At 36.2% G+C, this 72089-nt stretch overlaps 1 long non-coding RNA gene across 4 annotated transcripts; it reads right to left on the reverse strand.

The window, feature by feature from the left end:
• Positions 1-16903: 16903 nt before the first annotated feature.
• On the reverse strand, positions 16904-38050 carry LOC109026711 (uncharacterized). 4 transcript variants are annotated; one of them, XR_008679919.2, is made up of 4 exons: positions 37929-38035; positions 37385-37568; positions 36758-37055; positions 16904-18352 (listed from the first exon to the last, which is right to left on the reverse strand). It is a non-coding gene; the product is annotated as an uncharacterized lncRNA (long non-coding RNA). The 4 variants fall into 4 exon arrangements; XR_008679921.2 differs by lacking the exon at positions 16904-18352 and adding an exon at positions 25496-26061 and having other exon boundaries at positions 37385-37536; positions 37929-38050; XR_008679918.2 differs by lacking the exon at positions 16904-18352 and adding an exon at positions 25496-26061.
• Between the last annotated feature and the right edge of the window lie 34039 nt (positions 38051-72089).

Consider the following 72089-nt stretch of genomic DNA (forward strand, 5'->3'; position numbering starts at 1 on the left):
CTTAAAGTACATATTTGTAGCTTTCATTTGGGATGGGACACTCCCCTGGTAATTCATTTTAAAAAAAGAGCCTGCCTTTTGAGTCCTATCTTTATATTATGTGGCCATATAATATTAATACATTATGGCTAAAAGAATATACTTTATAAGATATCCTTAGGACATAATTTATTTTGCTTAGTTTTCATTGCTTAGCTATGTGAATCGTGAAGACATGATTAACTTTATTTATAAATCGTGATACTGAAAACTATGCATTGCAATACAATTACATTTGTCATTTTGTTACTGGTTTTCCTTTCCATATTGAAGGAAGTATGTAGAATGTACACAGCCATATTTATTTGCCAATATCAGGAATTCAGAGATAAAAGATATAGTAAGGGAAATCAAGGTTATAACCTTTGAATTTAAAAATACTTCTCACTCACTTTGGGAGGCCGAGGCAGGCGGATCACAAAGTCAGGCGGATCACGAGGTCAGGAGATCGAGACCATCCTGGCTAATGCGGTGAAATCCCGTCTTTACTAAAAATACAAAAAATTAGGCGGGCGTGGTGGTGGGCGCCTGTAATCCCAGCTACTCAGGAGGCTGAGGCAGGAGAATGGCGTGAACCCATTGGCGGAGCTTGCCGTGAGCTGAGACCGCGCCACTGCCCTCCAGCCTGGGCAACAGAGCCAGACTCTGTCTCAGAAAAAGAAAAAAAAAATACTTCTCACTGTATGAATTACCATCCTCACTAATTTGGCCTATAAATATTCTGCTATTCCATATATTACATATATGTGTATATTATATATTGTCTATATTTTATATACATGGAATCAAAATATTTATATTCCAAAGAGATGATTGAGCATCTCCTTCTGCATTCATCGCAGTGAAAATCTCTTATCAAAAGTACACTTTTGAAAATTCGCATGTCTATTTATTTCTTTTGAACAACTTGATGATAGATTTAAAGCTTTAAAAAATGAACAAAATAATTCTGTCTCAAAACAGGAATATTTTTGGCAGGTATCAGGACAATACAAACTTAAATTTTTCACCTAATAGTCTTTTCACAATTCAACTTGACCTTGAATGTGATTGCTTTTCCAGCAGCAAGTGCTGTTCTTAAATATATGATGCCTACCGTGTTGTCAGGTGGGTGGCAGATCTGAAATGTGCAAAATGAGAAACAGACATACAGCTAGGTGCATAGTGTTTGTGAAGGCCAGATCCAGTCCTGTTGCGATAAAGTGTTAACTTGAAAGGATTGTTAACCATGAAAAACTCCCCCACCTTTTACTCAGCTATACCTAAATTCAACTGGCTAATGTGGGTGCTACTGCTTTGCTTCAGGTGAAATTCATATGAACTATAAATGCTTGATCAGGAAAATTTCCCTGGCTTTGCCTAGCAAGAGAGACCCAGCGAGAGAAAAACTCTAGGCTAGAAGCATCCTGCCGACCAATTGTTCTAGTCTTTGGCTCAGAAATGAGGAAAGAAATGGAGCACCATTAGGCTGCATGGAGAGTTTAGGCTTCTTGACATTTGTTTCCCTTTTAAGGCCTCTTAATAGTGTTGATTTATTGTCCATTTATTTCCTACCAAAGGAAACGAAGATCTTCCAACCTGAAGATAGCAATCTCCTTTCTCTGTTTTCCTTTTAGAAAGCCTTGATATTAAGTCCCAGGCAATGTTGAAATTGGTCTGATTATTTGCAGTGCCAGGATGAGAGGCATCAGCAGGTTCTTATAAGTAAGGTTGCAACTTGGGTTAGAATGAGAAATACAGGAGGATAATTCAGAATAGACTTAGGTGAGAGCTAGAGACCTGGATCCAGATAAGTGGGACCAGGAGAGCACTATGTGATTTCTGAGTCACAGAACAAGCCAGTGAAACTGAACATGGCATCTTGGAAAGATTTTAAAATTAGAGAGATGAAGAATTTTCTTCAAGAACACATACCGAGATATCACTAAATACAGAGGCCGATCCTCATTTATGCCTTTCTTGGCAAAACAGGAGTAAGGCTCAAAGGAAGCCAGGTCAAGCAAAATAGTGAATCAGATGAATGCAAATAAGGTGACAGTGGCACATGAGAATGGGTGGCTTCAAATGTATTTGTTCCTTTAACAAATATTTACTGAGCCACTATTTTTTGGTTCCAGCCACTAAGCACAGAGCTAGAGAGACTATAGTGTATAAAACCAGACAAACCCTGGAATCTCCATTCTAGTAAAAAAAGAAAAGAATTATGCACATAAATATCAAATTAGAGCTGTACTATTGCTAGAAAGGAGAGTGAGGTGATAAGAAACCACACTTAACTACGTACAGAGAATGATTCCTTGAGAGAGAGAGTTTTGAATTGACATGGAAAGAAACAGTAGGAGTTTGTTAAATGAAGGAGGGAGGGAGAGAAGAGAGATCTAGGCAGAGAAAACTGTCTGCCAAAGACCCTGTGACTGGAGGGAATATATCAGTTATAAAGCATTAAAAATACCCAGAGTAGCTGAAGATAAAGAATAAAAATAAGTATAAAAAGAGGCGAGGATCCAGAGTCTGATTATTCAGCGTTTTGTAAGTCACATAACAAAACTTTATCTGTATTTTAAGAGAACCAGCAGCTAAACTTCAAAGAAGGGACTGAATATCACTAAGAACAGATGTAGGCCTCCTGGTTAGGTGGCACTTTTTAGGAGTAAAGAGAAGCAATGATGACAGGTTGATCCAGGGTGCAACTGGAAGAGAATGAAAGGATGTGAAAATACCAGAATGGGGAAAATACATTTGGGGGAAAAATTTTGTATGCAAATAGAAGCAATTACAACCAGGTAACACCCCTCCCCCTACACTGCCACCGTAAAACAACATTTGTCAGAGGTTGTTCCCAGTGCTAAGCCCAGTATATCTTGAAAATAAATGTATAATGTCACTCTCTGGTTCAGCTTCAGAATTTTTAAATGGTTCTTATTGTGATAAGAATAAATCAGAATGGAAACTGCAGGTGCAAGGAAGTCATTGAAAGTACCTGGGAAAGAGAAGTGTGTGGGGCAAAGAGGAAGCAAAAACTTTGCCAGGAAATTAAGTTATTTCTTTCCTCAATGTTTCTTTTCCTGGAGTGCATGTAAAGTAATATATCCTGCTCCAGCTTGTGTGATTATGTGAATGGAGACGGAGAACAAAGAGGGGTAAAGAATGGTGGTAAAGATAATAGAAAACTGAAACATACTAGAATTCTGCCACTCAACTTTTGTTTGACCTCATTAGGAGGCTTATTCGAAATGCAGAATCTCAGGCCAAAATTCAATCCTACCAGATCAGAATCTGTATGTTAATAGAGCTCCAGGTGATTTGGATGCACTCTCAGGTTTAGAAATTACTGTTTAAATAACGTCAGTTTGCATCTCTGAGATAGGGTGTGGGGTTCTATATTCCTACACATCATTTGGCAAATTGGGGTTCTTTGCTGCTCAACCTTCTCCAACATACAGATTTACAAAACGGACCTAAAGCTTATTTTTAAGTGTGTGTATGCTTGAGCACTTCATTGGTCTTAAGTCTGTTTAATGCGATTAAAAATTGCAATAAAAGAGCAAACCAATGACAATGAATGAATGTGAAATGTAAAAATGACTGCATGAAAGGAAAATTGATAATAATGACAAATGAAGAGGGAAAACATAACTCAGAGCTCACATGCAACAGAAAGAAAATCCCACGTGAAAGGCTGAGAAAAAGAATATCCTGCTAACCATAGGCTTAAGTCAGAAGCTCAGAGCCTTTCTTTCAAGTTGTCTGTCTATGGATGTTCTTACAACTTTCCCCTTTTTCCTTCAAAAACAAATTTACTATATTCCAGTTACCTGCTACTACATAACAAAACACACTAAAATTTCGCAGCTTAAAATAACAACTTATTATCTCTCATGGTTCTGTAAATTGGGTGAGATCATTTGGGTGGTTCTAGCTTGGGTTTTGTTTTTTCAGTCAAATGGAGTTTGGGTTGAGTATATTTCACTGGTCCCTATGTCTTAGGTAGTTCATCGGGTGACTGGCAGTTGGTGCTGGTTGTCTTTTGTGTGTGTGTGTGAGATGGAGTCTCACTCTGTCACCCAGGCTGAAGTGCAGTGGCATGATCTCTGCTCACTGCAACCCCTGCCTCCCAGGTTCAAGCGATTCTCCTGCCTCAGCCTCCCGAGTAGCTGGGAATACCGGCATTTACCACCATGCCCAGCTATTTTTTTTGTATTTTTAGTAGACACAGAGTTTCGCCATGTTGGCCAGGCTGGTCTCGAACTCCTGACCTCAGGTGATCCTCCTGCCTCAGCCTCCCAAAGTGCTGGGATTACAGGCATGAGCCACCCCACGCCTGGCCTGGTGCTGGTTGTCTTCTGGTTGTGTGTTGATTGGAATGACTACAGATGTTTTCTCCATGTCCTTAGCTTCTCATTGCAGAGAAGGAGGAAGAAGGAGAGAAAAGGGAAGGGAAGAGACAGCTGGGGAGGGGTCAGGGGGAAGGAGAATGAATTGGAGGGAGAGAGCAGAGAGAGGACAGAGGAAGAGAGAAAGAGATACTTATAAAGAACACTAGAGAAACTTGAGCAGAATTTCCACAGGTAGAACAGAATATATAATCACTACAAATTAGATGCTGTTTTTCACCCCTCCCTAAATATAGATTTCATTTGCATCATCATCTCGTCTGCTAAATGTCATTTTTTAAATGTGAATTTTTAAATGTCAGCTAACAAGGAAGTTTGATACTCAGTCGCTCCTGTTATTCGAACTCCACCAGTCTATTATTAAGGACTTTTTAGCAGCTGATTGCTGATATTTCCAATTAAGACTTGGTTTGTGTAAGTCAATTTAATGTGACATATTTTTTTTTTAAATGTGGTTTACAATTTGCGGGATAGTTTGGTTGTAGTATATCGCTTTCTTGGCCAAAATGCATTAAGCAGATTTGCACAAAGAAATATAATTGCAGTATAATTGCTGAAACTTCCACTGAGAAACAAATTATATGCTCTTAAAGATGACTGCTCAGGGGTTTTATAGAAAAAATTCTGCTTTGAATGGAAAGAGATACGAAAAACCTAAACAAACTAGAAAACTTCTAAAGTCTCCGTAACTCAGTGATCTTATCATTCTAGTGTCCATTTGACATCTAACTTGAGTAAGTCATAGAGCTTCTCAACTCAAGCCCCTTAGGTGCTTTCTAAAAGATGCTCAGCTAATTGCTGTTTCCATTGTCACTATCAAATTATCTATTCTGTGAACAATCTGATTCTCTAATTAATGTTGTAGCACATGTGCATTAATCTGTCTGGTCCTCCAGTTCTCTAATGAGACACAAACTCACTACAAGATCTTCCTTAAGAAATAACAAACTGACTGACTCAGCATGACACCCTCACTAATTAATAAAACGGTGACAATTTTAAAATCCCTGTGCTGTGATTTTTCCTTAACAAAAACTGTTTTGCAGATGTGCAAAGGGACACAAGAAAGAATGTAAATTTAGCAGTTCATAACCTTTGACTAAACAAACCAGAGATTAGGTGGAATCAATACTGCCAGAAAGAATTTCCCCCAGTCTGGTAAATCTGGAAATGCAAGAAAATAAATCTATCAGAAAAAAAAGGTCTGTTTATAGCGACATCTAGTGGTGTTTGTTTTCCTGCTTGCCCATTCCTAAATGAATTCCCCAGGAAGATAGCAAATACAAAAAACTTACTATTTTATTATTTTTATCAATACAAACACATAACCTATGTAACGTGTTATTGGAGTAACAGGAATAAATATTTCAGAAAACCACATGAATTAGTATGAACTGATGATTTGCAGAAGCTATTTTTGAAAAGCGTTGTGGGTGAATGGATTATGACTCTGATGATGACCACAAGAATAGTAATGCCCGTCCTCATACAGAAATAGGTGTATTTCTTGGTGTTGAAACACATGACCATAGATTTTTTTTTCATTTTTTTTTCAGATGAAGCAGGAGATTCATGGTAGAAATAACTTTGTGAAAAATGAATAATCTCATGGCAGATTTATCTTAAACTAAGATAACTAAAATGACTACATTCTCAAAAGGCTATCTTAAAGAATACTGACAACCTCTGTTATCTGATAGTTTACCCTGGAAGAGTTTGTATCACTATGCTAAAAATGTGTGTGTGTGTGTGTGCATGTGTGTGTGTGTGTGTGTGTGTGTGTGTGCAGGGAAGTGAGGGGTGGGGTGAGCACAACATGATTATAAAATTTGTCCTGACACTTAGAGTAGACTTTTTGATTAAACACATTTTCTAAAATGGTGGTGATTATAAAAGAATACAATTTTGAAATAAAATCAATGACAGGACTTTAAAAAAGCAAGCGACAGTTTTTAAAAGTCATAGGTTTGTTACAATCCAGGGGATTGTAAAACTGTTAGGTAATATTCTCTCTGGCTATTTCAGAAGAGAATAAATTTTGACAAGGAGCACTTTTTTTTTTTTTCCAGAGGGAGGTTTTTGCCTTTCACCTGTTCTGACACTCAAAGTTCTTCTAGGAGAGGCCACAGAGAAATCTATTCTCTGCGTTGCTCTTATATCTTCTGGATCACTTTAGGACAGATCCCATTCATTATGGACAGATGCCTTCACTGAATTTATGCAACTAATATTTATGGCCACTCATGCTCCGATAGCAATGAATGAGTCTGAACCAGTACGAGATATTAATTCTTGCTAACCATATCTTCACTTTTCTACTGAAAAGAAGTCTTACCTTGTATCACTTGATGTCTGTCTCCAGCACAGCCCCTAGGACTGTCTTTCTGCAGGTGACATCAGTATAATAGGACATTAACGTTTCAGAGGGTCCTTGAAGTGTATGTCTGTCCACTTGTACCCCTGCACTTCAAGGCACATAGAAACTGCTTTGACCTTTTAGGCCATCTCTTCTCTTTAGAGAAGATGAGTTCTTTAGAGAAGGATGAGTCCCTTCCAGCCTGACACAGTAAGCATTACTTTAAAAGCTCGTCATTCTACTTTATTCTCCCGAGTGATAACCATTTTGCCTGCAAGTGTCATAGGTGAATATTTTGAAGACCAAATGTGACTATAATACTGCCAAGTTCTACTCTGAGCATTTTGGAAAATACTTTCTCCCTCAAATACATAATAAAGTTAAATAACTTGACTTTTTCAGGCAGTCAAATCTATCATTGAGGCACAAATTAGTTATACAGTGGCATGATTTCAATACCGCTTCTTGCCCACAGAAGGGAATTACAGTAAACAGATTCATAGAATTTCTCACCTAAAAATTTGTCTGGGTGTTCCAGGGCATAGCCACAGGCAGATTTCAGAAGTCTTTTAAATATACGAATTGAAAATGGTTCATATATGTACCTAAGGATAGGAGGAAAAAATTTACTTTTAACATCTATCCGTAGGCTTGAATTTTACTGACTTTCAAAATCTTCCTAAAGGAACAACATTAAAATTCAGTAAAAAATATTCAGTGATACAATATGTCAAACACTTGGTGTGTATCTGCAACCTTAAGACTAAGTGTAGTACCCTTCCATCACCTTTGGTTTTACTGTGTGCTGAAAAATATAGCCCCTGCCTGGCAAAGTGTCATCTTTTCCAGTCTGGAAAAAAAACATATCAGTGAGATTTTGTTAGCTTGACAGTGGTCAGAGTTTCTGCAGCATTTTGCAAAAGGTATGTTGATGTAGCATGCAGTCAATAGTGCTTAGAAGTATGTTCGTGTATGTATTGAAATTTATCAATAGTTTTAAATAAGTAATGAGATATTTATCTTAACTATAATGCCACCTAAAGTATCAAATAATCCTACATTAATGATTATAATAAATATCACAAATGTCTTGTATTTCTTTACTCAAAGAATAATCAGTCACGTGTAAATCTCCTATCTTTCCTCTTCTAGCTGTCTTATCCTGCTTTTGTTTATTTCTCTTTTCTTTTAGCAGGTCTATTTAGTATCCATCTGCTTTTATTTCATTTAGCTGGATGCCTCAAGATGTATAAGTGCAATCTAAATTTCAGTCAGTCTATATTCATCTTTCTAGGGATGACCCAGCTTTCAAGTTCAGAGTGAGTCCTGTCTTCTCCAAGAAGGATTCACTGATTATTCCACTCTGGTAGTTTTCAACTCAGCTTACATATTAGACTCACCAGGGTAGCTTTAAATATGTGTGTGTGTGTTTTATATGTATAACATTTAATTATATATAATTAGCATTTTTAAATATGTATTGAATATTCTATGCATATATGTATACATATATATACACATATATTTGTGTGTGTATATTTATAAAATTAACCCCCCACCCAGATACTCTTATTTAATTGTTCTAGGGTAAAACTTTGATAAACCTATTTTTAGAAGGTCCATGGTAATTCTGATTGTATAGCCATGGTTGAGCTTCCTGCCATCTTGTTTTTGCCATATGAGTAATACTCACTTTTTTTTTTTTTTTTTTGACGCCGGAGAGGGGAATGGGTGATACATGCCATTGATACACAATCTAAAAGATAAAAAATGTATACATAGTCAAAAATAAAACTCCTTCTTTACACGAGCCACTCAGCTACCTTCCCCAGAGGCAAATCCTGCTTGCAGCATTTGGTATCTCCTCTCAGAGACAATGTATTCACAAACAAATATGAATATTTATCAGAAACTCCTCCTCCTGCTTCCCTTCCCCAACCATACGAAAGATAAAATACTCTACAAATTCATATGACTGTTACTTTTTAAAATATTTTATAATATCTTTTTATATTAGAACACAATTTTGTGTCCTTATTTTTAACAGTGACACACTATTCCACTCTAGAACATAATCCATGTTGTTGATTGCTTTTGCAATATTTCAGTGTACACATTTGCCTATTCAACAGTAGCATGTGTGTGATAATATCTGTAGAATAAATTATTGGAGTGAAAGGGCTAGATCCAAAATTTTGTGCATCTCACTTTGCTACTAAACACCAGGTCACCCTCCAGAGAGACTGGATAACTTGACACTCCCACAAGCAATATGCAAGTGCCTTTATTCTCTCTTTTCAACACAGTATATCAGCAACATTTTACTAACTACCAATCTGATAGGTGAAAAAAAAAGTATTTCATTCTGGTGCTAAATGTCCATCTCTTCTCAGCAATGAGATTGAACAGTTTTTTCTCATGCTTTAAACCAATTTGTATTTCATCTTTTACATACTGTTTGTTCATATCCTTTACACATTTTCTTATTAGTTTGTTAAATTTTAACCTCTGAATTTCAAAGTTTATTGAGTCTTATGTGGTGGGTTTTTGCCCTCACATAGAACCTTCTTTATTCTTCTGAGAGTAAATGGTTACATTTGTTTTTAATTGCTTGGATTTCAGACATTGTAGAAAGGATACCTGTACTCTAAAATTATTTAAACATCATAAATGCATCCTATATTTTTATAGTTTCACTTTTACATCTAAGTATTTGACCAATCCAAAATTTACCCTATATTTACAATTTGTGTTTAATAGCATTGCTTTTCTGTTCTTTAATATTTTAATTATTTATATAATACTTCCTCCTGAATTGGATTTTAGTTTACATGTAAAGATTAACATAATAGATGAAATAAGTTTAAAATAAATGAGAACCATGAAAACATAAGGCAGACATAGGTGATTTTAGTATACAAATTACATGTGATAAAGAAAAAGATTCCATCTAAAATTGGACCACAAATTTGGCCATAAACTTGCAGACAGTGTGAGAAGGACATGTAATATAACCAGATATTCAATTCGTAGCACCATCAAAATTAACACCCCAGCACACATGTGCACATACGCACACATACCTCCTACACTTTATCAATGAAAACACAGGTGCGTTTTTGATAAACCGACTAAGATTAAATGGTAATTCTTAGTTATTATGAAACACAATTGACATCAAATTTTATTTGTCATCACCGTCAGATGAGGGAGCTTGTCTTATTCACACCTATATTCCTAGTACATGACTGAAACATTAAGTATGTCTTGGATTTATGAATGAATAAAGGTTTATGTTAGCTTTTGACACTAAATAGCTTAACAGGCTAGGGATACATAATTATACATCTTTTTAAAACACATAACCTATAAAAATTCTAACATGAATAGCCTTAAGATAATGCAGTAGCTGAATAGAGTTTTTCCAGAAAGTGACAGCATACTATTACTATAAGCTAATTGCTAATTGTACGTTATAAAATGTCTTAGTCTCACTGGATCTTTAGTGAACAGAAGCAGAAAATACTTGATTGGGTTAGTATTGTATTGCTATGTAAGGGAAAATATTATTCCATGTAATTTTTCATGTGGTCATGTCCCACTATCTTAGCCTGGTTGAATTCAAAACACCTATTGTATTCTCTGTTATTTAGACCTTAACTGTTTGTAAATGTAATGCCTTTTCTCACAAATTAATTATAACCAGTAAGATTATTCCTCATTTTATATTTCCATTTATTATACTTTTTTTCATTTCTGCTCTATATTAGCTGGATTTATCATCTCTTGATTTAGAAGTTATTAAAAAACTATGCCTGTTCTTGTAGTTTTCCTTTATGCAAATTTCCACATATACTTACCTCTATTGATTTATTAGATGATCAATATCTATAAAGTGTTTTTTCTTTAATACTTAGAAATGTTTCTCACTTTTTTTCATATTAAAATTTTTTATGCCAATCAGGTGGTCTTCTCTTTCTGTACAAGAGTTTTTAGAATTATCTTTTTGTCTTTGGTGTTCTTAAATGTTACAATTACATATTATATATGATCAGCACTTTATCAATGGTTTGTATCTGAGGTCTGTAATTTTTCTGTTATACTAATGTATTAGTCTGCTGAGGCTATAAAAAGAAAATACAACAGACTGGGTGGCTTTCAGAACAAAAATATATTTTCTCACAGTTCTGGAGGCCAGAAGTTCAAGATCAAGGTAGCAATCAACTCACTGTGTGGTAAGGGCTCTCTTCCTGGCTTGTAGACTGCTGCCTTCTGGCTGTGTCTTCCCATGGATTTCCCTGAGTGCATGTGCATGTAGAGAAAGAGAGAACCAGTTTTCTGGCCTCTCTCCTTATAAGGATACCCATCCTATCAGATTTGGGCCATAGCCTTAAGACCTCATTTCACCTTGATTGCTTCCTTAAAGGTTCCATCTCCAAACTCAGCTACACTGGGATTTAGGCCTTCAACACATGAATTCTGGGGAGACAGAAACACTTCGTGCGTAACAAGTAGGAATTTTTTTCAAGCCCTTCTCTCTCTCTCTCAATCTCTTTCCTCCTAGCCCTGCTCCTCCCTGTATTTCTCTGGCTCTTTTGTACTCTGGCTTGCTTTCTTCTTCTTGGGCTTCTACTCAGTGTTCCTATTTCTTTCCTTTTTTTTTTTTTGAGATGGAGTCTTACCCTGTCGCCAGGCTGGAGTGCAGTGGTGTGATCTTGGCTCACTGCAACCTTCTACGCCCTGGTTCAAGTGATTCTCCAGCCTCAGCCTCCCAAGTAGCTGGGATTACAGGCATGCACCACCACACCCAGCTAATTTTTATATTTCTAGCATTGGCGAGGTTTCACCATGTTGACCAGGATGATCTCCATCTCCTGACCTCGTGATCCACCTCCCTCGGCCTCCCAAAGTGCTGGCATTACAGGCATGAGCCACCATGCCTGACCAGCGTTTCTATTTCTAAACTCCATATCCCTTTAACTTGCTTTTAGATCTTTGATCTCTTCGCTATTTCCTGTATTTTTAAAGTTTTATTAACATGATCTTCCAACTATCTAATTTATTCATCAGCTCTATATTTTGGGTGATGGTATCTTATCTATGGGTGTTTTAATTCAACTACTAGATTCTAAAGTTATGATTTGTATTTTAATAAGGTTCTATTTTTCCTCCACATTGGTATTATAATTCCTAATTTATATTATTATTTTCTGCTTATTTTCTAATATTTGTTCCATTCCACTAATTCTGTTTCAGTAGGATTTTATTATTTGGTTTGTCATCTTTTATAGGAAAAATTCTTGCCCTTAACTTCACATTGCAATCACCAGGGGAGCTTTAAACGCTGAAGTCTGGGTACCATTGCTGCGATATTTACAAAATAGGTCTGTAATGCCGCTGCTATTGTCTTAGGATTTTTTGAAGCAGCTCAATTCTGTTGGTCAGCCAATATTGGTCAGCATTGTTTGTAATGATTGTCCTTCTCTTTTAGGTTAGGATTGGGGGAGGATATGTCAACTAGGTACATGGTTAATATGAGGGAAGATTAGAAGACTAGAACATTAGAAGACTAGTTTGGCTGTACTTGCCTATTCATCTTAGGAAGAGGTACAATGATGGAACACAAGGAAAGAGAGACCCCAGGTACCACAGAACCCCTGCTGACCATTCCCTATTGCTACCTTTTTTATCCACCAGCCAATATATCTGGTGAGGAATTCTCCTTTAAATTCTCAGAAATAAGAAGCTTTGGGGGAAGGCCATCTCCTTAGATTGCAGTTTGCCATATCTGAGGAAATAGAGTGAAGCAGGATGAGAAGTGGATGCTCCTAGTCATCCCAATGGGATCCTACACCTTAAATAAGCAGGGCTGTTAACCTGCTTGGGGAAGGTTAACACTTGAAGTAGATACTACTGTAGATCTCTCCAGCAAAGAACAGTTGATGATTTATCCTAGTACTGAAAAGAGAATTTAAGAGCCTTCCTTAAAGCAAGGATTTTTAAACTTGAATGTACATCAGAATCACTGGGAGGGCTTGTCAAACAGGTTGCTGGGCTCCACCCTTAGAGTTTCTGGGTTATAAAATTTGCATTTCTAACACATGCCCCTCTGAAGTTGATACTGCTGGTCTGGAGACCACACTTGAAGAATTATTGACTTAAATCTCTCCTTTAGCTCAAGATCCAATTTTCTATCTAGAGATTTCTTGTATTTGTTTACGTTTGTTTGTTTTTAATATTTTTAATTTTATATTGCTTTAGTTGTTAATTCCTATACTTTTATTCCTATCTTGCTTTCGTAGATTCCTCAAAGTTTACTTTGAAGAGAGAACTAGGAGCTTATCTTATTTTTACTCTTAATAGGAAACAGAAGCCCCTCCACAGTTTCTTATTATAATTTTGAATGTTGTTTATGTTTTTTTAAAAAAGTATATACATTGTAGAAAATATTGTGCAACTCAAAAACTTAAAAAGTAAAATTTACCTATAATTCCTCATAACAAACCTTAACGTTTTTGTTTAAATCTTTCCCATCTCTCTTGTTAAAAATACTGGATTACTTAACATATTGTGGATTATGAGTTAGGAATTTTAACATGAATGTGCATAGGTGATTTTTAAATTTCCTGTATCAAATGCTAAAAAAATTCTGAATGGAAACTCTGAATATGATTTATGTTCTACTCAATAAAAATCCTCTCTTAAAGTCTTTCTTACACGTAGAACTTGGAAAAAAAGACTAATATGGTTATAATTGGGTATGCATTAGCCAAGCAGTCCAGGACATTTAAGTATAGGGTTTAGGAAATTCAGTTAAACTATAAAATCAGAACTGAATTTCAGCAACAAAACAGTTTGATTCATTTTTCAGTTAAATGATATCTTGATACATTTGACTATTGGAAATTTCTACAATGTTCACAATCTTTTACTTAAACTTGTCCTTTCACATTGTATTCACATCTGCATTCCTTAGATGGAAAGAATTATAAGATGTATGCTTGAAGAGTAGTTGGTACTACCATGTTTACTTGTAGTAATAATGCCATACTACTGAAATACCAGAATCTGCTAGGCTTGCGTTGCTAATAAATGATTACTGAAAGCATATGAATAGCATAACTACACGGCTTGACGCAGTAGAAAGACAATGATTTTGTTTGCGTCTCCCATTTGCTGTCTGTCTTCTTTCATGGTATAGCAGTCTTTGAAAAAAAGTACTACATGGAATTTAGCTGGAACCAGATACTAGGCAATAGATTAATGCATGGCTTATGTAAAAAGGCACTAACTGACAATTTACATTGTTCTGGATGCTAAGTAATAATAACAATATCAACTCCTAATATATATCATACACTGCTCTATTAGAAGTGTAGCAGGACAAGCCACAGACAAAACCCCTCAGACACCGAGTTAAAGAAGGAAGGGCTTTATTCAGCTGGGAGCTTCAGCAAGACTCATGTCTCCAACAACGGAGCTCCCTGAGTGAGCAATTCCTGTCCCTTTTAAGGGCTTACAACTTTAAGAGGGTCCGCATGAGAGGGTCGTGATCGATTGAGCAAGCAGTGGGTACGTGACCGGGGGCTGCATGCACCGGTAATCAGGTCGGAATAGAACAGGACAGGGATTTTCACAGTGCTTTTCTATACAATGTCTGTAATCTATAGATAACATAACCGATTAGGTCAGGGGTCGATCTTTATCTACCAGGCCCAGGGTGTGGCGCCGGGCTGTCTGCCTGTGGATTTCATTTCTGCCTTTTAGTTTTTACTTCTTCTTTCTTTGGAGGCAGAAATTGGGCATAAGACAATATAAGGGGTGCTCTCCTCTCTTACAAGCACTATGGTATATGCTTTCTTTACCTTATCTTGTGTAATACTTACATCATAGAGTAGACCTATTACTAAGGTAGAGGTCATATATGTGAGTTAATCCATCATTTAATTATTCAATAATTATGTATTAAGAGCATATAGTTTGTTAGGAAATGTGTGAAGAGCTGAGACCCTGAGCTGGACACCCTTTTCCCTGGAGCTCACATACCGCTAAGTGAAAGAAAACATACGAAAGCAATAAATAAATAAACTGATTAATTGTAGCTTATGAAAAGTGCTTTGAAGGAAATGTTAAAAGAAAATCTTTAGCCAAAGTAAATGTAATAGAATTTAACTGAGCAAAGAAGGATTTGCATTTCAGACAGCCTCCCCAGCCAGAGTTGGTTGACAGAGACTTTGCGCAGCTACAAAGGGCCGGAAAAGGAAAGTGACATACAGAAACTGGAAGTGAGGAACAGAAACAGCCTCACTTCAGCTTAGTGTTTTTGCCTTATTTGAACATGGTTTGAACAGATGGCTCCCTTTGATTGTCCAAAACTTGGTAATTGGCACAAAAGTAGGTTACAGTTTGTTTACACCTCCATTTAGGTTAGAGTTCACTATATAGTTATACAAAGAAAACCTTTAGTTTGAACTTAAAATATGTAAAGAGGCAGCTGTGGGCTAAACTTGGTTTAACAAAGTAATAGAGTAAATGATAGTCAATTTAGGGAGGTACAGTTAAAGAGAACCTCTTCTGGGCCAGGCGTGGTAGCTCATGCCTGTAATCCCAGCACTTTGGGAGGACGAGGCGGGCTGATCACCAGGTCAGGAGATCGAGACCATCCTGGCTAACACGGTGAAACCCCATCTCTACTAAAAATACAAAACAATTAGCTGGGCGTGGTGGTGGGTGCCTGTAGTCCCAGCTACTCGGGAGCCTGAGGCAGGAGAAAGCTGTGAACCCAGGAGGCGGAGCTTGCAGTGAGCCGAGATCGCACCACTGCACTCCAGCCTGGGCAACAGAGCGAGACTCCATCTCAAAAAAAAACCTCAAAAAAAAACAAAAAAACAAAAAAAACAAAAAAAAAACGAGAATCTCTTCTAAAAGGTAGTGTTTAAGCTGAGACTTAAAGGTAAACGAAAAGCCAGCTCCCTGGGTGAACAAATAAGTTTTGAAGCTGTGAAATGAGAATGATCTGGTGATGTCTAATTCTAATGTGGTTAAAGAACATAATACTTTCTTTGATTTCAGTTCTTGTGTTTTCTTTAAATCACAATGAATAGTATTGTCTATTTTTATGAATGTTCTATGTACACTGTAAAGAATGTGTGCTTTGCTGCTGTTGGGTGCTGTATAAGTAACAATTACATACATTTGGCTGATGGTGGTCCTCAATTATTCTGTATCTTTGATGATTTTCCTTTTAGTTTTTTTCTATCAGTTACTATAAAAAGACTATTGAAGTCTCAAGACATAATAACGGATCTTTTCACATCTTTGGTTCTATCAGTTTTTCCTTCATGTATTCTGAAACTCTATTTTCTTGATGAATTGAAGATTTTTATTATTATATAATATCCATCTTATATCACAGGTAATATTTCTTGCTCTGAAGTCTACTTTGTCTGATGTTAACATATAGCTACTACAGTTTTCTTTTGATTAGTTGTTGTATACCATTTTTGCCATCCATTTACTTTTACTCTAATTATATATAAACTAGGGTTGTTGTAGATAGATATGGGTTGTTTTCTTAAAAAATTAAAGATATCTTGACAATCTCTGTATTTCAAGTGATGAGTTTAAAACATTCAAATTTAATAGAATTATCAGCATGTTTAAATTTAGATCTACCATTTTACTACTGGTTTTCTAATTTTTCTTTTTCATTTTTATGTCTCCCCTTTGCTGCCTTCTTTGGGATTAGGTAAATGCTTTTTTTTTTCTTTTTCAGTATTCTATTTTAATTTATCATTGAGTTTTTGAAGATATCACTTTGTATAGTATTTTTGGTCGTTTCCCTATAGGGATTATGACACATATACTTACTTTTTTACATTCTATTTAGAGTCAATATTTTATCACTTTAAAGGGTAAGCAGAAAATCATCAAAATATAGGTACATTTATTCTCCTTTTATGTTGTATATTTTGTTATAATTTATGTTTTTAATCATCGTGCATATTTTAAAGAACTGAAGGAGAGAAGAATAGTCTCTTATATTTTACCAAATCTGTTACTCTTCCTTTATTCCTGATGTTACAGGTTTCTTACTGACAGCAAATGCTCTTAGTTTAGTTTCATCAGGAATATCTTTATTTGATTTTCATTTATCAAGAATATTTTTACTGGATAAAGATTTCTGAATATAGAATCATTTTTTGCATCACTTAAAAAATGTTGTTCCACTTCCCCTTGACTACCATGTTTCCTTATATAAAATATACAGTATTCAAATCAGAATTCTCCATTTGTATTGAGTTTCTGGGTGCATTCAAAAATTTTTTCTTTGTTTTTTAATTTCAGAAGTTTTAGAGTGTAGATTTTTGTAGCTTATTCTCCTTATAGTTTCCTGAGCCTCCTCAGGCATCTTTAAGATTTTATCTTTTGCCAAATTAAGGAAGTTTCTGGTTATTTTTCTTTAGATATTTTTTCTCATACTTTCTTCCTCCTTCTGTGGTTCAGATGACACCAATATTAGGCTTTTTGACATTGTTTCACAGGACTCAGAGGCTCTGTCCATTTTTTTTTAAGTCTCTTTTTACTCTCTTCTTTGAAATAGTTAATTTCTTATGATCTGTATTCAAGTCATCTGCCTCTTTTCCTCTGTTATCTCCATTATCCTATTTAGTCCATCCAGTGAATTTTCTCTTTGGACTGTCACATTGTCCAGTTCTAAAATTTCCATTTTTCATCTTCATATATTCTATCTCTTTGCTGAGACTTTCTATTTTTCTATTCATTATGAGTCTTTTCATTTGCCTGTTAGAGCATGGTTTTAATATCTCTTTAATGTCTTTATCTGATAAATACAACATTCCTGTCATTTTGATTGTGATATTTTTAATTGTCTTTTTCTTTAAGAGTTAAGAGACGATCACACTGGTTTCTCATATGCCAAATAATTTTAAATTATATCCTGGGCATTTTGAGTATATGTTATGAGACTCTGATTATGTCTTAAATCATAAGAAAAAGGTTGATTTTCTTCTTATATTAGGCAATCGACCTATTCAGGCTTATGGAACAAACTCTGATCTGCCTTCTTTGGATTGTGACTCCAATGTCTGCACCATTTCTTTAAGTGTTTTCAATGCTATTTGGATCAGTCTGTGTGTGCATTTCCAAGTAGCAATTTTTGGCCTGGGTGATGGTCTTTATTGTAGCTTAGTTTTCAAAGCCTTATTATACCATCTGTGGTCAGATGTTTACATACTCAGTTCAGGGTATAGTCCAGCAGTACATACGCAACTTCGTGGTATTCATCTCTCTCTCTCTCTTCTCTCATTCACTGTCGTTCTAACTCTTTCTTCAGCTCCCTCATTTTTGCAGTCTCCATAATACTTCTCAATTTCCTGAAGCCTCTTTTCCACATCCTCTGGTGAAAAAGCCCGGGCTTTAGTTTACCTGTTCTTCTATGTACTTCTCATAACTGAGTTTGCATTATGAGCCAAATAGCAGGAGGACAGCAAGAAGTCAAAGCAACAGGGATCTCCCTTCTGTTCTTAGGATCATGTCTCTTCTGTTAAAAAAAAAAAAAAAAAGTTAGACGGGGTGCTGTCAATACTGTCACATTGGGGATTAAGTTTAAACATGAATTTCAAAGGGAACAAACATTCAAACCATGGGATCACTTTATTTGCATTTTTCCTTTAATTCCCTTTTCAATCCTATGAAATGTGGGCATCACTATTTCCAATAATAATCAGAGACATGGCTGGGCATGGTGGCTAACACCTGTAATCCCAGCACTTTTGGAAGTACAGTTGAGAGGATTGCTTGAGCCAAGGAGTTCAAGACCAGCCTGGGCAACGTAGGAAGTCCTGGTCTCTATACAATAAATATAAGAAAATTTAAAAAAAATGAAAAAGAAATGTTCCCTCTCCTACTTTTAGGTGTCTGTTGAACTACCATTATTAATGCTTCAGCTATAGAATTCTCTCAGGGCTAGAGTACAGGAGATAATGGAAAAAAGAAAGAAAAATAGCCACCAAGATTTCTCCCACTCTCTGTTTGAGAAGTCCCCTTTCCTATTTCATGAAGCTCCTGGAGCTCTTTCTGCCTTCATCCAGCCTGCAATTTTATGCTGCCTTTGTTTCTAGGCCAGGAAATACAGGAGAGGGGAAAAATGGCAATTTCACCACCAGTTTAGTGATACCTTGAATTACCATCTTTTTTTCCAATCCACCTCCTACCATTTATTCTTTACAGTCCTCAGATATCTGTATTTAGTCTTGCATTAAGTGAGAGAGACCCCTGCTCAGGAACCTCCATATTTTGGCCTGCTAAAAAAAAACAGAATTTAAAAAGGTGACCAGAGAAGAGTGAGTGATGGAAATTGAAGGAAGGGAGTGCAGTTGGGGATCATAGACAGGAGCAAGATCATAAATAGAGGGTGTTTGGATTTCATTCTAATAACAAGAAATTTCTACAGAATTTAATCAGGACATAGATATAATATGTATATTACAAAAAGATCACTTGTACTGCTGTATGGAGAATGAATCGTAGGAATTTAAGATGTATGTTGGTGGTTTAAACATTGAATACCAGTTGCATAGAGAAAAAGCATTTTCAAGGTGGGGCACAATAATTTGTCAATGGATTACATATGGGGAAAGAGGAAAGCAAAGCGATAAGGATGGTGCTGACATTTTTACCTTCAACAACTGGACAGGCAACAGTGACATTTACTGATATGAAAAAGATGGGGGAAAAGCAAGAATTAGAGCTGAATGTAGAGGGGTTTTTGATCCTTTGGATGTCCTACGTTTGATACACCAATTATGCATCCAGTTGGAGATGTCAACTAGGCAGTTCGAGTCATTCTATTCCATTATCGTGAGTGCTACTGATGGTGAACTATGTTGGATATATTTGGCATAGGTTAAAAAACAAACAAACAAAGAGAACATATAAAAGAGCATGCATAAAACACTCAAATATATTTCTCTATTTCTCACAAATACTCATGATGGGTCAGTAGTGCCATGTTACTATAAGCAGAAATCATCCTATATTTTCCTGGAAGCTTATCAGACTCACATTTGTTGGTGATGGGTTGCTTGGAGGTAATTTCATAAGAAGCCTAAAGTTCTTAAATTTTATTTTGATTTTATTTATTTATTTTTTGAGACAGAGTCTTGCTCAGATGCCCAGGCTGGAGTGCAGTGGCACGATCTCAGCTCACTGCAAGCTCCACCTCCCAGGGTTCACGCCATTCTCCTGCCTCAGGCTCCCGAGTAGCTGGGACTACAGGCACCCGCCACCACGCCTGGCTAATTTTTATTTTTTATTTTTTAGTAGAGATGGGTTTTCACCGTGTTAGCCAGGATGGTCTCGATCTCCTGATCTTGTGATCTGCCCTCCTCGGCCTCCCAAAGTGCTGGGATTACAGACATGAGCCACCGCGCCTGGCCTAAAGTGCTTAAATTTTATTATATTACTTATAGTTGTAAACCAATATTTGTTTTTGGTCTCTTTTATAATCAAAGTACAATATGATGCACTACTTCTCAATGTCTGAGTTATTTGAAACAGAAAAAGATCTTCCAATACTTTTAACAGTTCACATTGTTCTTTCTCAGGCCTTGTCACTTTGATGCCTCTCCGCCTGTGTGTGATTAATAGATGATTCCTTATCCTTCATTTAGTCTTCTGGTCCCTAATGAGTAACTATTATTCAGAACACTGCTTAATGAAACAAGACTTACTGCTTTCTGGATCTTTTTTATTGTCTAAGGTTTAGAACTTGAGGACCACCTGGATTTCTACTTGCTAACAAATCATGACATTCTTTCAACTCCTCATTACGTCTGAATTATTAGCCTAAATCAGGAAATGTGCACACACAAATGCACACACACAAACATATACACTGTACACTTATATGTGCATACACACATATTCCCTGTGGTGAGCAAGATAGGCTAGCCCTATACTTTTGACATTCTATCCCGATCTCTCAGGAGGAGGGATGTAACAGGAGCCACGTTCCTCCAGAAATAAGAGAGTGAAACAGAATGGCATCTAATTAAAATGTTTACAGCATTTCCCATGAGATATAAGCCACTGACATTTTCCAGACTGCAAGCCAAGAAATGCTTAGGATTATACAGATGTACTTTGCAATCTACAATTGCCATGCAATGAAAACATAGCTTAGACACAGTTCAGGAAATATAGATTGGTTAACCTTTCTTTAGAACTCAGAAATTAAAAGTTAGGTCCGATGAGAATTTATGGTAAGTTGAGCAGCTCATCTCTTCTCAAAGTAAATCAAGAATCCATTTTCTCTTTTCCATAAGTCATCTTCCTCTAGAGTAGTTTCTCTCATCTGTATCTGAGGCTGCCAAAACCACAGCTGCTTCATTATACCTCCTCCTCCCAACTGCTGTACTCTTCCTGCTAATTGTCACAGTTTGGCAGTCCTACACTATCATATTTCCAAGAGGTGAGCGATGATGCTGACCTCAGCTCTCTTAACCTCAGCTCTCTGTCCATTCCTCAGTTTCTCATAATATCAGTCATTCATGCCTTTGAATAAATGTTTATCGAGCAACTAACTACCCTGTTCCAGGCACCGTTAGAATGATGAGATGTGTCAGTAATCAAAGTAGACATAACTTCTGTTCTCATGCAGCTTACATTCTGATGGGGAGAAGGAACAAATAATTAACAAGAAATAAGCAAAGAACATTATTTTCTGTGGTGGTGAATACCATGAAGAAAATAAAACAAGCTAGGGGAAAAGATAGTGCTAATGAGAAGAGTAATTTGGTCCTTTACCTTCAATCCTTCAGCATGCAAGTCTTCACTTCCTTCCTTCAAGGATTGGTATTGCCCTAGAATTGATTCTTTGACTCACAGAGGCATTCATGAAGACCCCAAATGCTCAGCTTATTTTTCATAGTTCATTTTTATTAGTCTAAAATAACTGTTTTAGGCTGAAAATGGAGAGCGCACTTTGTCACTCCAAGCTTAATTTCCTATCGGCAATGGATGTAAGTCTTTGCGTTATTATGCAAAGCATCATCAATTCTTGCTTTTTCACTCTCTGAGACCTGAAGATTTTTCGGTACATTTTCTAATAGAGACATCTATCTGTTGCTTCTACTTATATTATTTTTCCAAAAATTCTGCAGAACCTTTGTGAGGAAACTAAGCATTCCTGTACATTGAGCTAGACTTGATTGTTAAGCAAAATTCCTTCCTTTACTAATCACTATAAGTGGAAAGGTGGCAATATACAGTATTCTCCCTTTGTGCAGAGAAGTGGATTGCAGTGGGATGGAAGAGAGGAAATATTTTACTATTTCATTAAAATAAGATAGAATATGCTTTGGAACTAAAGAAAGCATTCCATATGAACATTTCTATTAAACTGAGTTTTAACTAGAAAATCCGCAGACATGTTTAGAAGCTAAGTATGAATTTGGATAAAGCATCAATATAAGAAAGCATTCTTAACTATTAATAAACCTCCAAAGACTATATGCTAAAGATAGCTTTTAAGTGGCTGTTAACTTTAATCAGGAATATTTTCTAAAACTGCTTATATTTATTTACACCTTCTCTCCAAAAGGACTCATAGAAAACATCTTTTGGGTTTTTTTATTTTTTTTAAACTTGTGATAATCACCACTCAGCTAATGTCCAACAGGCATTCTATTGGCCTTTCCATATGTCCAATGCATAGCAATATATATGCCTAAAAGCAGAATATAATTGGGATCACCTTGGCATACACACTTTCGCAATAGACCTAAGCAGAAAGCTATATAAGACATACTGCTTCTCGGCCGGGCGCAGTGGCTCACGCCTGTAATCCCAGCACTTTAGGAGGCCGAGGCGGGTGGATCACGATGTCAGGAGATCGAGACCATCCTGGCTAACATGATGAAACCCCGTCTCTACTAAAAAAAAAAAAAAAAATTAGCCAGATGTGGTGGCAGGCGCCTGTAGTCCCAGCTACAGTCGGTGTGGTGGCAGAGCTACAGCTGGGCATGGTGGCAGGCGCCTCCGTCCAGACTGAGGCAGGAGAATGGCGTGAACCTGGGAGGCGGAGCTTGCAGGGGGCCGAGATCACGCCACTGCACTCCAGCCTGGGTGACAGAGTGAGACTCTGTCTCAAAAAAGAACAAAAAACACAACAAACAGAAAAAACCCACCATACTTCTTCTTAGGTATCAGTAGCAGGGGTTGAGAGGTCATGATAGATGATAGATCTCTATTTTATATTGCAATGGAATATATTAGCCACATGGCTAATGGGGTTACATATGCAGTCTAGATTCGAGAACACCAAACTATATAAGGTTTGAAAACAATTTCAGAGCAATGGAATTCCATTCGTCTAATTTTATTTTTTCTTTTAAATTCAAAACACATTCATTGACATAATGTAGGAATTGTAGATAAGCAATTTAAAAAAGACTTAGCATTGTTAAAACCTTAGGACATTTTTCAAAAGCCTCTTTTTTATAGAAATTGTGATTTTGTATTTTTCTAGTAGTCTGATCTCTTTTCCCTTATACCTGGCACTGTGCAAGATTCAGTGGTGAGCAAAAATGATTTAGTTTCTGCTCTCAGATTCTATAAAATAATGTAAGTATCTTTCCATGTTGATACATGTTCATTATCACATGAATACCTAAGTCTATACTTTATGTATTATTTAACGTTGTCCCATGCAGACATTTCATTTTTCTCTACCTTTTTTCATTATTCACAATAATTCTCCTGTGGAAATCCTGGAAGCAAATGTCTCTTTCCTCCCACCCAGTTCAATTTGACTTCCTACCTTCTCCTCTAATTTAGTGCCAGCTGTTGATCTGATTGTATCATGTGCACTGCTGTAGAAATGTGCACTATTGTAAGAAGTGCTTTGTATGCAAACTAAAAGAATTGTGTAATTCAAAGTCTGTAGTGGTTTTTGATGCCATCATATTCAGCCAGCAATACTTTAAAAGCCAATTCATGTGGCACGCAGTGGCTCACGCCTGTAATCCCATCACTTTGGGAGGCTGAGACAGGCAGATCACTTGAGGCCAGAAGTTCGAGACCAGCTTGGCCAACATGGTGAAACCTCATCTCTGATAAAAATATGAAAATTAGCCATGCCTGGTGGTGCGAGCTTGTAATCCCAGCTACTCAGGACTCTGAGGCATGAGAGTAAGTTGAACCCAGTCGGTGGCGTTCTCAGTGAGCCGAGATCATGCCACTGTACTCCAGGCTGGACAAAAGAACAAGACTCCATCTGAAAATAAATAAATTAATTAAATAAATAAAAGCCAATTCAGGGAAAATCAACTTTCCAGATACTGAATTTATGGAATGACTTAATTTTAAACACCTAGCACTTCCTCATTTCTGGACATTTTATATAAATGAATGAGCTTTCCCTTAAACATAGATTATTTTTCTTTAGCTTGAATACTTACACTTTCTGAGAATTGATCATTTGACAAATTGACTTCAGACATATTGCTTACCCTCCCCCAATGAAACATTGCTGAAAAAATGGCTTGTACTTGGAGGAGTGCAGGTAGTAATACTTACTTATCCAACGTCATACTACCATCCCTTTCTGTAGCCTCACAAGGATTTATATATATGAATCAAAGCAATAAGCTCACAGAGCTCGTCTTCCTTTCTCATGGTATCAAGGTTTACCCTGATAGGTGGAAGAAGGAAGTGATAAATATAACAATATCTAATCTCATGTCCATGAATAAAGAGGGCTTCCTAAGTTTCATTTATAAATGATCATTAGACCTGGCACTTATAGCCTATATGATTTTTCAAAGAGATCAGTTTTACCTGCAAAGCATGAATGCAATAAGCTGAGTCATCATCTCCAGTATTTCACACAATTGCTGAATTCAAGGATAGGTAGTAGAAATGGTCTTCAGAAAGTTTTCTTTCATTCTAAAACACTTAGATCTGCAGTCACAGCTGGATTTCATACGGTTTCAAAGCCACACAGCTGCTTAAGAAACCCCATGACTCTGCCTTGATAAATAGTGGTTCCTTGAAAGTTTGAAAAGCCAGAAATGAAATCCTAATTTCACATAATAGAAATATAAATCAGAATCTCTTCTGTGCTTTGCATTTGCATGGAAGGTGATGGTAAATTTTGTTCTTTTTCTATCCTTTTATCTATTCATTGTTGAGCATATGGAAGCTACAGGCAGCCTATGAGTGCAAATATTTACTAGGCTTGAGAATAAGAGGAACAAACACAATCTAAGGAAATAAATATAGAATTTAAAGTAAACATTATGTAAAGTGGGCATAATTCATCCTTTGTTTTCCTACTAGATAAGAAAAATCATATAGCAAAGCATAATGTAAGATGCGGTAGTTACCATACATTTAGTATAATGGCTTAAACACATTTTCTCTGTAGGAAGTATTCTTATGATAATAGGGCAATATGAAAAATTGCCTGTGATAAAAATAAAATATGAATGCAAAAGATAACTCAGTGTCTATGACACCCTAAATACAATATTATATTATGCAAATATCCATTTATTCATAATATATACACACGGTGAAATCATATTAAGTAAATATCAATATGTAATTCCATAGAGTTTCCTATGATTATTTTCTAAAATATTAAATTTAACATTTAATAAGTTCAAAGTCTTTTGCCCCACTTTAGTGCCTCAGGTTTTGAATTTAAAAGCTCTTACATTTTATAATACCAACATGCAAATAAACACCAGCCTAGCCATTAAAAAGCATTAATCAAGTGTTGTTTATACTGTCTGAGCTCGTCTAGAATGTCCAGACAATGTTAACTCTTTTCTGAATGTATGTGAGACTGCAGCAAAGGAAGTTTATGTTAACCAAAATGCTCAGATAATAAACTATTCAGCCACCTTTATCAACATATGCTGTGTAGCAGATTCCACTATTTGCCCACTCAGGATCTATTTGCTCCTTCTGCCTTGCTTAGAGTACCCTGCTTTGGTTTATGGAGGAAGATAGATAATGATTAACATAACCCAACATGAGAATTATTTTTCTTGCTTTGACATTCTCCTTTGCAACTAGTGGTGATCTTGGGATGCAGTTGAGGTTAGTGAGGCTCAGAAGAAAGTCTATTGGAGGAAGTGGGGTGACTTTCCTGGTAAATTAGTACAGATATAGCTGCCCCATTTTTCTCATTCTTGCTGTGAACGTGGCCATGATATCTGGATTTGTAGCAACATCTTGGAACTAGGAGACGAATATGAGAAAGAATTCAAGCATCTACACTATGGCAGAGTGGAAAGGTAGAAAAATCCATTTCTAACCCACACTTCACTTCATTTACTTAAAAACTCTCTAACTCATAAGGACTTTTTCTAATGCTTATTTTCCAAACTAAATTCTATATCTTTAAATCTCCACAAAAGACTTCCTTAATATAGCAGAAGTTTAAGTGGACAGCTCTACCATGATTCGGGCTTTCATATCCAGATTTTATATATAAAAATGTATAGCTCTCTTAATACATGTCAAGTCTGCATTTTGTGAGGGCTGTTCATTTAGCTTTGTCACTTTTCTATTTCCTTGGCCGAGTTTCTTTTCTCTAGTATTCTCCCCCAAATGGAAGCTAAAAATATCCAAAATCTATAACAAAAGGACCTCAAAAACAATACAACAGGACAAACGGAATCTGGTTTTCCAGATACTTTGGGGAGTCCATCATGCCTAATTCTTTGCTGCCACACTGGCAATGAGAATTGAGGATGATCTTGTCTTCCCTTGGGCAGCCTGCTCAGGAGGCTTTGTATGAGGCATGGGGGTGCTACTGCAAATGGTATGGTACCTGCAGTAGACAGTAAGAATTGATGGCAAAGATAAATAAAACATCTGTTCATATCAGGTGTGCACCAGGTGAATATCAGCTCTGAATATAGATACAAATAAAATGTAATATTGATTGCTATGGTTATAAATATTTTATAAACAGATTGTGTGTTTTTCTTAGCATTGAAAGGAGACTAGAGAGGAAATAATTTGAAGCAGAAGCAAAGGAGAAGTAAAAAGTATATAAATATAGGTTTCAGTTGCCACTTACAAAAAATATAACTAACTAATTTGACCCAAGGTAGAGTTTAACCTACTGAAGTCAGTTCAAGGTTAGGAAAGACAAAAAAAAAGGTTAAAGGTAGAGAAAGTGATGAAGTCAAATGCTGCTAATATGTCAAGTAGTATGAGGGCCCAAAATTAATCATTATATTTAATTACATAGAGTCATTGGTGATCCTCAGAAAAGCAATTTCTATGGAGTGTTTCTGTGTACAAGCCTGATTGGAGAGAGTTCAAAAGTAAATAAATGGAGGAACAAGTTTATCCACATCACAAGCAAGCAATGAGCCAAATCTGGGATGCAGGACATTCTACAGGACAACTGGCCTGGCTCTTCAAACAAGTGAATGATGTGGAGAAAAGGGGGTAGGAAGAAAGGTTGTTTTAGATTAAAGGATATCTAAGAGCTGTAGCAACCAAATAAAAACTGTGGTACTTATTTGTATCCTGATTAAAACAAACTAGAAGGTTGGAGAAGGTTAAATATGGACTGTTTATTAAATGGTATTAAGTAATTACTGTTAATTGTGTTCAGTGTCCTAATACATTTGTGGCATGTAAAGAAATGTCCTTTATGTTATTTTTGTTGCATTCCGAAGAATTTGGGGGATGAAATTATATGCTCTTTTGTATTAGTTTTGGAATTCAGGAATAAGAGAGGGGGCATGGGAAATAAAAAGGATACAATACAAAGATGCCAGGCTTCAGACAGATCTGTATTGAAATTTGGGGTCTGCTCATTGTTGCCTTTATAAGACATGGTACAGTAAGGCATCTAGTGATTGGAATATAAATGAGTGCATAGCAATAGGTATTTGTTAAATGAAATGAATGGATGAACAGTGAATCAGTGATAGTGGATTATGATGAATTCCAATATTTTGTAAATAAAAAAGTTGGGAGGGACATATGCATACACAACTCAAACTATTCTATCATAATGTAAATTGCACTCTACATAAAATATGAAACAAGAATGAGACTCGTCTAACTCTGATAATCATCTATATACTAATCGCATCTATATCTTAATGAATGCTTAATCTTATGCATTCGTTGAACACCTGTTCTGGATAAGGCGCTGGGCTTGGCATTTGGAAAATATAGTGAAGGCATAGTCAAAGTCTCTGCCATTTAAAAATATGTAAACTATCTGGAGTTGGGAAGGGAGGCATATGCTTGAATCCAAGGCAGATAGAAATTAGTCAATAGATGTTTGAGTAACACAGTGAGAGGAAACAGAGAAAGGATTTTTTTTTCTGGATGGGTAAAGCAGGAAAGTCCTCATGATTTAAATAAAATTTGAAATTAGAGACTAAATGTCTTAGCAAGATCTGGTTGTGGTGTCTTGTTTTTTCCTGGCAATGAGAAAGAGATTACGTAAATCAAGAATTTATTTATTACTAGTCATTAGGCATTAAAACAGCGTTTGGTCCTTAAGCTTTGATCCTAAGTGATTTTTTTTCTTATGAACCAGCATTTATCTGACCATTGACTCACACACTCCCCAAAGCATATTGTAAGACTCACTTCCCTTTGTAAAGAGCTGCCAGTTCACTCTCCAAAAATATATTAAGATGAATAAAAAATATAAAGACCAAAGATGTTTTAAATCATTATGCAAATAAACAGCTCCCACTCAAATGTGGGAAAGGGCAATGTGAATGCTGGTGGTGGTGGCTCTGTAGATACTTGAGCTTTGCAAGGACAAGAAGAAGGGACAGTGCTGTTGCTGCTATGGTTGGCGCTGGATTCACTTTTACCTGTGCATGATGTGCCCTACTGAGCTCTGTTTCCCACCCTTTTTATTTAGATAAGGATGAACAATCTGTTGGGGAAAATTTACTCTAGCTTGCTTAATCGTTAGCTTCTATTCCAGCAAAATGTTAGAGTAAAAATGGAAGGACAAGGAGAAAATAACACTTCAAAAGAGCACAACTGAGTTAGTGTTGAAGGATACTTAGGCTGTTAGATGGCAGAGTTCTGAAAAATGAATAGATACGTCACTTCAGTACAAAAGCCAAAGCCTTTTATTTACCAATTCCCTTGTGTTTAGTTAGGAGTTCAAATGGTTTTGAAAGCACTCCTCCGTAAATTAAAATACTCTCCAGATGTTTTGGCCCTGTAAATGGCCAGGCTAAAACTCACTTTTAATGAACTGTATTTTAATGTCAGTCTTTCTCCTGTCTCCTTAAATGACAAAGAACTCATCTGACTTTGTAATGAATGCTCAACTGCTCCATTACTAATTCTGCCATTTATTGTGCCTCTGTATTTTCCTGCAAATTCATGGTGATTTTAGATGTATCGAGGAGGAGAAAGGTTAGGAGATTTAGAAAGAAAATAAACCTAGAATCAGTGGGACATGAACTCTCTGCGTAGAATACAAAAACCTAGTTGTGACAATTTCCTTACAGGAAACTGAAGGTTTGAAGGCCAGAGGAAACATAAATAAATACAGAGGATATTGAACAGAATAAATAACCTGAGACTACAAGCTTAGAATCCATGACTTTGAGTTGGCTGTAATTCCTGTGTCACATTCTTGATATTTAGAATCAAAGGTTTAAAGAAAATTGTGTCCAGAGGTTTCACAGAACTCAGCTTCAGGATTATTTGGATCAATATATTGAGAATTGCTTTTGTTTTGTAAACTTACATATGTATGACTTTTTTCTCTACTGTTCTGCCCATTGAATTATAAAACCACTGACATCATGACTAGATGAAATGTTATATAATTATCTTTATCAGTTCCTCCTTTCAGAAGTCCTGATATATTCAATATTTGTATCATTTTGCCACATCAGATCTTTGAAAGGCTTTATGCTGTTTTGATATTTTGAGTTTTGATAGCAATACTTTTATATGTTGAGTAACATATATGTTCAACACTAGCTTTTTACTTACATATGTAACAATCCTTATAACAACCTTGAAAGATGAGCTTGATTATCTCATTGGGCATATAAAACATAGAGCTGAGAGATATTTAATTGTGTAAGGTCACAGAACTAAGAAATGGAAGAGCTCAGAGATTTGAACCCTGCATTAGTCCGTTTTCATGCTGCTGATAAACCTGAGACTGGGCAATTTACAAAAGAAATAATTTTAACAACTTACAGTTCCACATGGCTGGGGAAGCCTCACAATCATGGCAGAAGAGCAACTCACATCTTACGTGGATGGTGGCAGGCAAAGAGAGAGAGAGATTGGGCGGGGAAACTCCCCCTTATAATTCCGTCAGATCTCGTGAGACTTATTCGGTATCATGAGAACAGAATGGAAAAGACCTGGCCTCATGATTCAGTTACCTCCCACTGGGTTCTTCCCATGACACATGGGAATTGTGGGAGTTAGAATTCAATATGAAATTTGAGTGGGGACACAGCCAAACCATATCAAACCCTGTTGAGCCTTACTCCAAAATCCATGTACTTTTCTGTCTGGAAAACCCATTTTGCTTTTTGGAAGTGAAACTCATCAACAACCTTATAAAGCAAGAATCAAATGTCTCTTAATCAAGTGCCTCAGTTTGCCCAGGATTGAGAGGTTTCCTGAAACATAGAAATTTCAGTGCTAAAACTAGGAGAATCATGGACAAACCATGAAGTTGATAACTGATATGGTTTAGTTGTGTCCCCACTCAAATCTCATCTTGAATTCCTACGTGTTGTGGGAGGGAACCTGGTGGGAGGTAATTGAATCATGGGGGCAAGTCTTTCCTGTGCTGTTCTCACGGTAGTGAATCAGTCTCATGAGATCTGATGGTTTTAAAAAGAGGAGTTTCCCTGCACAAGTTCTCTCTTACCCTGCTGCCATTCATGTAAGATGTGACTTGCTCCTCCTTGCCTTCTGCCATGATTGTGAGGCTTCCCCAGCCACATGGAACTGTAAGTCCAATTAAAACTCTCTCTTTTGTAAATTGCCCAGTCTCGGGTATCTCTTCATCAGCAGCATGAAAACTGACTAATACAGTAACTTACATGCCAGGAAAAGCCCCTGTCAAATAATAGAACATTGAAAAAAATTATTGGTGGAATGGATGTGTAAGTAAAATATACTTTATCATATGTTTTCTTCTAGACAGTAAAAGTGACTTGGAATCTTAGAAGCATCAATGTGTAGACCAAATACTGATTTACATACAAATCTAGAAATATGCAAATTTATAAGTGAAATTATATAGAGAGTAGTATGACTCAGCATAGTTTTTCTGTTACTTATGGATTCTAAGTCCTGTGATAAATGTTACAGAAGTAATTCATCATATTAATTTGACTATTATAATCACTAAGTAAATAAATTCAAATAAAAATGACTTTATTGCATCATATTCTTCTTGTAGTTCCACCATAGAGGAGATGTTTAGGTTAATAAATGTATGTTAGAATATGAAGTAAGGGAGAAATATGTATGCTTGTATATAAAAAAACTATGATATGTTAAGTATTTAATGAACTTGACATATTTCCTCGTGAACATACTTTTCAATCTTGTTCCTTGAAATTCACTGTTAAAGTAGATAAAGCTGCCACTCTGTTTATAATCATAAACTACTCAAGAATATTATGTTGAAAGATCCTATCTTTAAGACTTTTTTATTTCTTTCATTAATTCTATTATTTAATTTGAATTTATGAATATCAAAAGAAGGTTTTGAAAACGGATTGTGGAAAAGCTTCAAATCACTGAGCTCTTTGAAATGCACTTGGTTTTACTGTATTGCTACTTCATTTGCTTCCTGCATTATACCGACTATTTTGTTAAATTTTGCATTTGAAATGTAATTGCCTATTCAGTAATTCCTAGCATTAGTCAGATTTCTTGGATGACATAAATATTGATTTACTTTTACTTTGACTGATAAAAAGAATCACTATCACTGAAGCATGCAAAGGAAAAAAAAAAAAAAAACCTCTGTTGAGAAGTCTGTTCAAAATGCTTTCATTTGAGCAATTTGTGTTTATAATTTTTTAATATGCCAACTTTATTACAAAAGACAAGTAAACTCGAGTAAACTTGAGTAACATTGGAAAGGTTGCTTTTGTGGATGTTTGACTGTCATTTGTAGCAGCACCATTGGTGGGACAGCCATCAGTATCACCACTAACAGGGCATAATAAAAGCCATTTGGAGCCTTTCATATTTGATAACAATACCTATGAAAAATAATAAAAGAAATAGGTAAAATATACTCTTGTAAGTGAGGATTTATTTTAATATTCCGGTGTATTCATTTCATGAGTAAGGCTGCAAGATGCCTGGTCAATAACCACGGGGTTGGAACAGTGTGGGAATGCATTTCTGGAGAGATTCTCAGATCCTATGCTGTAGTCTAATAACATTTCTTTCACACTGGAGACAACACAGAAAGAAAGGTGTGAAGAGACGATTTTCTTCAGTCGGTTCATTTCCTGAGTGTAAACCAGGGTTTCTCAATTTTGGCACTATTGGCATTTTGAGCTGGATAAATCTTTGTTGTAGGGCTGTCCTGCACACTATAGGATGCTAAGCAGCATCCCTGGCCTCTACTCACTAAATGCCAGTAGCATCTCTCCAGTTGTGACAATCAAAAATGTCATCAGACATTGCCAAGATGTTCCGGGGGAGCAAAAATTCCCCAGTTGAGAGCAATTGGTATAAACTACAGTATCTTCTCCTTCACGTACATCACGTTTTAAAATCAGGTTAATTATCCAAATAACTTGTAGCTGTAGAATAACAGGTTTAGTTTCTCCAAGTGGGAAGATGGATATGTAGGAAAGAACTAATAAGAAACTTATGGAAAGGTTAGGTCAAAAACTTTGTCCTTTAACTGTGAGAATGGTAGAAGGCGTGTCATCATTTTACATGACCTCTGCCTCTATTACCATCTACTGTACTTTATTTGCACGTATTCAGCCAACAGCTAAGGACTTCATGAACTTGACTCACTGAAGGGGTCAGACTGCCATGCTCCTGAATTGTTCTTAAACAAATTATCCATTGCATTAGGCACGAAGAAGCTTTTCTTTAATGTCAGGCATGCTTATCATCTTATTCCTCCTCATTTTCTCCTAGAATATGTGTGGGCACTGAAAAGGCAGTTCTTCCCTATGGATTCAGTTCCTGTAATACACCTTCCATTTATTGGATGCAACATATTTTTTATATATTGCTTTTGGTTTCTTGCTTTTTTTTTTTAAAGGTGAAAGTATATTTGCAGTGTTTATATCAATTAATGTACAAAATTATTTAACAAATTAACTTTACAGTAATGTTTATGGCAATGATTCCCAAATTGTGGTCGCCTGATCAATAACATCAGCCTTACCTGGAAACTTGTTTGAAATGCAAATTGTCACACTCTATACCAGACCTACTGAGTCAGAAACTCTGAGATGGGGTCAAGCAATCATCTGTGCTTCAGCAAGCCCTCTAGACTATTCTAACAGTCACTAGAGTTTGAGACGCATTTGTGTGCAGCTTTCATTTTGGGGGATGTTGCAGTTTACCTGCAAACTGGAATGTGGGCACCAAATGCCCTTGAATATTTTTCCTTTAGCTATTCCTGTGATAGCAGATTTCTATAAGTCAGAGAGCTTTAGAAAACTAACTAAAGGCAAAGCAAAACATGTATATTAATAGCATCTCCCAAGCTCATATTCACTTCATTTTTTCTCTTTTTCTTCTTCCTCTGCTTCTAAGAGGCCATAAAACATTTTCTCTTAGCCCTGTAAATTGGCAGTAATTGACAGCCAGCTTGGGAGTTGGGCTATAATTCCAAGTTTGAAGGAGCCAGGGACATGAACCCCTGCTTCACCTCTTAAGATGGATGTTAGGTCAGGAGCAAGGAGCAGTGGGGTAAAGGTTTCCCTGGAAGCTTGGACTGAAGGCTATCGCCTGCAGCCTTTGCTTTCCATACATTGACTTCAATATAAGGGCTGCCAAATGAAAATACCTCTCACCAGCATTATGGTCATTTTTCTGTTTAACCTATACCTGAATGACCCAGGAAGAGTTATATCCAATAACAGATTTATCTGTGCTAGCTGACAAACTCCACATGTTCCCATCACCCTACAGAAAACAGTGCAAGAGATTCCAAGCTAGTGCTCCATTTAGCAAATGGCAAATAATAACATCATCTTGACAGTTACAAGCTGTTTCATGCTACTGACATGTCAGCAGTAGTAATTGAATATATAAAACTTCTAATAATATCAGGTGTCAATCTGTGCTTCATCCTGTCAACAAATGCTTCATGAGCATCTATTATATCCAGATATAGTGTACATAAAATTAAATATCATAGTCCTTGGCATCAAGATGCTCACAGTCCCATCAAGGAAACCATAAACCAATAATTATTTAAGAGCTAAATGCTATGATCAAACACATGCTAAGAGCTAAAATAAACTTACATCTGGATCTTTTAAGATACTACGATATTTCACGATTTATCCTTAGGACCTCTTGCTAAATGTTATATTTCTCAAGTCATGTATATTTTCTGATTTTTCGCTCAGAGAATAGGCAAAAAAGTCTATGGACTTAATTTTCAGTCTAGTTTTTCTGCTGATTTCTATATATTCTTTTCATATTATACTGCTTACTGTTTGTGAAATATATGAAGGAATTCAGACATTTTTCTGGAGGCAACAGAGTCATTGTATTTACAATTCTAGGAGGAACCCAAGTATTTGCATGTTTTAGGGCATCTGGCAGGTTTTGCAGTAGTGGCTGGTGGTGAGAAACTTCCTAGGAGAGAGTAATAGATACCATAGTCTAGAATTTGGGCAGCAACTCAAATGGAGGCCGAAGAAAAGTAAAATTAAAACAAAGAGTGTGAATCATATCTTTACATAGAAAAGTGTCAAAGCTCTCTTTAATAAGGGTGATATTTAAAACAATAGAACTGGTTCACTGCAGAAATATTTTCATTTAGATCCTGAAAGAAATTAATAATAAATTAAAGATCAATATCAGGAAGGTTTTTAAAAGATAGGTAACTATCTTTTAAATAGGAATCTTTCTGTAAATATATGACCATCTATTAAAATGGTCTTCCCATAATATTTTATTTACCAACCTATTCTGCTAGACTCTCAACTTGAAAAATATAGATGCTCATAAAAAATAAAGCAGAGAAATGAAATTCCTACCCTAGGGAGTGATAGCCGATAAGTGAGAAAGTTTATTTTTGTGTACCACTCTTACCACCACCATCACCACTGCCAAAAGGCATCTTTCTAGTCTTTACCTCCTCTGTTTATAGCAACTTCATTGACCTCACTGTTCAATCCAGAAACTGGAGATCTGTCTTCACTTCTCTCTCTTACTCTTCATTTAAGACTAAGTCCTGTGTACTCTTTCACTAAACTGGCACTCCAATGACATCATCTGAGTCAAAGATAAGACCACTTCTCCCTTGAATATGTTGTATCCTGCCAATTACTTTTCTCATCTCCACTTTTGCCTTCATCATCCATTCTTTACATAAAAGAGCAATCTTTTAAAAGAGTAAACGGGAATTCTCCTTTTTAAAACACTTTAGTGGCTTCCCATTGCTCTTAAAATGAAACTTAAACAACAGCATATAAGGTAACCATTACTAATATACCCAGATTACAGGTGAGGGAACCAAAGCTTTTAACACTTAATTTTATCAAAAACATATGATTGGCAAATGGCTGAGCCCAGCCAATCTAAATCTAAGTAAGTAATCTGCTACACATTTGCTGCCCCCTGGAGTGCTGGGTTTGCGGTATTACTGGATAGACATGACAAGATACATAAAGCTAATTATAGGACAATCATGCCAAGAGCTGTCAGATATAAATATTAATAATGATAATCATAATATCAACAACTAAAATTTTCCAAGCATACATGTTGAAGACCTATAAACTCAAGGCTTTGTGCAATGTCATTTTTAATTCTCACAGCAAAACTCATTTATTCTGAATGCCAATGTAGGATTTTGAACACAAATGGGTAGCATATGGAACTAAATATTCTGTAATCAATGTATCCTACCGTTTACTTGCTGTGTGATTTGGAGAGAGAATTAATTCTAAGCCTCAGTTTCCTCACTCTCTAAAAAGGGCTTAATAATAATGTTTATTGGCGGGGCGCGTTGGCTCACACCTGTAATCCCAGCATTTTTGGAGGCCAAGGCAGGTGGATCATGAGGTCAAGAGATTGAAACAATCCAGACAAACATGGTGAAACCCCGCCTCTAGTAAAAATTAAAAGAATTAGCTGAGCATGGTGGCACACACCTGTAGTCCTAGCTACTTGGGAGGCTGAGGCAGGAGAATCACTTGAACCTGGGAGGCGGAGGTTGCAGTGAGCCGAGATCGTGCCATTGCACTCCAGCCTGGCAACAGAGTGATACTCTGTCTCAAAAAATAGATAAATAAATTTAAAAAAAGATGTTTATTTTATGTAACTGCCTTGAACACAGAAAAGGAGATTTTATTATAAAACATCTGCAGCTAAAATAGTGACAATATCATTAGAGGTATGTTTTCATATGAGTATGTGTTTAGATGTATTTACTTAAGTGGCTTAAGTAAATTTAAGTCATTGATAATTTTAACAATGCTTTTTAAATAAGTAGATCTATGTTGACACACTGAGGCCATGTAGAGGAAGTAGAATATTATCATGGTGGCCAAATAATAAATATTTTTCTTTCCTTTAATATTAGCAATTTTATACAAGTATTTCATTAAAGCAATTTAACTGAATGCAATTTAATTATAGTCCATTTGTATCCAGAATTTAATCAGAGAAGAAAACCATTAGGAGATCAATAGGCAGATCTATACAATTGTTACATGGATCTTACCTTATGCAGTTGTGGGAGTTAGTTAAATAGTTTTCTGCAAGGTTCTTGTCTTTGCTTGTGATGCTAGAGCTTGAAGTCCACAAGGAAGGTCGTTGGAAAGGGAAGATGATTGTAAAGTGGGGAAAGTAAAAAAAAAATCTAGAGTTAAAATATACGAGCTGGAGCCACAGAACAATAAACTGAAATGCATGCCATTTCTTGTTGCCTCTGACCTTGATGGTATAGGCTAGGTCCGTCAGAAGATGAGTCTCCTCACCGTGGAGTTAAATACAAACACCTGGCCCCAGAGTCAGGAAAGCTGAAGAAATATCCAAGGGAAGGTGCACTAGTTGTAGGTCCACCTCATGCCTCACATCAATAATTTAACCAGACTGACAAAAATTATGTGCAAGATATAAAATAGTTGTTGCTTTACTTCCACCCACTAAATCGCCTGCAAGAATCTCTCTTGGCCCACCCTAAGTGGAGATATACAGGGAAGGGTACTCTGGGAAATGTAGCCCAGTACAGCCAAGCTGACATAGTTTGCAGAGCCAGCACAATCCACTCCTTACCAATTTGGCACTCATAAACATCTTAAATCATACTTAGACTACACAAAAGATCATTACAAAGTCAAACTTCCACCTAACATGGTGTATCTCTTCTAAGTACATCTGAAAATAGGCTTTTTTCCTTTTAGTAGAACACAACGTCGTGTTGTTTTTTTTCTTGTCTTCGGATGATATTTATTCTTCTCCCAATGCATGCTTCAAGTTGGATATCTTGTAACTTCAAGACTATGATATAAATTTAATTACTATTAATACATCTTTGATAAGAAGAAAGAGAAAGAAAAGGGAGATACTTGGTTAATACAAATACAAACATAGTCATACGAAAATAAGAAATAAGTACTCACACTATTCTAGTCTTGTTTCTATAATTGGTCATGTGGCCATAACTGATATTTATAGCTACCTTCTTCCCCTACTCATTTCATATTTTCTTTGCACTGAGCTAGCCTCTCAACTGGTCAATGTGGCGTAGTGACACAGTTCTCACTTACTGAAGTATCTGGAAACATCCTGAATTGGGCTGCTATAGTTTTCCACATACTTTAATCACAGGACCTGGGAATACTAACAAACATTCTAGAGGATCTCCTGCATCATAGAAATGCTCCTCTTACTCTGTTTGTGTAGTGGCCACCGAATTTCTCCTGGGTGGTTAGGATCTATAACTCTCTTCTTTGCCCGTTGATTCAGGGGCATGAGGAGCCCAAAGTGTTCAGGTGGCAGTCTCAACTTCCTGTTCAATGGAATCATTGTCATGTCTCCTGGGAGACGCGTTCTTCTTTTGGAACCCAGATGTCTAGACCAGCAGAAACTGAAGTGGTAAGGATGGAAGACAAAAATCCAGTTATTGGATTGCTAGGGATAATGTTTAGAGGAAGCATTCTTATTTCTACCCCTTGGTTCCTAGATATGTAAATCCTAGTTGTTAGAGAAACAACATCATATACCATATGCTGATTTAATGCACATATTTTATCCTGGAGGACATTTTTCTAGCCCTGCATTATGTTGCCACCCAGATGCTGTCATGAATAAGACTTGAAAGGGCCATTTCATCAGTCCATCAAGCTAGCTGCTTCAGCACAATAGAGAATATGATTAGACCAGTAAATTCCGTGGGTTTGGGTGTATTGCTGCACTTTATTTGCTGTGAAATGAGTTTCTTGGTCAGAAATGATGCTATGTGGAATATGGTGAATAAGATATCCTGTAAATCTGTGGACACTTTGAAGATGCATTGCAAGTAAGAAGGCAAATCTATATCCAGATTAATAGCTTGACCAGTGAAAACAAAATGCTATGCCTACAATGACAGAAGTGGCCCAATATAATTAACCTGACAACAGGTAGCTGGCTGATCCTTCAGGAAATGGGGCCATATTGCAGGAATGGCCCCATTCCTGCAATTTGGGGTATTCAGCAGTGGCTGTAGCTATATTGGCTTGGGTGAAAGAAAATTCATGTTGGTGATGCCATAGATAACCTTGATTCCTGCCATGATGGCCACTTTATTTATGAGCCCATTATATAATGACTGGAGTGGCTGGGAAGCCAGTAATGAAAGACATATGTAAAGTCAGGGAGATTTAGAAGAAGCTGGAAGCTACAAGCATAGGATGAAACCCAGTGAGAATTTACATTGAAACCTGTATATGTTCTCACTGCCTCTGAAATTTTTGGCACGGATGATCTGAAGTAGTTGAAGTTTTTCATCATGAAGTTAAACACACACACTTGGCTCAAGAATCAAACAAACTGAAGGACAATTTAAGAAAATATAGAGCAGTCTCAGGCCCAGCTGTAGCCTCATGCCAATGAGGTCAGTTGAAAGATCAGCAGCAACATATGTGAGCAACAACATGGTGCCTGTTTTGCTTCCTTTCTCTAAATCTCACAGAAGAATGTCTTTGTGGTCCACCCTAAACAGAAGCATACAAGAAAGAAAATTCCAGAAAATGAAGTTCAGACTAGCCAAGTTAAACGTTACAAAGCCACTTTAAAATGGTAAGAAATGTTAGGACCCTAGATGATTGAAATCACTATATATTTTTGGTTTGGAGAACTTTATTATAGACAGAGAAGGAAGAGTTCAGAATTGGAAATCTGGAGAATGGGAGTTTCTGTCATAGTTCAATCATTACCTAAACACATGATCTTTGTGAGTCCTTTATCCTCACCCAGCCTTCATTTCTTTAGTTGTAGAATGAAGCGGATACCCTGGATTATATTTGAAAGGCTTCCCTGTTTAGTAGGTAAAATAATTGGTTGTCAGGATGCTGAGAAACAAATTCTGGTTATACCCCCTTCTGATCCTTGTGCAAGAGCTTGGGCTTTCTGTGCCTCAGTTTCCTCTTCGGTAAACAGCAATAGTATTACAGAACTCATAGCAATGTTCTAAGAATTAAATGAGTTAAAATACTTAAAGCTCTTAAAGTCATGAGGAGTATGTAGTCATCACAGATTAAATGTTAGCTGTGCGGTAGCCATAATTTGCCTGTGAATTTTATAATTTCTTGTCTCTTGTAGAGGTCTAAAAACCATATGCACCGTCTCAAAGTCAGTGCTTTGACTTAGGAATTAGAAGGAAATTACCACAGGTCTTGGTAAATTTGTTTTGTCATTGGTAAATTATATGATTTTTCTCTCTTTTTTGATACTGATGCTATTAATAAGGATGCATTGAATATCCATAATGAGGTGGACATGGTACAAATATGCAAATAAAGCAATTATTTAGTGGCCTTAACCAAGGGAGAGTATAACAGGGTATGGAAGGTTATTAATGGTGTAAAGAATGCTGACAAAGGAGCTTTTTCTCTTTAATAACAATGCCTAAAGAAGTGGGTTTCAAGTAATTTAAATAAATAATACTGATATGTATTTGGAGAACTACCAGAAATGATCTTTTGTAGACATAAAGTCTGATCTTAGTTGAATCTTTGCTTTCTTTTTACGCACTCACCATTCTCTCCCCTTGTTTCAGTAATCTAAATACCATGTAAGGGCATGTTCTGAAGCTTGCTTACCTACCCTTCTCAAATAGCTGCCTACTGCTCTTGCTCTTGTGAGCTCATTTTCTGCCTTCACTCATGTTCTTACTGAGGGTATATGAGGAAGACCTGATTAAAACAGAATCATTATGTATAAGAAGAAAGAATCATTAAATTTAAAGAAGGAAGCAGAGAAGGGAAGGGGATTTATTGCCTCGTGTAACTAAGAAAGCCAGTGGGCATTGTGGCTTCTGACATGACTGCATCTGGAATTTCAAACAATGCATCTGCTTCTCTCTCTGTCTCTCCTCCTCCTCACCTCCCTCATCCACTCATCACCATCCCTCAGCTTTGATATATTTATTATACATTAGCAGGTTTTTCTATGTGCCAGGAATAGTGGCTTCTAGCAGTTCCAGAGTTTGATTCTTAAAGCTGATTGGCCCAGAAAAATAGAGTTAATGTATCTCCCTCAATGTCCCTATACTCTAATACAGTCATACAGTCTGCTTTGGTTACCTACCCGCCCATGTGTGTCAATCTACTTGGGCTGCCATAGCTGAATGCTTCAGTCTGGGTGGCTTAAACAACAGAAATTTATTTTCTCACAGTTCTGGAGGCTCAAAGTCCACGATTAAAGTGCCAGCACAGTTGGTTTCTGGTGAGATCTTTCTTCCTGGCTTGCAGACAGCCACCTTCTCATGGCCTCAAGTCCCTAGTCTAATTCTATTTCTTGATCTTGGTTTTTTTTTACAAATGTTTTTTTTTCTTAGTCACATACTTATTATATTTTGTTTTCTGTATCTGTGTCTGTGTTTTCTGCATCTATGTTTTACCTTACAATAAAAAGGTAACTCTATGGCTAAGTCATGGGATAGCAAGTTTCTAATTTAAAACCATATATACCAATTCTCTTTACAGTAACCAAAGATAGCCAAATCGCCAAGGCCGAGGTTAATGTTGTGGGGAACTGTAATGATCTTACAAGAAAGGTAAAGAATAAATGGGAACAAAAATGGACCTATTACAAATAGAATGACACAAAACTAACAGCAAGGGGTGGTTACTCAAACTAAAAGAGTAGTGCCAGGACTGCTGAGAAGTAGCTGGCCTCTAGATATATTAATAGGCAAGTCCTGGGAGAACTTGATGATTAATTCCATATGAGTGGTGGGAGAAAAGGTTATATATTTCCGAATTGAACTACAAGGTCAATAGTGATATCTTTCAGAGAAAGGGAACAACTGAGGATGTAAAGTAAGGTATAACAAAGCTGGGAAGGGAAGAAGATTATGAGTTCAAGTTAGACAAATTTTCTCTAAGTCACCAGTGATATGTGCAAGAGAAATACCCAAGCAATTTATATAATTAGAGGTTGACAACTCAAGGGAGGAATCCCAGCTATAAATAAATATTTGGAAGATGTCAACATGTAGAGCACTACTGATCCATTCCCTGGAAAATATGTAGAGTGAGTTGGAAGAAGTATAATAGATTTCTAAGCATAAGAAACATTTAAGGACTGGGCAAAGAAGTAAGAGATCCTCTCCCTCTAAAAGCAGAGATTCTGAGATGAAGAAATTTAATGGTATAAGAAAAATCAGAAAAGTTAATTTGGGGGAGCAGAGAAGGAAAATAAACATAGTTTAATATTCAGAGAATTCAATTACATAAATCCTAATACATTTTGGCTGAAAAAGGGTTTGCCATTGGCATGTTCATATTTTGATAGAGAAAACAGGCAAAGGTCACTGGTGTTGAGGAAATGGTGAAATAGAAGTTTGGGTGTTGGTTGGGCCTTCTGCATGGATGTTGAAGTCAGCCAGGATGACTGCAGAACATTAGGAAGAGAAGTCTCTCAGCCAAGACCAGAATAATCCGTGCATGGGAGGAGATAGAAGAAGTTAGAAGGAAATATCCCTAGTTGCCTGGCTTTCTCCTACTTCTGCTAACAGCCCTCAACCTCAAGTGTTACTTTTTAGGGAAGTCTCCCCTCAACCCCACAACACTAAGTTGGGCATCCCCTAAAAGTCCCTGTGGTGTCACTTAATTACCCCGTTATATCCTTTAACAACTCTGCACTAAAATGGAACAGTTGGCTTTCTCTCCATGAGTCTATTCGCTCCTTTAGCTAACTTCAAGACTATGCCTGTTATTTCTCATCTGTTTAGCACTGTACTTGGCACATAAAAGTCTCTTCAAAAATGTTTGTTGATAGAATGAATACATGAAAAGATAAATAAACAGGAGGAATGTGGAGGGGCAGGTTATCAAGGAAGCAGTGGGGTTTACTCAAAGATAGAGGAGTACTGAGGGAGAACAGACTGCAACTTCTGGCCCCCCTGTAAGAAGTCCAACAATGCCAGGTTTGCTGGTGCTGCCAGAAATACCCTAGCCTAAAATTGTGAACTTCAATTATTTCTGTGCACAAAAAATCTAGTAAAACTTAAGCTCCCAAAAAAATAAAAATGGGTATCATTGGAAAATTCAAGAGAACACATTTTTTTTTCAGGAAACATAACATGTAAACCCATCTTCTTTTACTATTCAAAGTTTTTTGGGTAAAACAAGCTGTCAAAAATTAAATAGAATTGTTTTTAGTCTCATTATTTGACATGTTAGGGAAAGGGTATGGAATAAGAAAAGATGGAAGATAGTAGAAAAGGGCCAGAAAATAAAGGAAGATAAAGACCTAGGAGTAAATAAAAGGATATTGTCTAGTTAGTGAGATCAAACTTGGTATGATAATATTTGCTGACCTTCTATTCTGTACTACACACTACATTTTGTATTTTCACTGAAAATAAGGTTTCTCTGTTTTTAGATGAATCCTGCAAAAGTAGGCATTATTATGCATGAGAAAAAGATTTAGAGAATTTATAATTTGTTCAAACAGATAAATGCTGCAATTGGGATTCAAATCTAGCAGCCCCTACCCCACTTTTCACTACATGGGTATTACATTGAGGTTTTATCCCTCAAGAATTTGAAATGAAAGACAATGTCTGAAAACTGTGTGAAGAGAGATTCTGTGTGTGTGTGTTTGTGCACATGTACGTGTATATATGTGTATGTATGTTTATACATCTATATGTATGTATTTGTGTATCTATCTATCATCTATAAGAGAGGGATTATTTTTGGTCAGCAAAAAACTCTGTAGACTGAGCAGGCAAGGATTATTGCAAATACTGCCTGTGCCATGTTAAGAGCACCATTTTCAGAATTCTCTCTGGATGGAATAAATCATCATAAGCAGTGGGATTGTACTTTAACTGCTAGTATGGAATTTTTTAAAGGTCATAATATAATTTGAGAATATAATCTCATTATGGGGCAATATTTCAGCCTCATATTTATGGAACAAATATAGAAGATTTATTTCCTCTTTTAACTCTACATATGTTAGGTGGTAATATTTTGAGGCCAATGAATTATACTTTAAAAAAAATAGCAGACTTTAAGATCAGTAGAAATTCCAAATTTAGATTTAAATGTATTTTAAATAAAAGGATCTTTTTTAGAATATGTAACTTTTTAGTATACAAGATATGTTGTTATGTTTGCTGCAACTTGGGTAAGAAATAAAGATAGCTATAAATCAAGGTAAAATGAAATATATGACCAAGAAGAATTTTAATTATATTATGTAATATTTTTATTGTGTCTTGTTTTGGTCTTATATTTGCTAGAGAATTTTTATTATTTACACCGACATTTTTGAATACAAATTAAACAACTGAGGAGTTCTGGAGGTTCATCGTATCTTGGGGTCTTTTACTGTGTGGAGACTTCCCTTTTGACATTTACAGAGAGGAGAGTTGACTCACTAATAGGATCACCAGTTCTGGTTTTCCAGCATAGTTTTGGAGGTCACAAGGTTACAGAATTGGATTTCCTTGATGTCAGTCTCAGTCCGTCAGTGCCCACATGGACTCACTCCTTGTTTTGACCTTTTTGTTTTCTTTTCTGGGAAGGAAGAAGAAGTATGCTACTTAAGTCAGTTGGCTTAGTGAATGTTTTCATGTTTATGTTAATCAGAATGGGAATCACCTGTGATATCTATGGTTCTAAAAGAATAGAAATAAATACTAAAGCATCACAGATTTTATTTTATAAGTTTATCCTATGTGCTAATATTTGAAAATTTTTTTCAGGTTTGACTAGCTTTCTCTCTACAATTAATTACATGCAGACATAAGAATGTATTGATGATATTTGCTCACAGATTTACTCCTTAATTTTAACTGGCTTTTAGTTTAATATCTACTGCATTAAAATATATAAGAATTCTCTATTATATACAATATGCTGTGGGTAAGTTCAGTTTAGAAATCAAGATATATGAGCCAGGTACTTAGGAGCAACTAATTCCAATTTAGGAATCATGGAATGAAAGAGAAAACAAATCGCTTCTTAAAAGAGTCTCAGGGTTTCAATATGTAAAGAACAGGCATAGGGAATAGCAAGAGGCTATACAGAGACCAGTGGGGATTTGTTCAGAGTCTAGCATGCCTGGAAGGTAGGCCAGTGGGCTGTGAGAGGGAGTAGAGCTAGAGTGGACATCAGAGAGAAAAGGACCAAAGACCGAAGATAAAATTGGTTACATCTGTCACTGGAAGCAATTGTATCTCTTTGGCTTGCCTCTGAATGCAACTAAATAGTAGACACCTGTCATGGATACATTTTTTTTTTTTAAAGTACCTGGAGTCAATACTTAAGGTATTGAGCTGCTTGCTTAAAGAGTAAATCAAGCATCCAGACATGTCCATCTCAGGAGAATTGTATTTAAAACACCCTTTAAAAAATCTATATTGATATCTATCTTCTTTGGATCTATATATGGAATTTTTTGTTTGGGTTTCATTTTTAGTTTTTAATCTCAACATATATCAAGTTCAATTTTTGGTTTTCTTACAAGGTCTTGAGAGATACTGAATTGGTGATTTCAGATATTATTGGTTTGGGAAGGTCCATTCTAAACTGTAAAAATATATATAATATTTTGCTGACACACTTAAGTGACCTGCAGAGTCAATGTCTCAAATCCTTCTCATTCTTCGTCTATCCTCCCATCTCTGAGGTCAGCCTGCTGACTATGTGATTGAAATCAGAGAAACCTCAGGTAATAGATATTTGGAGGCAGGTGTTTTATTTAACCCTGGATGATTCAATCTTATATGACTTGGTTAGATGACAATCACTGAACCATGAAATGCCATGTATCTCTGTGGCTATTGTTTTATAAATAAAATCATTGAAGAGAGTTTCATTATAGTAAGAGCCACTGTATGAGATGTATCAGAAAAATAAGTTGATGGACCATAGACAGGCAACTTTTATTTAAAAAACAAGCAAAAAACCCCTTATTTATACTCATCCAAATTTTGCTGCAGTTTCTATTATATTAATAATTATTTTATAGAAACGTTAACTAGAAACAAATAGTCCTTTAAATCACAAGCATATTTAAAGGTATACTGAATATTCATCTCATTAGCAGACGGTGCCATACAGTGAACAAATAAGCCTTCCTTTACTACAGAACTCTTTATTTTAAAATCTTTTGATAACAGAAGTGAAACAACAATAATTCAAAGTGTTGGGCTTTGGGAAATACTGAGGTGACATTTTGGATGAATGTGGCTTAAAAGGGAACTCAAATACAAAGACAAATTCTCTTTATCTGTCCTGATGTTCTGGCTAAGAGATTAAATTGAATATTGAGTCTAGAAAATGTGAACGTGCTGTTTTAATGATGAAAGAAAAAGAAAGAGAAAGAAAACAGTATAAGTACTGATTATCTAGATGACAGTAAGATGTGGATATCTTTACATCTTTCTCTAGGGCATAATAGTTGGAAGAAAAAAATAAGGCAAAAATATGTCAGGGTTGATTGGTATTATATACAGAAATACTGGAAGAATATATAATGAGGCTGAGAATATGGAACTAATGAAGAAGTGTTACAAGAAAGAAAAAGGAAGATTGGTGTGGGAAACTGGAGGTGAAGTAAGGAGTAGTCAGTGAGGCGATCAGACAATTTCTGTAACCCTCCAGGCCCTGAACACACAAAGGAGCCCAATTAGAAATAAACGAGCTAGAAGAAACATTTCATAGTAAATTGGGGATTATCAGTTTGCCTAAAGGGAATGAAACCAGAGCATTGGAGCCTCCTTGTTTCAGAACCACTTGCTTTATGTTTCTTTTTTAAGATTGACACCAATGTTCTTGCTTTTCATATTATAAATTTTTAAAAATCATGTATAAAACAAATTAACAATGAAGTTTCTGATTTTTGAGAGAGAATTTATTTTCAACTGAATCATGGATACAAAAAGATTTGAAAAGTATTTGTCTCATGTTTTATCTTTTTTGTCCAGAGTGGGTCACTGTCGTGTCCTTTGGGCATTCTCGAATTTCAGACTTTTTACTTTGAATTTAGCCTTCACCTTCTCCAGATGTAGGTAACATATATCTAACATGTTTAGGAATATGGTACTTGGTTTTGACTTGGCAGAATATAAGCGAACAATTTAAGGTCATTTCTGGATGCTTAAATAAATTGAAAACACAATAACAGAAAAAATGGATTCTTTTTAAACAGAAAAATGGACAGTACATAGAACCAAGATGGTTTTTTTCCAGTGTCTTTCAGCATATCAGTTCTGGCCTCTGGTTAGCCATTAGATAAGTCTAGGGGAACACAAATTTTTATATCTTTGTGAAATGAAGGACCTCATGAATGAGAGCAGTGGAGTTTCTCATCCTCCACTGAAAGATATATATTTTTTCATTTTCTCTACAATATATTTCAAAAGACGAAGTTTTGTATGACCATGTATTCTGGCATCACTGGTTCTTCCACAGCAGCCATGAAACACAAAACGTTCAACCTTTCATGGCTATCTGATTTTCTGGAGGTAAGACTGGCATCTTCCATTTTAAGATCCCCAGTTGTCTACCCTTTACATACCAGAGGGCGATCTAGGCAGGATTTGAAGGATTATCTGCCAGGTATTAAAATGATTAGCCGGGCAAATTTATTCATTCATTCATTCTACAAATATTTGTTGAGCACCTGGTACTTGGCTGTGTGCTTAGAGACAAAACCCCAAATACAATACATTCTCCAGCCTCCAGGAAATCACAAGTAAGCAAATAATCACAATAGAGTGTGATAAAGGCATGATGAAGGAAGCCTGGAGGGGAGGGGTCACTAGGCAATTTAGAGGGAGAGGAGAAAGTCAGAGCAGGATTCCTAGAAAAATAGACTTTTGTACTGATCTTTAGACAGCAAAGAGAAAAACTGAAATCGACTATTTGAAGGTGGGGTTTTTTTGTTGGGGAGTAAGGTTAGAGGTAGTGTTTCAGAAAGAATTTCTTTCCTTCATTGTTAATTTAGTAAATATATATTGAGCAACTATTACATTGCTTTGCTGGGCCCTGGGCAACAAACGATGAACAGGTCAAAAATGTTTGATCCTGCAGCAACTCTCATGCTAATGGGAAGACAGACAATATGCAAGTAACTACAGTAAGAGCTAATATTTATCAACTGCATACTATGTGCCAGGCACTGTTCCTAGGCTTTATTGACAAGCACTAATTTGAACCTTACAGCAACCCACTGCAGAAGTTCCTATTATTTTTCAGTAAATTGGAAAACAGTGACATGCAAGTAATAGAATGATAGGCTGGGGTTCAAAGCTAGTCAGCCTGGCTTTGGAGTTAATGCTTTCAAGTACTATGATATATTGCCTATCAAAGTAAGTAAAGGATATATAATATCACCTTAGGTGTTGGTAAGCAATATGAGGAAAAAGAAAACTGGAAGCAGGGAGAATGGCTGAGGGGAAGGTGCTGTTCTAGAGAGCAGACACTGTGGGCACCCTGCACGTACCCTTGGGTTTGACCACTTCAGTAGACTCAGAACAACCTCCACCTGCCAGTAGCTACATTGTGTTTATGAGCTTTTTCTGATGCCAAAAAGATGGTGGCTGTAGTCTCTAACATGATGGAGCTGAAGTAAAGGGTAATTAACACCTCCCAGAACAGTTGTCACCTTTCAGATAAGCTTTCATGGCTTTACAAATATCCCCAGCATCATCACTCTCAGAAAAGGATAACTCCAAAGCATGGGTTAGACTATTTTCTGGAATTTTCTTGCAGGATGGAGCTCCACTGGCCCACAGTGGTGGCAGCTGCTGTAAACGTGCAGTTTCTATTGGCTATTCCTTGCCTGTGTCACTTCCTCCCTCCCCTGCCAGTGTTTTCCTTGACCTCCAAAATGAGCTATTTATACTTAAATCCTAGTCTCTCAGTCTGCCTTTGGAAAAACCTAGATGATGACTGGCCGGTCAGGAAATATATCTCTTAGAGAAATTGGGGGAAGTGCATTCTAGGTAGAGGAAAAGAGAAAGGCACTAGCAATAAGTCCGCTGTGGCTGGCTAGAGTGGAGTGAGGAGGGTTAAGTAGGAAATGAGCTTGCTAGAGGGGTAGGAAGGACTAGGTAGGAAAGGTCTTTTTAGGTTATGGGTAGTAGTTTGGAAAGCAAAAAGAATAGCACACTGTTCTATATGAAACAAGAAAAAGAGGCTGAAAGAGAATTAACTCTAAAACAGACTCTAGAGAAGATCTAATCTGGGCCTTTTTATAGATGAGGCAAATGAGGCCCAAGGGGTTTAAATGACTTACCCAGGTCACCTTCATAGGAACAGAAAAAAGAAAGGGCTTCTACCCAAATATGTATCCCAAATCTGTCTGATTCTCAATCCACACTAAAGAGAGTCATGTTCATTTTAGACGCTTATCGTAAGATTAACAAGTGAAAGAGAAATGCATAAAAGAGAAATAATATTATTGAGTGCCTCATTAGAATGAATCAGCAGCAAACCAGCAACATCTGTTTTTTGGTTGTTGTTTGTCATTGCTGTTTTCTTTTACCACTAGTTCTTCAAGTTCATTGCTTCTAACTCCCACCATGCAAGACACAGCAGCTCTTTGCACTTTCCCCAGCAAGGGGTGAGTGGGCAGAGCTGCAGGTGCTTTCCATCCTACTGAATTCCACGTGGGCACAGGCAAGGCAGGTCTGAAAGCCAGGCCAAATTTCACACGGGCATCTGCAATGAGGAGTTTCTGCTCTATAGGGTCCCTAGCTCAAACCCTGTCATTATTGTGGATTCTAACACCTGCCAGTAAAGGGGTACTTGATGGCAAGAGGTAACTCAATCATTAGCTTAAAGCACTCTATCCAAATAGTAAGTTTGGTGGATTGAATCTGTGTGTGACTCTGTTTTCAGAACTAAGCAACCACATGATGAATTCATTTGGAGTGTTTGTTGTTTACTGCATAAGACAAGATGAATTCTAGTAGTGCCAAAGGGAGGGATTGAATCATTTATTAAGTACAGTCTTGGACAGGTGTCTCAAATGTCAATTCTAGGATTTAATCTAAACTAATCTTCAGAAAAGTTAGATTTAATGGAAATGAGAACCCAGAGGAATTCGAAGTAGAGGTAGCTGGATGCTAAATCTCAAACACTGCTGCTTGTGACAATCTTTTAAATAAACTTTCTACTTGGCTCTTATCCTTCTGTGTTCTGAGGTAGAAAACGTTTGGAAGACGGGATGCTATCTCATCGGTAGGTAGGATTTATACAAAACAAGTTGTTTTCTCTTTATTTCTGATGCTGGCATATAGTCAGTTATTTGCAAATAAGCTACATGGTCATATCTGAGATCAGACCACAGAGCTTTTGGCCTCTGTAGGTGTCCCTGCAGAGTTTATACATATAGGATATACTTATATCCTGCTAAAGTAGGTCATATTTTCTGATCACAAATTATGAAGCCACAGGCAGAGTTTGAAATTGATAAGGAAAAACTGCCTAAATTGCTACCACTCATTATATCTAAATATTGGCAGGTCAAAAAAAAAAATGGGAGTTATCTATCACTGAATGCAATTTGGAAAATAAGCTGTAGTAGTTGTCTCATCTTCAAGCCACTGTATTTCTAACTAAATAATAAAAATATTTTAGTCGTGAATAATATTTTTGCCATATGTGTGTGCATGGGTGTGTGTGTGTAAATTTAAAAACCTTGGCTTTCAATACCACAGAATTAAATGCATTTTGTGAATGTATTAATCCAAATTAATTTCTGAGAGATGGTATTTGAGAGTGCTTGCTGGTGGCTCTTATAACACTGGAAGTATCTATAGCATGCTTACTTTTTAATATTGGAGAGAAAAGGGCTGAAATGAAAACAACTGCTACTGACTATTTGAAAAAACAAACTATTACCAAGAAGTTCGAGTAGAAAAAGTATCGTTGAGGTGAATTTAAAAAAAAATGAAAGAAGAGCACTACTCAGATAAGGAAGCAGACTGAGGTGGAAGAGCATTAAATAAAACAGTGAAGTCTATTTAGTTGCCAGATAAATTTCTAGGTTCTGCGGAAGTTAACAAATAATTTATTTCTTTCCTCTCTCTCCCCTCTTTTCCTTTCCCTCTCCCTCCTTTCCTTTTTTCTTCCTTCCTTCCTTCTTTCATTCTTTTCTTCTTCGTTCTTTCATTCTTTTCTTCCTTCTTTCATTCTTTTCTTCCTTCCTTCATTCTTTTCTTCCTTTTTTCTTTCTTTTCCTCCCTTCCTTCCTCCATTCCTTCCTTCCTTCTTTTCTTCCTTCCTTCCTTCCTCCCTTTATTATTTCAGATATATACATTCTGATAAAATGCTTTATTTTCTAGAGGGGAATTCGTAAACTTTTGCTATAAAGGCCCAGATAGTAAATATTTTCAGCTTTGCAGACTTTTATAATTACCATTGCAACTATTCAGCTCTGCCACTGTATTCTGAAAGTAGCCCTAGACAACAGTAAATGAATGTGCATGACTGTGTTCCAGTAAAACTTTATTTACAATAGGCAGCAAATTTAGATTTCATCTGAAGTTTGCAGTTTTCCAATCCTTTTTCTAGAAGGCGATCTATTATACACATTTACCCCAAGGTGAGTTTTTTCCATGAGCAGCAGGAGTATGAATAATATTTTCTGGTGCAATATTCAAAGTATGGGCTGATTTATTATATATTTTATATATAATACATGTAATATGTTAAATATTTTCAATATTTAAATATGGGATGATTTATTTATAAATAGTATGTTTTAGGTACTGTGTTTTGTGTTTCATGTATACAATCTTTCCTAATCCTGAGGACAACACCTTAAATTTGGTATAATTATCCCTATTTTATAGAGATGAAGCAGTGTTAAAAAAAATTTGGATGAGTATGTATAGCTTTAAAGAGTCAATGTTGGAATTTAAAATCTTTGCCTTTTCCAAATATTTGCGCATGTGTATATGTATAGAATCTCTATGTAATGAAAAGAGAGTATACCTCAAAGAACTCGTAACAGGCCGGGCGCGGTGGCTCATGCCTGTAATCCCAACACTTTGGGAGGCTGAGGCGGGCAGATCATGAGGTCAGGAGATGGAGACCATCCTGGCTAACACGGTGAAACCCCGTGTCTACTAAAAATACAAAAAAAAAAAAAAAAAAAAAAAAACTCATAACAGTGAGAATATAGGCAAGCAGGAAATAAAATACAACATAATGGGAGAATTACTTTACCTTGATTTCAAACGCTCTGTGATATTCCATCTTAAGAAGGATTTATTTATTACCATCTCAGTTCCCCTTTCTTCAAAACATACCTGGAATTCAAGAAAATATCAAATACCAGTGTTTCTTCAAAAATTATGTATTTATGTTTAGTTGATGAATGATAACTGTCCATATTTATGTGGCACAATGTGATGTTTGGATATATGTTATATATTGCAGAAAGATTCAATAGAGCTTGAATGAGCTATGAATTAACATATTCATCAGCTCATCAACGTATTATGTTTTAATGGAGAGAATGTTAACCATTTTAAACTGAGGACAGTGCCCCCACCAGGGGAGCATTTGGAAGGGTGTGGTGCTTTGGGCTGTAGCAGTGGCTGAGTGTGGTGATGACACTGGCAAGACATTTTGCATGAAGTCATGGGTGCTAAAAATCCTTCAATAAGAGGGACAGTGGCAGCCAATGAAGGGTTGTCTTACCCATGATTCTAGAAGTCTGCTATGCTTCTTTGCTCATTTAAAACATTAGAAAACGACAACAAAAACCAGAGGTGTTAGTTTGTGGTAGATCTTGTTGATTACCTACTTAACAGCCACGTTTTGCTTCTCCCTTGCTAACATTTTTTTATCTTATTCAGGTAGCAGTTAGATGTCAATGATCTCAGGAATACTGACCCCTCCCAAGCTGCTGAGGATGTTTTTTGTTTTTTCTTTACTTTTAATCTAATCACAGCTACTCCCACTCCATTCTGCCAGTGATTAGGATTAGACAAGAGCATCTAATTCTGTGTTGGGCTAATAGATATAAAAGAAAGCCTAGTTAACAGCTTCTTAGAAAACTTTCCTTCCTTGATAAAAAGAGAAAGTTGCACAGGAAAACATTTCTTCCTACTTTCTTTTTTCTGATTTGGGCATTATATGAGAATTTCGTGTTAGGAATTGCTGCAGTAGTTTTCAACTGTGAGAGAAAAATCAAAAGAATCTCAGTGAAACCAAACCAGTATCTGACATTATTGAGGCCCTGAATTAATCCCAGGATGGCCCATCCTTGTGTGTCTATTATATATGAAAATATCCCTACATCGTAGGATGCTTTCAGTTAAGCATTATTTTAGTTTCATCCGAAGATATTTGAACTGCTACATGGGAGCTGTAATTTCTATTCACCCAGGGTCAAAAAGGTAGACACCAGGAGCAGGGCCCAGATAAATATTTTTCATCTTCGACTCACAAAATGTTGACTATGACTTGGGAATACCTCTGAGTACCCACATTCAAGTCAAAGCAAAATGCATATCTATTAACACAATTTGGAAGAAAAAATTATTTAATCTCAAAATGATTTGATAACTTTGTGACTAGGAAAACATAAAGTATCAAATGCATTACGTTACTTGCTTTAGAAAACAACATCCTGACTTGAAGTAAACTGTTCTTCTCAGGGCTTAAATTAGTACAAGTTATTCTTTCCGTAACTTTTTAGAAAACTCTGAAGGAAAATAGTAAGAAACAATAACTACTCTTTCTAAAAGATCTGCTAACTCTTACTCAAATGAAAATAATTGAGATTACTAAAATACAAATTTTATAGACTCATGTGGAAATGAGACAATCAGTAATTGGAAGGCTTATAAATTTAGGTGCATGGAACCACCTGTGGGCAAGAAGGTAGAGGGAGGAGAATGGGGATATCATTGGTCAGAAAGAGATTAAAAAGGAAATTTGATTATAACTTAAAATCATTCTGTCCCTTGCATTCCCACTAAAATGAATATGTTTTCTTTTTTTGTTTGTTTTGTTTTGTTTGTTCATTTGAGACAGAGTTTCACTCTTGTTGCCCAGGCGGGAGTGCAATGGTACGTCTCACTGCAACCTCCACCTCCTGGGTTCAGGCGATTCTCCTGTCTCAGCCTCCCAAGTAGCTGGGATTACAGGTGCCAGCCATCATGTCTGGCTAAATTTTGTATTTTTAGTAGAGACAGGGTTTTACCATGTTGGCCAGGCTGGTCTCAAACTCCTGACCTTGTGATCTACCTGCCTCGGCCTCCCAAAGTGCTAGGATTGCAGGCATGAGCCACCACACCCAGCCAAATATGCTTCTTTAAATAGGATTAAATTGTAATATGTTGATACTTTTAATCTATTTATGTGTTCCATAGGTGATATCTATGGATATGTGTTGAATATATGGAAGGAAAGTTTTTTAAAAGTTCATATTAAACTCATTAGTCCAATAGAGGAAAGCTGGTAAAGTTTGGGGGAAAATATAAATTGGGCTAGGTTGTTTTTGGAGCTCTTCAATGCCTCATTTCTATTACTAAATCAAGTTTGAAATGTATCTGAATTGGAATAGTCTTCTTTTGTCTTTTTTGAATGTCAGTCCTTTTGGTGGTATATGGCATCACATGCATGCTTAATGCTATTAGAGCTTTTTTTGGACATTTGGGTGTGGGAGGGACAATAAGCATTTGCAACAGAATCTTTGTCTCCGTGACTTTTCCAGAGCCATCTGGATTCCTGCATATTCTCTACATGTCAATTCGGAAGGAGAATTAGATAATAAGTAGATAAAAGGATGTAAACATGCAAAGGAAAAGGAAGCACTCTCTTGTTCAACTCCCCCAGTAGAGCTGCTTTCTGATTAAAGCGCTAATATATGGCAATGGGCCTGTGAAGTCCATGCAGAGGCATGAGAGAGTTTGGCATCATCAAACGAGCGTATCAGTTCTGCCTCCTTCTGTCAGCAGTAACTGAGCAATCCAGCCTGGTGGTTGGAAGAACAAATTTTCTTTGTCCTGCACATGCTGTATTTATCCTTCATGAATATCCACAAAACTCAGCAGGGATTTGGCTAGGAGAGTAGGATCACTCCTTGCAGAGAAACTGGTAATAAGTCTGGAGGCTTTGTACAAGATCTGAAAGCTGCCTTCACAATTTGCCGGAGGAGGCATGTATAGCCAGGAGTTAAGGAGATTATGTAAACCAAGGAGGAGAATGGGGGGAACTTGGCAAGACAAGACCTAAGTCAGAATGCTCTCTGCATATTCTCTTAGCAAGAGGGAATTAGAGGTTCAGAGTGTTGTCTGGGTATATAACTTTTTCCTTCTATCACTGGAAGTCAGATAGGTGGTTTGCATGCTCTTTGTTTTCCCTTGAAACATAGAAATGTAAAGGAGATGTTTTATCTCTAATTTGGACAGTGTGGTTTAAAGGCCAGTTTCTATTTTGCACATTTACCTTAAGTATTGCTCCATGATCTTTATTTACAGTGTCCTCTATTCACTCTTGTTTGTTGTTGTTGTTATTGTTTAATTCTTCTATTTCTCCCAATACTTTTGAAAATATGCTTTGGACAGCGATTCTGGGAATGAGATTTCAGAGTGTGTTCACAGGAACATCTACATTTGTATCACTCAAAATGCTTATTTTATAATGTTAGAAGCCTGGCCACCACTCTCTTCCCCCCATCTACAGAGAATTTGAATCTTGTCTTGTGGAGCTCATAGACCTGCTGTTTTAAGGAATTTTCTGGTGATCCCAATACAGAGTAACACTTGGCACCACTGTTTTGGGAAGTTAGTGGAAAGAAAGACTGAGAAAGAGAAAACAAGGTGACTAGAGCTGGGAATATAAACAAACCAGGTGACCTTTTATTCCACCTGGCTTTGGCATAGCTTGAATATCACCAAATACACACCATGTTTGCTCTAGAAAGTCATTTTACCCACAATATATGTTCATGAGCATTTTTCTTAACAAATTTTATTTTCATAAATAAGAATGAAAAGTTTATAAATTTAATGTGGCTGAGTCTGAGAAACAGAACATGAAATCTCGTGGGGAACATCTTTCTGTATAACCTTACAAAGAGAATCATTGTTTTCTGTTTACTTCCCTCTTTATGAAACGCCTCTTCTAATATTGCATTCTTGTAAAGCATAGATCAAGAAACCAAACCATGCCCTCAGGGAGGGAGGAAAGCTGTTCTTTCCTCCAAGATGTTCTCAAATAAAATATATTAATATAAAATTATAAAGGTGCTTTGAAAAGGAGAAATACATCAGGGAGTTTTTGGTGGGTAGACCTCGATCACTTTTAAGTTATTTGAAGGAATATTTACTAGTAACTGTAGTGTTTACTCTCAAGCATGCATTTCTTTCAGGTACTACATTGCATTTCTTACCAAGAACTACATCAATTTCATCAGACTTCTTATCTCTTCTGAGGAAACATGATTTTCAGCTATAACGAACACAGAAATGTATACAATAGCCCAGGAGTAAGATTTTTGGCAAATTAAAGTTCCTCCAATTCATTTTGGAGGTAAAAATATTAAAATTTTCAGATTCCCAGTATAGATGTGGACTTTATTATGCCAGAAATGGGGCTTACTCCGAAATTCTATTATTCATTCATAAAGACAACTCTGATTTTTCTTTTGGAGAGTGTCTAGTACAGCAATGTTTCAGATTGAAAATGATAGGGGAAATATATTATTAGATTAATTAGATAATTAGCAAAATTCACAGCTGCACCCTTTGACAACACATTCAGCAACTCTCTGTTAATGAGGCGACCATAAACTTTCCAAAAAATGAAATTTACAGAAACATTTATTTATCTGATATTTATTGTTAAAGCTGATAAAAACAGCCTTATTTTCTAAGAAACTAAGCGGTTGTAGATGGTAATCAAGGGCCTGTTTTCATAGTTTTGATTTTGTATTTTTTTTATTCAAAAGCATGCACAAAAATGTATTGTATATTTCTACTTTTATATCCATATCTATAGTTCAGTTGTAAGATGTTTATTACTGGCTTTCGTAATTGAACCACTAATGAGGTGCTAGAATTGTAACCATGTGTCTCCATCAGGCAAAATACAAATCTAAAATCTTGCTACTTTCAAAGGGAGTAGTTATTTCTTTTTTTTTTTTCTTTTTTCTTTATTAGGCCATGCAAGTTTAGTTTCTAAGAGGGTAGATATTATTTTCAGGCATTTAAATATTCTTTCAAATATCTTCCTAATAAGGAAGTGAATATTTTCTCCTGTTGTCAAAAAGTGCAGCTGTGAGTTTTTCTAATTGCTCAATTAATCTAATGATACACTTTCCCTGTCATTATCAAACTAATAAGTTTCAGTGCCCGAGTTGCATTCTTTACTGGAGCTATCTTGTTTGTTTTTGATAATACTGACTTGTAAAATCGTCTACATGCTTATTATAATTTGTTAATATAAGATCCATATTTCCCATTATGAACGGATTGGCTTTTGAACCTGGAAAAATGTTGCTTTATGGAAAACATCTCATCCTACTAACTTTAGCAATTTCACCTTTCTTTGAATTTCAGATATCACTTTCCTGAAATTACATAATGTCTGAAGGGAATTAAAAAATAAATCTAAAATAAATGTTATCACGATAAGAAAGGACAATAAGCAAAAGAACAAATGGACATAAACAATCTTTCTGCTAATTTTATTTTCTGCTAATATTTTATTCTGAATGTTCTTACTTATTTTTAACATCAAATAAATTGCATTAGAAAATAAATTGCTTTGTGTTATCCTAATTGATTTTCAGTACTGTTTTCTCTTTTCTTTCTCCGAGTTTTCAGAGGAAACTTAGAATATAGGTATCCCTGTTGGACTGACAAACTTCTGCAAAAGTGGAGTTATTACATAAATGTCTTTTAATATTCTCATATATTAGCTTCTATTCCAAATCTCTCTAGCTTCGCCACTTCTTCAAATTCTAGTTTGGTTCAAGGATTGCTTCTCTGCTCTCTTGCACATAGATTGTTCATGTGATCATCATAGTCCTCTTCACTGACACCAAATCCAACCTTAATTAAGTGCCCTCTACAAGCACGGGCTCTTGGCATTCTTTGCTTCTTGAACTGTCCTGTTGACCTTTGAGGGTAAGCATTATGGTTGTTTGCCTTTTACAGGGAAGAAAACTAAGAATTGAGATTTAAAACCCTGAAAGAACACAGAATTAGTAAATAGTGGAACCTAGATGCCAGCCTAATCCTGTTCCAAATCCCCTGTAGTTCATCTTTGTTCTGTATTTCTAAGGTTCCTGTTGGATTTGTTACCCATGCCGTTGAATTTGTGACTAATTTAACTTGCTCTGTAATATGAACCTCGACTCTCTGTCTCTTAATCCTAGGGAACTCTAAGTCTAATTAAAGTACAGGTTTTGATCGGCTTGTTGAGTTCCCTTTAAAATTTGTTCAGAGTTCCTTTCTTGGTTCCTGGCACATTATTACAATTTAGTAAGTTTGATCTTTGTTCTAGTTACAAAGATGGATCTATCAATATTTTTTTGAAGGTCCCACGTCCTTTCTCTTTTACCTGAATTTTTTTTTAAGTTTTTGAATAACATGCTTGATTTCTAGGATTAGGGAGTTTGAGTATAGAAAAAATAATACTTAGGCTTGCCATGTCATTACAGTGGCACACTGATCAATACTAAATGTCCAAAATAACTAATTTTCAAATAAACACTGTACATTTTTATCATCGTTTTTAAAAATAAAATTTTAAATGTAAAAAACATTTAAAACACTTTACTGCCAATTTCTTCTGATATTAGAGTTCGTAGTTAACAGACCCTCAATTTTTGCTGTTTTCTGCTTTGCTTTAACGTTGAAAATGACATGAATAGAATGAAAACTTTGCTAAAAATATTCTTTTTGCTTGCCTCCTTAAATAATTTTGTAATTTTTCATGTATATACCTTTCTTATTATTTGTTTTTAATCCCCAAACGTACCTAGAAGAGTAAATGATTTTTAAGATTAATTCATTATTTTTATATGTATGTAAATTTATATAAGTTAAATACTTGAAGCAGATCGAGTAGGATACACTTTAAACACACAGAAAAAAAAAAACTAAAATTTGAATCCTTGCTTCATGTCAATGTTTGTGCAAAGTGTCTGCGGAACAAAGGGAATATCCAGTTGACCAATGTATCAGTTGCAGTTCTGGAAGTCCTAATTTGACTGCGGCATGTTGCACAGCCATTTAGAGTACTGTACTTGATAGGATAATATACCTTTGGTCTCTGACCTCAATTGTCAACAAAACTATTCTGCTATATTAAGGAACCATTGTTTGAAGAGAGAAATGAAAGCTAACTCAGCCAAGAAAAATTAAAACTAAATGGTTATGCATGACCTATAGAAGCTTATAAAAGTATCTTATTCATTCAGCTGCTTTGGATGACATGATAGTTAAAAGCCCATCAACCTGAACTTGAAGTTATGTCTTGACCACTGTCAGTATTTTGAAGAGGATATTATTCACATGCCATTCAAGACCTAAACATGTTTTTATCATCACTGCCAAGAAAGTCATAAATAACAAATGTCATGTGTCAAATTCTTGGTTTATTTTAGAAGAATAGCAATAGCTAGAAAAAAAAGAGTACAAACACAATCTAGTCTAGTTGAATTAGGAGTTTTAGACTTGGCCTGACTTTGTGGGCTAGGTACCTCAGGTGATGTAAAAAATTTCCTATGGCTCAGTTTCTCCAACTGAAAAATGAAGGCTTTGGGCCAAATAATATTTCAAGTCTCTCAAGCTTTAAAATTCTATCATTTTTTTACTTGAAGCTTTAGCTGATGTGTTTGTGAAAACTATTCAAAAAGTTATCTCTGTCCTCCAAAATAAGGATTTTTTTTTTTCTAAACACAGATAGCAGACATGGCCATGCAAAGCTTCCCTTCTTTGTATTATCTTTTAATACACGAAGTATTATCTCAAAAAAGCACCCCTCTGCATTCTACATATTTGTTTTGTAGCTCATGCTCTTGTTCTTATTCAGCAAAGTAAACAAACATTCTGGTGGGGTTAAGGATTAATGGCAAGGAACTGCATGACTGTACAGCGTGTAACCTTGAGGGAAGAGATCAAGGGAAATGTCAGTCAAACACCTGCCCTTAGTGCAGTTGCTAATTAATTCGTGCACATTGACTCGGGTTGCAGATTTGCTAGTGTACAAGGGAATGAAGTCCCATCCTAGAAATACTGCCTTGATTTAATGAGGCTTTAATAGGATTAAATGGTTTTAACTTTATGACTTCATGTTTTTGATTATGGTTGTGTAGTGCTTCTCAGTGTAGATAGATATGAATTTCACTGAGTTTTAACAGTGGACTCTAAATGAAAGGTATGGGGAATAAAAGTGGGCAGAACGTGTCGTTAGCTCAGTGACTTAATTTTCTGAAATTTTAAAATAAAATTAAAGGTTAAAATGGTCTCAGGCTACCTAGAAGTAAACATGATTAGTTACTCAGGGTCTCCCTCTAAATTAATTACCATCTATTTAAATAGATGGCCCTCTATCACTCTGAATCTGAGCTATTTTGTCATACCAAGGTCTTGAATTTATGCAGAGCTTAATTCTAAGTCATTTAAAAATTATATTTATCTTGTATATTTGAAGATGACATACTGATGGTAACTTTTGTCATTCTATAAATATTTTGATGTAAAATAAGACTATCATTTGAATAGGTTATTGGCTGCTACAGATTTCTCTTATTAAAATTTCACTCTGAATCCTCAGAAAAACTGAAAAACGATTCTGTTGTGCTGCCATTTTAGGTGTTGAAATAATATTGCAATATAATCTAACCAGTAAGACTTCAAGCTCAGCTCAGGCATCATCATTATTATTATTATTTTAGTAAAGGTTACTGGAAACCTAGTTAAAAATATGCACACACATGTACTGAGATATATACTGTCTGTGTAGGAGTAAAATGTTTAAATTCATAACTACTGCGAAGCAGGGTAATTGTATAATTCCAATCATATCACTATAAAACAATTCAAACACTTCGTATTTATCTTAGAATGAAGACTCAAATTCTTAAATATGGCCTAGGTTCTTGATCCATCTCATCTTTTTAACCCACACTGTGAGCTTTATAGTTACTGCAATAAGTAAGACAAAATCCTTGCTCTTATAGACAAAACTTACAGCATAAAAAGGAAGGCAAGAGCAAAATACTAAAAAAAATAAGATAATCTCCCATAGTGATAGATGTCATAAAGGAAATAGCACTGGTTACTTAATAGAGAGGATGACTAAAGCAGGAAGGATCAGCTTAGATTTGGGCCAGCAAACCCTTCTTCCAGTAGCTGCTCCATGAGATGAGATCTGACAACCAAAGGAAGCTAGCCTTGCAAAGGAGTCAAGTTCCAGACAGGGAGAGCAGTTAATGCATTATTCTCCAAGGAAGGAACAGGCTTGACAGTTTCAACGGATTGATTGGAGAATGGTCAGGAAAGAGGATAGAGGCATGCTGCAAGTCAATTAAGGGCAGATTAGGTCATATGTTTCCAACGTATTGAGATGGAATTGCATCCTGTAATTCCATTTCTTTGCCCTGCTTTCGGTTCCTTCAGTGAACCATGTTTGCCTCAGGTCCACAAGCCTTATGGCTGTTTTTCCTCATGATTATACTCTTCGCTTCTAACAGAATGCCTAGCCCATGGTAAGTGTTTAATAAATACATCAAAGGAAAGCAAGGTTTATTTTATAGGCCAGGCGTGGTGGCTCATGCCTGTAACCCCAGCGCTTTGGGAGGCCGAGGCGGAAGGATACCTTGAGCCCAGGCTTTCAAGACCAGCCTGGGCAACATAGTGAAACCCTGTCTCTACAAAAAATAAATAAATAAATAAAAATTAGCTCTTTGTAGCAGCATGCGTCTGTAGTCCCAGCTACTCAGGAGGCTGAGGTAAGAGGATCACCTGAGCCTGGGAGGTTGCGATTGCAGTAAGCCATGATCTCGCGACTGCACTTCAGTCTGGGTGACAGAGCGAGACTTGTCTAAAAAAAAACAAAAAACAAACAAACAAAAAAAAGCACACACACTAAATCATATCCGTATTGATCAATGAATGACAAGCGTTGTCATACTTCTCACCCTCTTCTGTGATACATGCTTTTGACTGGTTCCCAAATATAATCCCCAGTCTCTCTTTCTGTTGCCTACTTTTCACCTATGAACTTGTAAATGCAAGATACTCACTTTACCAGCCTTTCCTTCAGTTTGATCATGGTCAGGAGTACCCGTTCAGATTAAGTCAACTAGAAATCAGGCAAGAACTAGTGTCCTTCTTGATAAAAGACGTATACTTGCATTGTCCTGGCTACTCTTGTGCTTCCTACCTTTGAACATGGCTGTGAGAATATTCATCTGGAGTTGGGGCAGGCATCTTGCTACCATAGGAAAGAACAAAAGCAAAAACAGAATTCCAGAGCTGCTAATCCTGTACTCTGACATTGTAAAGCTGCTGAACCAACCCATGACAATGCCCACCATCAGACTTCTAGTTAAGCAGACAATAAACGCTGAAACCACTGATAACCGAGGTTTCTGTAACTTACTGCACAATTGTATTTCCCCATCTTTTTGCTCTGGACACATTTTTCCAAGGACTTATCTCACAGAGAAATCAGACTAGAACTATGAAATGAGTTCCTTACAAAAACTCTTAGCTCTCTAGTTCAATATCAAAGTCTGTAGCTACAGAAAGCAAGTTTGTTATACAGTATTTTTCCTGATACAGGTCATTTGTCCTTGAAATTCTGCATTTCTACATGGTTTCCTCTGCCCAATCCTCTTTCCCCTTACAGCTTTTACATGCATAAGGAGAGGTGTGACTTCTGTGGTGGGTCGTTTCTTTTTCTTGCTGCATGGTAGTTAATTAGGTAACTAGTTTATTTGTATATTCAGTGTAGGACAATTTGCTTCTTTAAACAGAAAAGGTCTCCTTATTTTTCCCAAATAAAGAAAAAGTATTTACCATTTTCTCGAATAAGGAGAAAGTATTGATCTTTTTTTTATTTTTTCTTTCAGTTTTGTTTTTTATTTTTTCTTGAGATGGAGTCTCACTCTCTTGCCCAGGCTGGAGTGCAGTGGTACAATCTCGGCTCACTGCAACCTCTCTCTCCTGGGTTCAAGTGATTCTCCTGCCTCAGCCTCCCGAGTATCTGGGATTACAGGCATGTGCCACCATGCCTAGCTAATTTTTGTATTTTTAGTAGAGACAGGGTTTCACCATGTGAGCCAGATTGGTCTCAAACTCCTGACCTCAGGTGATCCACCTGCCTTGGCCTCCCAAAGTGTTGGGATTACAGACGTGAGCCACCACGCCTGACCTTCTCTCGTATTTTTCATAATTTATCTTCAGCTAAATTTGCCTATTCATATTTTAATATGTAGCTTCATTTCCATAGACTGTCAGGATAATGTGGAAAAATTAAAATCTGTTTGAGTTGCATGTTTATAGGTGCCTTTTACAACTTTCTAATCCCTTCCAGAATCTAATCTAACTGTACTCTGACTCAAGCACGACTTGGAGGATTAATACTTGTCTAGTTTAGGACTTGACTTTACAATATTATCTTCCATCCCCTACCAATTCAACACCCTTTCCCATTGTCATTAATTTCCAGGTTCTAGTAGTTATGTTTATTAATAACAATGCTGAGAAAACATCCTTATGTTTATTTCTTGAGTTATGCCCTTCACATTTTATCCTTTTTGTAAGCTGCTGTTGGTCATTTCTGTGACTCCACAGTGAGTCTTACAAACCGTATCTGTGTGTGGTACTGTGTGTGCTTTCTTATTAAAGTGCTTGCCACATTGTTTTACTCTTGTTTCTCTTTGTCTCCTTCACAAGAACAGGTGTGTTTTGAGAGCAGGGATCTTATTATGTTCTTCATTGTGTCTTCAATTTCTAGAACAGAGACTGGCACAGAGCAAGAGAATAATACATGTTTTGGGAATCATTGAATGCATGAATGAATGAATGAGTATATAAACATTGCTTCCCACATCTCATCCATATAGTGACTTGATATTTCTGTGTAATTGGGATTCACCAGTCAAGTGTGTAAAATCACGAAGGAAACTCTGGCATAGTTCATGATACTTTTTAATATCATCTAACTGTTTTGTAACTCAGTTTCCACATAAAAAGTAACAAATCTTGTTCTTGGTAAAATCAAAACTGAATTTGCATGATGAGAACAATATGCTTACGCAAACCTTGATGTAATCAAGTAACTCTAGCTGTGTGTGGTCACAAATGTTGTTGATGGATGGTAGATGAACTCTAGGATCTTTTTTTAGAAGACATATTGTAGCAGATTTTCTTTGGGAGATTCATGGAATAAAGATTTGACTAAGGTTTTGGAATTACAATTACTATATAACTTATTTTCTTTTTAATCTGTTCCTCCCTTTTCAGTTGTGCTGGTAGAAAATAAATAGGACACATCAAAATTAAAACTAACAAGACTCTTCTCTCAAAGCACTTCTTTGAGAGCATAAAAACAAAACTCTAAGAAGAAAGGTTACCATGTAGAGAGGCTGCAAATAGAAGGCTTCAAGGTGTGTTGTGAGGGGCCTAGTTCTCTCCACTCTGGAGCACATCTCCTTCCCCTTTTAAAAGTTCACCAAAATAAATACAGTTTAGAGAGCCTCACCCTTTCCAGATAGTATTATGAGATAGATAGAGTAGCCCATGGGCACAGAGAAAACATGAGTTTCCAGACCAAAATAACCAGGCACCTAAAAAGTACAAAGAGGTGAGAGAAGATATCAAAGCGAACAATATAAGATACATAATTATTAAAATGGATGACTGTGAATATATAAAAAGGATAAAGATAGATAATATGAAACAAGAAAAATGCACTATACAAAGAATCTGAGAAATATAATAATTAAAATGAAAACTACAATTCTTGACCTATCTAGCTGAAGGGACACAACTGAGAAATGAATTAGTATCTCGAAAGATCAAATTGAGGAACTTTTCCAGAAAGCAATAGTTTAGGACAAAGAGATTAGTTTGAAATAAGCAGACATACTGTACATACAAATAGATTAATCTCCACAAATAAAATATTTGGTCTCTCAGATTATATATATATATATGTATATCTCGTAACAACATATCTGCAGAGACATATTTAAAACAAAAGGACACAGAAAAAGTGGACAAAGATATGCTAAGTATATAGCCATGGAAAACAGTAACACTCTCGAATGACAGAATATGATTTAAGAAAAGTAATTCAAATGGCCAACGAAGGATATATTCTGGTTAAAAGGCTAAAAGAATTATACGCTATCATCAGTATGAACTTGTATGCATCCAGCAATATTGCCTCAAAATATGTAGATCTTCAACTGTCAGAACTGAAGAGAAATGTACATAAACCTATAATTGTAGTTCAAGATTTTAACATGTTACAAAACTAATAGATAAAACAAAATAGATATATTAGATATCTGAACAATAATACAATTTAAATATTTTATTGTATATTTGTGTAAGAGTAGATACATAAGCAGATATTTAAGATTTGAAATATAAGTACATGTGTGTGTGTACAGGGACTGAAAGACATCTGTACTCAAAATTCAAAGAATATGTTCTTTTTGAACACACATGCACCATTCACAAAATAGAGCATATATTAGACCATAAAGATTACGTGATAACTAGGATTTATGCAGTCCTAGAACCACTGAGTCACCATCATTCTAAAACTATATGGTACATTCTCTTTTACACAATGAAATGGTCTTAGCGTACAATGATATCGGGAAAATTAAAATGTCTTGACAAAGAAAGTATTGTTGTAGAAGAGAGGGCATTGACTATCCTAATACCCTAGACATAAATATTATAAAGTTGTTTCCTATCGTTTTTCATTCTTGTCTGGTACTCAAATTTTATGCTATTTTCTAAATAAAGCATGTTGCTTAAATAATACCTATCACTTATGAAGCATTACTTATGTGGTACATATAGTCTTAACAGTTATATTTTCACTATCTCAGTAAAACTCCATGCAATAAATAGTATTATGCCAATTTAATGAATGAAGAAATTGGGGCATCAAGAAATTAAGCAACCTTTCAGCAATTACACAGAGCTGGAATGTGAACCAGGATGGCTTGGTTCCAAATGCTGGGAATTCCCCCAGAGACCAGAAGTGTTACTTGAGAATAGGGCTAAGTTCGTAAGAAGTATCCAGCAAGTGCATATTGAATTGAATTAAATTCCCTTAACTGTAATGAAATTTTGATCACAAAAAGCAAAGGTTAAATATTAGTTTCGCTAATATTTATACAAAATAATTTAAAATAGAGCAAAATATATCTCAATGCCAGCCTCCATGCAGCACTGTGCAGAATCACTGTCCTAGCAAGGAGCTACATATATCCTTACAATGCACTGTTTCATGAGTGCCTATGGTAATTACAGCCATAAGATCTGAGTAAATCAATTCCTTAATGTAGCAATGGCATTGCAAGGGTAGTAATGGTAACATTAATAACAATAACCATAATCCTTTGAAAGTTTAGAAACATGAAATCTTATAGAGACTATGCAGCTATTTGCTAAATGTATTTTTTAAAGGGGAAATAATTTACTTTTATTGGCTTTGACCCAACAAAATATTAATATCTTTACATCATTTTTATCTTGCTAATAAAGAAGTTCAGAATTTTTAACATATTCTTCCTAGGCAATGCTCCAAATCTCGCCCTCTATTTGGTATTACAGTATCAGTAATTGGTGTCTCATGTTAACATTTATTTAAAGCTGCTGATTTAACATTTAAAAATTCTGGGGTTAATGGATCTGTATTCACAGATCCATTAACCTCAATAAAAACAAATGGAACCTCTTGTGAACTAAAATCACTTCAGATCATGGATATGCTTTCTCTAATATGCACAACATTTAGATGGTCCCGCTAAAATGTCAGGTCATAAAAAAGGTCTGCTAACATGGTAATATTCAAGGTGATTTTCTGGCTTTTGCCAATGGTATTGTCCTGTGCAATAGAAGCACAGCTTCTCTAAAAGGTGTGGTCCATACAAGAACTAGTTCCAACAAAATATACTTTCTGAGCTCGCTCATGGATTCTTACGACATTCTGGAGTTGCCTTCTCTAAAGCTTCTGTAACTTACTAATGCCCACGTTTCCTCGGTATTTGTTGGAGACCCCTAAATTTTAGGGACTTCAAAATCTGATCTAAGGTCTCTCTTTCAAGAAAATACAGCAAAATAACCAAAAGAAAATTTGCATATTATAGGCCCTACTGGACTTTTAACAAATATTTGAGAATGAGAGAAAAGGCACTAGAACCACTTTCATTACCTTCTAGCAGTATAGAGTTTGGGCAAACCACCTAAACTCTGTGATCTCAAGTTGCTTTGTAGTAATTTTCAAGTGTAGGAATGCTTTTGTGTGTTTTTGTTTGTCAGTGTTTTGATGTTTAAAACAATTTTTTCTAAATCAGTTTTAACATACTGGATAATTCACAAACATTAATTCTATAATTCAGAGGAAGAAATAAAATATTTCCACATCCTGAAAGTTTCCCTAATGACTCTTCCTGGTAAATACTCTACATTCTAGGGGAAATCACTATTCTACCTTCTAACATGATTGAATAAAATGATCAAAATATAGTGCTCTATATCCAGCTTCCTTCACTCATGGCTATGTCTGTGAGATTCATTCATGTTGCTCAGTGTAGCACCAGTTGTTACACTGCATGTAGTATCATATTGTACAGATATACCACAATTTCTTTATCCATTCTTCTGTTAACATTTAGGCCATTTCCAATTTTAGACCAGTATAAAGGGTGCCTTTTTTAAAATGAAAGCTTTTTGTAATTTTGGTTATATCCTTTAGGAGAGAAAATCCATAAAAACACAAAGCTACTCTGAGTAATCTTCACATCTGTAAAATTAATTTTAGTTATCTGTGGCTAAATAACAATTCCTTAAAACATAGTACTTTAAAACAACACAATTTTATTATGCATAACAATTTTCTAGGTCAGAACTTGGTTGTGGCTATGATGGGCAGTTCTGCTTCACAAGCTCTTGGTGGGGTCACTCACTCAACTGGTTTTAGCTAGCAGCTGAGCTAGGCTGGGAGAGCCACAAAGGTCTCAACTGCATGTCAAGATTTCTCTCTTCCCTCTTTAGTGACTTTCTCACTTGGCTAACTTGGAATTTTTCACAGAGTTTTAAACTCAGGGTTATTGCATCTGCAGAACAAAAGTGGAAGCTGGCCGTGCACGGTGGCTCACACCTGTAATCCCAGAACTTTGGGAGGCTGAGGCGGGCGGATCATGAGGTCAGGAGATTGAGACCATCCTGGCTAACACGGTGAAACCCCGTCTCTGCTAAAAATACAAAAAAAAAAAAAAAAAAAAAAAAAAGCCAGGCATGGTGGCAAGGGCCTGTAGTCCCAGCTACTTGTGAGGCTGAGGCAGGACAATCGCTTGAACCCAGGAGGCGGAGGTTGTAGTGAGCCGAGATCACACCACTGCACTACAGCCTAGTGAGAGAGAGAGACTCCATCTCAAAAAAAAAAAAAAAATAGTGCAAGCTACTGGGCTTCTTAAAGTCTAAGATTGGGACTTAAATTTAAATAGATCTGCTTCTGCATTCTATTGCGCACTGTTTCAAGGAATAAAAATATAGTCTCCATCTCTTGATGGTCAGAGCATATCACATATAAACAAGAACAATATTGATAGTGTACATATTTAAATGTATCTGGCCACAATAATTTATATCCCTCCTACATGCAAAATACCTTCACTGCCACTTTCAAAATTCTCACCCTATTAAGTCATAATCTTAAAGTTGTCTAAAGTCCACACATGGATGAGGCTTCTTGTTGCAATTCCTGAGGTGTAGCTCCTCTGGTGCAGAACCTTGGGCACAGAGGCTTATGCATTAAAAGATAAGTTATCTGCCCTCTTATATACCCAACATATGATGGTGGGAGAGGGAAAAGATAACCATGATAGAAACTCCTGTTCAAACAGATAACGTGATCACATAGCAGTTGCTGATCCATAGCAGTCAAGAAATCAGCTGCACACATGTGTCTGTTCACTTTGCTCTGAGGCCTGGGAAAGTTCCTTGATTAGGGTGCAGCAGTTTTCTCCCTGGGAATAGTTCTATAGCAGTAGGCTATCGGTTTGCCCTCTGAGCCTTCTATCTTTTATTAAAATAAATAATGAATTGTGTTTGCAGCTGAGTATCTTTTTTTATCCTGATTCCTACTTTTGAATGGATGGGATCCTGAGGTCCTAGTGTTCTCTTTATTTTGAATTGCCTCTTTCTCTTTTAGTCTAAGCTGTTGGTGCTTTTAACAATACACTTCTCTTGAAAGTATGGATCTCCTATGAATCTTCCTGAGGTTCACACCATTAGGCAAAAACCATATATACATATATGTTTGTGACAAGTGCTTCTCTCCTTTGGGCTGTAAATCAGGGTGCTGTGACATAATTCCTTTAAGATTCTTGACATCTTTTGTTTATTTGTCTAATTGAGGGAGTCTATGACATCAGTTTAAATTTTTTTCAGAGATCTTAACAAAGCATCTTACAACCACAACCTTTATTTGATCTTTACCTGAAGACTGGCTCTACCTTTTAGAAACTTCTGCTCTCTGGAAAGCCTCAGAATAAAAGAGTTTTATTTTCTAACCTAGCAAGTTCTGAGTTGGAAATAATTTGTCTAAATTTACTTGAAAACTGAACATTTACCCTCTTAGTTCATCTTTCTCTTTCAAAACCTTATTATTGGCTGCTAAAAGAAGCCAAATGACTCATTCAATTATCTATATCCATAATTTTCTATATTACACATTATTTCAAGCAGTGGTGTCATCAAAGTCTTCACTGTACATGACACAGGTGTTTTTTTACCCTGAATCCTCCAATAGCACACTGCACTTCTAGCCTCCACTAACGATCTCCTCACACCTACTTCTCAGTTTCAAAGTTAGTTTAGTACGTTTTGCATGTTGTCCTAACAGCACTTCACTTGTGGACAGCAATTTCCATTTTACTTACATACAGCTATGGAACAAACCACCCAAAAGCTTTCCTAAAATTTAATGATGATTTATTTCTTCTCATGATTCTGTGGTTCAGGGAATTGGGCAGGGCTCAGTGGGATGGTTCTCCTGTTCCATGTGGTATCTTAGGTGGTCTCTCATTTGTCAGCAGCCTAACTGGGCTACAAAGTATGAGAAGACCCCTCTATGTGTAATATTCCACATGGCCTTTCCACAGGCTTTTATCACAGTATGGTGGTGTCAATAGTTGGGTTTATATGTCAGTTGACTTCCCCAGGTTGAAAGTGGAAGCTGCCAGATGTGCTTATGCTTAATCGGCACAGTGCCACTTTTACCATGCTCTATTCCTCAAGGAAAGTCTGAGGGTACGCAGAGATTCAAGAAGGGGGAAATCAATTTCACCTTTTAATGGTAGAGTGCCATACACATTCAGAGATGGAAGAAATTGACAGTGGCCACCTTTATATATTACATATCACAAAAGGATTTGCATTTTTAATCACAGTTCTTCCATTTATATGTTTATTGGGTCAACTAAATTATATTCAGCTTCTCAGTACATAATATATTTTCAGTAGTTTTTTTTTTTTTTTTTTTTTGTCATTGCTGTTTCCCTGCCTGCCGCAAGTCTTTTCTTCTTCTCCTTCCTCTCCACCCTTAACCAGACCATATTCTGGTCATACTACAGGACTTTCTCCAGGATTTTTTTTCTCAAAAGGCTTAATTAGGTGCCTCTTATTTATGTTCTATATCACACTATGCTTATTTTTACCAAAGTAGTTATTATAATCTAATTTATCTCTGAGCTCCCTGGGACTAGAACTATGTCTTATTTCCCACTGTGCTTTGTACTGTGATAGGTACAGAGTGTGTTTACATTAAATATTTGTTGGATAAGAGGACCTGCATCATGACATATGTTTGAATAGTTGGACAGATCTATGGGAAGAATGCATTCATTTTATACATAGTAACAATCATCATAAAGTGCACATTTACTATATGCTAGACTATACCATGTACTAAATTTTATACTGCTGGTGTGAATTAATCCTCTCAAACCTTCATTATCCTCATTTGAGATATGAGAAAACTAAAAGTTACAAAACACACTTGACTAATGTACGTCAGCTTTTACCTGAGAAAGCCTGGAAGAAAATCTGAATCCACCCAACTATAAGCCCATGTTGTTCCTCATTGCTAGATTATTCTGGCTACAGAAAAATAATAGTTCACGTTTTTATTTCTAGGATTTTAAAAACAACTCTTAAGTTCCCCCTAGAGGTTTCATTCCACAGATTGGAAGCATGGGCATAATTAATATTCATACTGAAGTCACCCTACTCACTTTTCATAGAGGATTTAAGACATGGTTACCATGTGTCTACAGCCTGGGCAACAATTTCTAAACCATGTAGACTGCTGAACAATAAATTTTGTTGTGGTACATTTGTGTGGATTGAGACAAGTCCACAGGAAGCTGTGTTTATCCAAAACAAGATCATGTTATTCTCCTGCTCAAAAATCCTGTAAAGGTTTGCTGAGCATTGTACCTCACTCCTATTGATATATGCCAATCATCATGTCAAGAGTCATGTCATAGTGCTCTCCAAAATATGCCAAGCTTATTTATATCACAGGGTTTTTTGCACTTGTTGCTATTTCTGGCTAATACTCTCTTCTCACACACATTGGCATCACTAATTTGTCTACTCCTTTTGATATGTGCTTAAATATCAGTTTTTCAGAGTAGTCTTCCCTGATCTCTATCTAAAATAGCTTGTTTGTTGGGCTTTATCTCTTTTGTCAAGATCAAAGGATATTTGATCTTAATTCCTCATCTTATACACTTATTTTCATAATATTTCTTATCTTCTTCACTCTTGTATGAGCTTCATGAGGGAAAGTAATGTGTTTTTTTCTCACTATCATATATCTGCAAATATATCAATTTCTAAACTCTGTAGGTGGCTATTACATCATAGTTGAATGCATGAGTGAATAGTTGCTCATATTGTCTAAGTCACAATCATATGACAGCTCAAGCTCTTTTTTTTTTTTCGCTGAGTTAGGTTCATTACGTTATACACCTATTCCTCTTTGAGTGTATTTCTATTATTGTCCTTGACACATTGGTCTATCCGTGTTGCTTTAGTTGTCCATCTCTTCTGGAAGACTATGAGGTCAGAGCTTTTATCTTACTCT

This window comes from Gorilla gorilla, chromosome 4 (genome assembly GCF_029281585.2).
Source record: "Gorilla gorilla gorilla isolate KB3781 chromosome 4, NHGRI_mGorGor1-v2.1_pri, whole genome shotgun sequence".
NCBI classification, from domain to species: Eukaryota; Metazoa; Chordata; class Mammalia; order Primates; family Hominidae; genus Gorilla; species Gorilla gorilla.